Here is a 69,256-nt window from a genome sequence, read left to right on the forward strand (position 1 = left end):
ATGAAACCAGTGGTTTCCAACCTTTTTAGCTTTTGACGTCTTACAAAAAGCAGTGTGTAGTCGGGGTCACATTTCACATGTCTATGAGTTGTTAACAGCTCCACCAAATAGTGATTTTTCCCTCTAAACTTCTCACATGGTTTCATTTCAATAAATGTTCCAATGATCCAATATTTCAGCAAAAATCAAAGATTAGAGAAAAAGTCCAAAAACTGAAAACAGATTTGTGTATCAGAACTTTGTTTTTTCTTCTTTCTTCTCCCATTAATCATCTCACAACCCCTCAGATTTATCTGCTGACCCTTTGGAGGGGCCCGACCCCTAGGTTGGGAACCAGTGGACTAAATTAGCTAACTGTATATAAAGTAGTTGAAACTAGCTCCACCTCCAGCAGCTACAACAGTAACATGCTGCTCTAACACTGATGCTTCACTATTAATAATCTAATGATGTCATATATAATAATATATCAGTCAGAGGGACCAAACCACTACTTTTACTGCAATACTTTAACTACATCAAGCTCATAATACTTATGTACTTTTACTGCAATACTTTAACTTCATCAAGCTCATAATACTTATGTACTTTTACTGCAATACTTTAACTTCATCAAGCTCATAATACTTATGTACTTTTATTGTAGTAGGATTTTTCATGCAGGACTTTTACTTGTAATGGAGTGTTTTTATATCGCTGTATTGGTACTTTTACTAAAGTAAAGGATCTTAATACTTCTTCCGCTGCTTGAACGTCCTGCTGCAAAAAGCTTTGAGACAAGATTTGCAGGATGGACGACACCTGCATGTGATATTGATCAAGACAATTAGAGGGCGCTATGATGTCACACACACACACACAACAAATACAACAAATAAACAACAGAATGCCTCAAAACCAGAAAACTTCAATAAAAGCACTTTTTTTCTGACATTAATAATCCCCAAATGTTATTATTATTTATCTTCTTCTCCCTGGAAGGAAATGGCTGATTGTTTCATCTGTATGTTATTTGTTTTCTCTTATATTCCTGTATAAATTATATATATATATATTGTATATATATTTTAATTTTTGTTTTTAATGGTTGTGTATGTGTTTGTAAATCAATAAAAATGAAATATTTTTAAATCTTTTCCCCTTTCTTACTAATATTTTTCTTCCTCCTCACACATCTGCACCCTCTCCAGGTCACTCTGTGTACATCTCCACATAAACACAAACAAACAAACAGACAAACATGTCCTGACATACACTTAAAATAACCACAGTCACTCCAGCATTATACTAATTAATCTGCATTTCTTTCCTCTAACAGACAGTGTAAATATATATATATACATATATGTGTGTGTATATGGAGCCACTCTCCCAGTTTGTGGTTACAGCCCCCAGTGCTCTGATTACCACTGGCACCACTGTTGCCTTTCCTCCCTGCATCTTTTCTAACTCCTCTTTCAGCTCTTGGTATTTTTTGAGGTTCTCGTGTTCCTTCTTCCTGATGTTGCTGTCGTTTGGGATCGCTACGTCTATCACCACTGCCTTCGATCAACACGATTCCCGGTTGGTTCGCCATCACCAGTTTGTCAGTCTGGATCCGGAAGTCCTACAAGATCTTAGCCGTTGTGACCTTGGGACCTCCAACCCAGACTTAGTGCAGATGTTCCATGTATGCTGTTCCTGCCAATATATTTATATATATATATATATATATAAATAAATGTGTGTGTTCATTTGAATACTATATTATTTGAAAGTTGTTTTCATACATACTGTTTTCAGTGTGAATAACCATTTATCTGGTTTGCTTGGTGTTTATATAGTGTTTTATAATTTTATGGTTTTTATGGCTCTTAATGCTTTTTTGTTTTATTTTATTTTGACTTGTCTTTAATTGTTTGTATTTTGTTTAATTATTTTAAGTTTTCTCACTATTTACTTATCTACTAATCAATTAACTATTATTAAGTAGGTTTTATTATTTCTTGCTTTCTAATCTCTTTATTATTTATTTTGTTTAAATTGTTCAGGTCTATTTGTTTTAATTTTTCTCGGTGTGCATTAATCTACCAACTCATATTTACCATCCTGTGAGTTTGTGACTTGTAAAGAACTTTGAATTACGTTCAACTTGTATGAAAGATGCTTTATAAATAAAGTTTGATTGATCAACAACACAGAAAAGTCAAAGCAAAACTAAACCAAAAGAAAGAAAGACACGTTAAATAAGTTCATTGATAAAAAAAAAACCTTGGTAGATGATATTATATACATTTATCCTTATATACATGTAAAAAATATAGCTACATAATTTATATACAAACACGTGTATGTTTAACTGGAAGAACAGGAAGTAACTAGAGCGCAGGAGGTAAAATAATCATCTTTACCTCTGTGATTGTTTTTTAACTTCTTTTTTTTTTTTTTTACTTATTTTTGGATGTACTTTCTGTTGTAAATCTTTTAAATTTGTGTTTAATGTCACTTTTCAAATTATGGTGCAGAGCAAAAAAAAAAACCAAACAAAGAAAACCCCCCAAAGACGACAAGAGTGAAAATAAAGTTCAAACTGTAACACGATTAAAATGAAGTTTGTTTCATTTAAGCTATCTTTATTTCACATTTATTTGTACACAATAAATACAGTTAAACATCCACTGGTGTGTAAATATGACGCTCAGCAGCCTCTGCAGAGCTGACGTCGTATAACGTGGGCAGTTTGTCACTGAATTTCAGATTCAGACTCTTACATGGAAATCAGGACCAGTAGCAAGTTAACAACAACTTCTCTATCGGGAAAAAGAGACTTCAGTCTGACGACTATCTTTTTTCAATACAACAGGGTAAAATGCAAACTTCAAAAATAAGTTTGATGTCATTCAGATCTCAAGGAGATCAACGAGAACACAGCAACGTGGCTGACAGATATCTCTTTTCCTATGATCCAATTGAAACTACAATTTAATAGGTTTTTATCCTAATTCTAAAAAAAAAAAAAAAAAAAAAGCTGTGCTATTATTTGTACAGATATCCATCTCCAAGCTCTCTGTAAACTATTGATATTTCAAAAACAATACGATCAGATGGTCATATCTCAATCTCAAAGACACTACAATGGCTATTTAAGGCTAAATAACGCAAGAGTCGATAAAAGAAAAGTATTCATACCATTATAGCTGGTAAACAAAATGTCAAACAAGAAAATATTGAACAAACAAACGTAGCATTCACGACAGATCAATACTGAAAAGGAATAAGAAGACATCAAAAAGTGCTTCACTATGACAGTATAGATTTTTTTTTTTTTTTTTTTTTTTTTTTTAAATTGGACAGCTAGCAGCTCAGGATGGTTTCCTCCTTAAATATAAAAAGGCATGTTTTAAACTGCACATGACCTCAGTGTAAACTGTCACCAACTGCAACCTTCTCCTCAACAAACCACCGCGCTCACCAGCAACCTTTACAGGCCACATCAGCGTCATAATAACATTTCTAGATCTTTATTTTACAACACAAGAGAAAAAAAAAAAAGTTAAACTATGTATGTACGCACTATATTTCTCCCTTTAAAAAAAGACGGATTCAAGATGTTTCAATTCTGTCTTCAAACAACAGACGAGCGTCCGTATGAACACTGAGAGGTTTTTCCTCTCTGTAATCATTCCTCCTGTTCATACCGGCTGTTAAAAGATCCTTCATATGTGCTTTCAATGTAAGTGATGGAGGCCAAAATCACTTTTAAGATGCATTTAAAAGTAGATGTGAAGCTTATAAGAGGCTTCAGCAGTCTGAGTTAATCATATCAAGTGGATATCTGACACATTTACAGTCTGTTTTAGCATCAGATTCCCTCTTTGTGTTTCCCTGTTGAGCTGCAGGTGGAAGCATAGTAACAAAAAGAGGAACTTTGGCACTAAAAACACTGTAACGTTGAAAGATATCTACTTGATTTGACTCATTTGGATGCTGATGCTTCATATCAGCTTCAGATAAACTTTAAGAGGAAGACTGTGGATTTTGTCCCCCATCATGAAGGGATCTTCTAATGGTCAGTATGAACAGGAGGAATGATTACAGCAAGAAAAAAACATGTTTCAATATTCATTTGGGCTCCTGACTGTTGTTTAAAGACAGACTTGAAACACAGTGAACTCGTCCTTTAACATTTAGATATTTCTCAGCATTTGGTGCAAAGAAAACTAACATAAGAAGCAGGGAAAATGTTTTAAAAATAATCAGGGATCCATTATTTTTTGATCAGACAAACTTTTCTAGGAGATTCTCCCTACTGACAAAAACAATCACTCAACTAAAATTGCCACTTTTCCCTTGTTTACGTAACCGTGAACAGCTACGTCGTGTTCGAGGAGAGGACCAGCCTCGCCCGTGCTGGCGTTTTGATCGAGTGTGGAGACAACCAGACTTTTGGTTTGCGTTGAAGCTACATATTCACAACATGCTGTGACGTCCCGCCAAGCGTTAACTTTGTTGCATAGTAGTAATCCAATTGTGAAAAAGTCTCAACAGCTCAACATCAGTCTGTGAAGATAAGAAAGAGAGAGAGAGAGAGAGAGAGAGAGAGAGAGAGAGAGAGAGAGAGAGAGAGAGAGAGAGAGAGAGAGAGAGAGAGAGAGCCTCGCAGTAAGTGATACAGTGAGACATAACTGGTGGATAACGGGGCTGAGTGATCTGGTTGGAATCATTATTATGATAATAATAATCAATACTCTATGTACAGAAGTGCACTATATTGACTAAAGAAAAAAACATGTTTGAGTCTCATAATTACAAGATAGTTAATGTAGCTGAAGGAACAGATGTTAATGGCTTATTCCTTAGTTAGACTGACGCTGCTCTCATGTCTTTAAAGTAAATACGAAGCTAGAAGTCAGAAGCCTGTTAGCTTAGCTTAGCATAAAGACTGGAAACAGCCGGCTAGCCGTTAGCCTGGCTCTGTCCACAGCTTAAAAATCCATCTACCAGCTCCTGACGCTCACTAATTAACACGTCATATCTCAGGAAACCAGCGGAGACTCCCAGCCAAGAAATAGACCGATGCGTAACCTCACAGATGTACTAAGAAGAACTGGACACCGTTTTCAATAGTGGTGTAACTGAATGTAGTTGAACCATGATCCCCCACCCCCCCCCCCACCGGTTCAGCACGTATATGAACTGCTATAGCTACAAGTCACGGACAAAGTTCCTTCCTTTAAGTGTTTTACAGAATAAATATTTGTCTTCCGTATTTTTTATTTTTTTTTGCTGATCTGAAAAATTATCCGATCCGTGACTCAAAACCGTGATCTGACCCGAATCGTGAGTTTTGTGATCAGTTACACACCTCGTGTTTAAAGACAGCGCCCGTTCACGCCTTTGAAAGCGGCACATAAAGCCCCCCCCCAAAAAATACGCCATGTTTTCGGATCTCCTCCAGCTGAACCGGCTAACTTCCGGTTGACTCCTCGTTCACTTTAATTGGGACAAAATTATTTAGTCATGCAGCTCAAATGGATTAAATTCTGAATCCTGATGTCAAAGTTCACCCAAATTAGATTTAATGCCTAAGATTTGCGTAGATTTACTTCTCTCCTGCGAGTGAATTCACTGATCGACGTAATTCCTTTGAAATGAGTCGAATTTGTCGTCAAAATTTGATCGTTTTCAATTTTAAATGTGACCGAGCCTTTAAATAAACGTGATACAACAGATTTATTTTTTAACTTTTTGACAGAGATAGGCCAAGAATTTCCCCCTTTTTCCAGTCTTTATGCTAAGCTAAGCTAATCATCTGCTGGCTTTAGCTCCATATTACCATGTATATGATGATCATCTCTTCTAGTTCTCGGCGAGAAAGCACATTAGACTTTCCCAAAATGTCAAACTATTCCTGTGAAAATGTGTCCAAATCAAGTCATTATTACAAGTTTTGTTAATAATGTGGCGTCACTTTTCCTATCAGTTTATTACATGAAGAGGTTTTACTCTGTTTAGCAGAGAGACATCTTATTATAACATGACAGGTCACATTATCTGCCAGTTATCACTGTATCAGTTACTATGAGCGACAGAGAACAGAAACAGGATTCAACCAGTGAAAACCAGTATCAGGATTGATATCTGAAGTTGCTAATAGTAGATATTATGTTAGCATTCAATATATCTTTTTTTCAGGACTAGTAGTTATTCATGTCCAGGTAGAGGTGGACAATATGGACTGGAACATATATATATATTTCTTATAAAAATTACAATATTAGCCCTATTATCAGTCTAATTCAAATAGGAGACAAACACTGGGTAATGGAGAATGAAACATGACAACAAGTACAGGTAAGAGAAAGGCACAATATTCCTCCACAGCACACTGACCCTACGAGCTGTTGTGTGGAAAGACTAGAGGACAAAGTGTAGGACCTCTCCGGGCCTCCGGGCGTCTTCGGGGGGGGGGGGGGGGGGGGGGGGGGGGTTAAAAGTTTCCTCTGGTTTCCTTTGGGAGTGCGTTTAGAGGCACAGAGGTTTGAGTCCCAGCGGGTTTGAACAGAGCTCTCGTAGCCGCCGCCGCCACCACCAGGGTGCCGCCGCCTTCACACCAGCGTGATCTCCACCTCCTCCCTCCGCTTCACCTGCCCCCGAGGGTGCTGCTTCGGAGGTGGAGGAGCAGCACGGACCTGCAAACATCAAATCAATCAATCGGTGGCTCAATTATGATGATACTGATAAATTTAACATGAAAGTAAAGAAAACTGAATGTGTGTCTCTATTATACAGCCTCGACCAAGGCTGCAACTAACGATTATTTTTATTATCAACTGATCTGCCAATTATTTTCTTAATTAGAAAATAATTAAAAAACACTGAAAAATGTCAGTGAAAACATTTCTAGAGCTCAAGGTGACATCATGAAACGTCTAAAACTCAAAAATATTTAATTTACTATAATGTCAAACAAAGAAAAGCAGCTCATTCTCCCATTTGACTAGCTGGAATCATTAAATGTTTGTCATTTTTGCTTGAAAAATGACAAACATGATTAATCTATTATCAGAATAGCAGGACTGTCGGAACGATACATCGTCTCTGAAGATGGAAGTTTAGAGTTATAAAACAGCCATGTAAGCTGTTATAACTCTAAAATGATATAACAGCCAACATGAGTCTCATGTTTTGCATTTTATTACTGTTATTCATCATCTGTGATGTGAAATTTCCACACAGTCAGAGAAATAAAAAGCCAGAGTCCTGGTGTTAGTTCAGTTATAAAAACCAGGCACACCGGGGGAGCGTCTGCCGGCTGTCGATGGTGCTGTCGATCACACTGGAAGGCAGAGGAGGAGGAGACGGTAGAGACGCTGGTACGCGTCTGTTTAAACAGGAGTTAAGTCGTCTTCGCTGCATTTAACTCCGGAGCTGAGAGCTTAAAGCAGGAAACACAGTCGCTCTGCATCGCATTGTTCTCCGTTTCTATCACAGTTATGTATTAAGGTCATTGAGAGACAAGACTCTGTGAAGGTTTACAGCTTGTCACGCTGCGTTATTCTGTGTATAATGATGCAGCAAAAAAACAGGCAGCGATTCAACCGACAAAATGACTCAGGGGTTTATCGACTGATGAAAGCTCTACCAAACAGTTGCAGATTAATTTTTTTATCAATTAACTAATTGTTGCAGGTCTTGTCAGTTATGTCATCGCTTGTTTTCATATTTTTAGCAGTACCATCAGCATAACTTAAGTAATGGCAATGTAGGTCTGTCAGTCCATCGCTTTGATCCACATCTCAAAGACAGTGGTACAAGTACTGTATCTGTACCTGTGCTGTACATTTGAGGTACTTCTACCTCACTCTATTTAAGAGGAGAATATTATACTTTTTACTCCACTACATTTATCTGAAAGCTCTAGTTAGTTTGAAGATTTTACACACAAAACATATCTACCTCTAAAATATAATCAGTTACATTAAAAAAGAGCTGAGCTCAACCAGTTACATGTCACAATATAACAAATGTGTGTTTACTCACAGGTCGAATAGTGCCAGATCCAGTCTCTGGGTATTTTGGAGGTTGAGGGGAGCCTTGGACCGGACCTGAAGCGGGCAGCGGACACAGATTATCATCACTAACAGTTTAGCTTAATTACTTTTTTTACTTCTATAAATAATTAATTACAGCTATGATTACATTCCAGGCATAATACTTAAACTGACTGCTTGAATACAAACAAATCTGTGAATCTTACTCTGAAAGGGGCTTTTGTGTGGTGCTGGTGGCGGCCTGTGATGTCCGTTGTGATAGGAGGGTGGTCGGCCAATGGGAGAGGCCGTGGCGCTGCAGGGACTCGACTGAGGAGACGACATTGTGGGAGTCTGAAGAGGGCTGCTGTGGAGAGGCCCTGGCTGGAAGGGACTACGAGGGGATCGGTCACATTGGGCCAAAGTGGAGGGAGAAGCCTTGAAAACAGCAGACGAGAGAGACGAATTTCCACAGTGAAAACGTCAAACTTTGGATGTAAAATGTTTGTATAAGCTGGTTTAGTTTTGCTAACAAGATGTTAAATACCACACAAATCTAACAAAAACATGAATTTGTGTTACAACAACAAAGCAAAGCACACATTAAACCTGCAGTGAAGAACTTCTGTCTCCCCCTTCTGGCAGTGAGAATAATTACAAAAACACTCTCAGCATGTGTTTTCATCATAGACTCCGATGTAGCCTTCTTCATCGTTACTGCTGCGGCCATAAAACGGTGGATAAATTGTTTTAAGTGTCACAAAACCCTCGCAAAATGACTTGTTTCACTATCAGAATTTGATCCATTCGATCTGATAACATTTGGAAAGTCTAGAGGAGCTGCACAATTAAATTGTTTTATCCACATTGAAGTTAGCAGACCAGACGTTAGCTGGCTCTGCCCATAGAGCAGGCGCAGTATGCGTTCATTCAGCCAGTACGGGAAAGTCACCACAGACACCAGAGTAAAAACTCTGTGTACTGTGAAACACAGAGAGAGTTATCTGGAGCTGAGAGGCTTAATCAGCACTGGTCAGGCTTGTTTGGTAAGGGCTTGAATGTAACGGACGTTTACTTATATGCAAAAGTCCCGCACTATCACTTTAAGGTGGAGCATTTTTATTTCCACATCATCACTTTCTCTGATGCTCAGTAGGGTTTCAGTAGGTTTTCCTTTGATTTTAAAATGATCACTTCTTGGAAATATATTTCACTTTTTTCCCCAAAAAAATGTCTCACCATAAATTAAGTTTGATTTTAAAACTGCAGAACTGCAGATGATTCATTATAAAATTACATTTATTATAATTTTCTGATGTTTTTTTTTTCCATATTTTTTAGATTATGCGGAAAAATATGTTTAGTAGAAGAGTTCCTCTTAAAAGTTCACGATCTTTGAAGTGGGGAAAAAAAAAAAACACACAAAGCCGACCATTCGGGATTATTTGATCCTGTTTTCCAACTATTCCCAGTTTTATGTGTTATATGGGAGAGTCTGACCATCTTTAATAATGACCTGAGGTTACTACTGCAGCAGTGTCAAGGAAGGAAAATGAATTGCATGAAGCCATTTCAGCTTGTTGTGCTGATAGTTGGGGGAACAGGAGCATTAAAACTCATAAATACTCCATCAGATCTGCTTGTCAGACAGTCCAATAGTTTCAGATCCCCCCCTCCCGTACCTGGTCGGATTACAGTTGGCTGTTCGGGGTGACGATTTCTGTAACTTTTCAAAACCGTAGACCTGACTTTGTTTTATTCTTTACACAACTACTTCATGTGAACAACAGAGTGCAACACTGAAAGTCTTCTTGCAGAGACTGTGTGAAAACGTGCTCCGTCCTGCTCGTACTCTCTGTATGACAGTCGGCTTCGAGTGTGGCTGAACAACACGTCGTACAAACCATTTCAAGCATCACCCGGCCCTTATTTATGGACATTTAGTTGTAACGTTTGGGCGATCTTCAGCACTTTTTGTTTCACTTGCTGAATGCTGCTCTGCGATCAGCCTTCCTGCTCTGATTCAGGATTGAGGTCTATAATATCTAACTAAGCCATTTTAAACCATCTGCTTAGTTTTATGTTTACAGATTTTACACTCAAAAAGCATTTTGTCACCCAGCTGAACTGTAAGCTGTCATTTTAATATGATAAGTGATCCAGTTATAGAGCTTAATGACAGCAGTTAAAGTGCATCTAATGATCATTTTTGTGAATGTGTTAAAGGGATTTGGAAAAGGTGTCAGGTGTTTGTTTCTGTAAGGTAAATATGATATTCTTCAGTATGTGATTCGCACATGTTTAAAATCCCAGAATCCTGCAGATTTTGGCGTGAATTTCCATAAAATACTTGGATCTTAATTCCCTGTATTCAACCCTAAAGCTCATTTCTTTTTAGCTCAGATTTAATTGGTTTATCAGCTCAGAACAGGATGTTGCATTAAAGTAACATAAACACATGGACAACCAGTACAAAAAAAACTATATCTTTTTATATTTAACCTGCTGGAATCTGTCCAATCATCAGTAAATATACTGTTTTATTTAAAATAACTTTATTTATATAACATGTAGAGACAAGCTGAGAAAACCAGTTGAAAATGCTGATTTGGGGCTTTCACACTGTATCTCATTTATGTCTGTAGACCTTACAACATACTTTTGAAAGAACATTTATAAACAGTGAATTATTAATATTTTCAGTGATTTATTTAGTGGTATACATGTATAAATCACTTTGCAGGTGAATAGACTGTACTATAGTTTTAATTTTTACATTTGTCTGCTGTATTTGTGTGAAAATATTTTTTTAACACCTTGAATTGTTAAATAATAATATTTGAGTGATATCACTTAAGATTTGACATTTTTTAGTAGATGCTTGTGTCATTTTTCTTGTAATTTGGGTTCCTGGTTACTTCATAGTTGACACTGTGGATGTGGGGTAAATGTCTCAACCCGTACCTGTGCGCTGCCATCTCTTTGTCCATCTCCGTTCTCGCTGGCCCCGGCGAGATCCTCCACCAGAACCGCAGGGAATACACCGACGACGCCGTTGAACTCGCCCTCCCAGAAACCATCGTCCTCGTGGGTCTCTCTGCTCAGGATGCGGATGATGGCCCCCTCTGGGAAGGACAGTTCGTCGTCCGTTTGTCCTGCGTAGTCGTACAGGGCCTTTGCAAAGGACACTGCAACAGAGAGGGAGAGGTTGAGATCATGACAGACACAATTGGGTGTCAGTGCTCATAATCTAAAAATATCTCTCACCGCTGGAGTCTCCGTTGACGGAGCCGGTTGGTAGTTCAGTTTCAGGTTCAGTGGAGTTACTGGAGGAATGGGATCGGGCGTCCAGCGCGGCCAGAGACTGCAGCATGCTCAGCAGGCTGTTGGAGGAAGGCAGCTGCAAGTATTTCTCTGGGACGTAGCCGATCTGTCCGCTGCGGTTTCTGGCCTGAAAACGTACAAAAATGCACATTGATTATGACAGCAAACAAACATCTTTACTGAAATCTGTAGCAATGAATTCAACAGTTTAGCTCAAATGTGTGGAGACGTACTTTGACCCAGTCCTCCATGTCTCCATCATCAATGACCTCCAGGATTTCCTGCTCCTCAATTGTCAGTTCATCTGGCTGAGAAGCCTGGAAACAAGGAAACACATGAGACAGTTTGTTTGCATGTGTCCCCTGATGCATTCAGGTCTTAATGTGTCGGAAATGTTCATGAAAAAAAAATTCAGTTTCAAGAAAATACCTAAAATGTTCTAGCATTACGAGGGTTTAGAGATAAAAAGAGGCAGAAACTAATAAAATCTAAAAAAATAAGATTATAAGTGCATGCAGCTTTTGGAGTTATATGCAACTTAAGACATAATATTGTTGTGTTGTGACATTGTTGGATTGGTAGATGTGTGCTGTACTAGTCTGCACGTATCTAATATGTTGTGTAACATGAATTTTATAAAGTTAGGTTGATTTTTAACATCTGACCGTGGAAAACAGATGAAAATTAGCCTTTTATGCTAACTCTGGCTCATTCACAGTTGTTTTTTTCTGTTGATCAATGAGCATTGTCCCTGTCAAATCAATAAATAAATGACATGAAAGGAAATTAGCAGTTTATACTCTGGCTGCAACTAACTAATAATCTTGGTCTGGTCAATAAAAAGTCAGAAAATCGTGAAAAATACCGGTTGTGATTTCCCAGATTATTAAATGTCTTGTTTGAACATATTCAGTTTATTCATATGTGACATACGACATATATTCATGTATGACACATAAAAGTTTCTGTTGATCAATTAATTGACAGAATCTTAATCCATTACTGTTAAGTAATAGTCAGACAGACGTTGCAGCTGTAGTTTATAAACATTATTTAAAAGTATATGATATATTGACAACAGCAGGTCTACTGAAGATATGCACAGAAAGCTACAGTTAAGAGTACTGCTGGTACCTTGTAGGAGTAGAGTACTTTGCAGGTGAGAGGATAGTTTTTCAAGGTGCTGGAGGGGCTGGAGCTGCTGTCGTCCAAAACTTCACCACTGTCTTCCATCTCCTCCTCATCCTCTCTCTCCAAATCTGCTGTTCCCTGCAGAGACAGTAGAGAAAATAACTTTGTGTGACACAGTCTGAGGTGGAAATAGTACAAAATATCCAACACAGGCAGGACTGTGCTGCATTATAATGATTCTGGAGAAGATAGATAATATTATGGATACCATTTGCATTGCAGGAAAACACAATACAGTCAAAACGCACTTCAAAAATACTAATACATATCATGCATTTATCTATTAGTGTTTTGTGGCTCTTACAGAGAGTGAAGGATCATGGGTACTGAGGTTGTTCCAGCGCTCGTTCTCCAGCTCCTCCATCACCTGGTTCATGGCGCTCTTCAGCCACGTTTCGACAGCGACACCGGCCTGCCTCAGCAAGTCCAGACGGGCCTCTGCTTTCACTTTTACCGTCTGCCAGCGCAAAATGAAAAAGAAATTTTAAAAAAAACACAAAAGATGCACAATTAAATGAGGAACAGAGTCAACTGGTATGTGTTGAGCTTCTCAAGAATGATGCCAATAATTCGTGGACTGAAGTTGCTCATAATTTACTTTTTTTTTTCCAGATATAATGAGTAAACTGGGCTAGAATTTTACAGTTTGGTTCATTTGGTCAGATCAAGACATCAGATTTGATCCTGACTTTTTACAAACCACCAAAAAGTGCTTTCACACGTAACCTGTTTGGTTCAATCAAACTCTTAAGCCTGTTTAGTTCAGTTTGTTTTGGCTGGTGTTAAAGCTGTCGACTGCTGCAGACCAAACAACCAGGCGAAGATCACCAGAAAAGGAGGGTCTCTGTGGTGTGAAAAGTCAAACGGACCAATCGTTTCCTGATAGTAGATGTGTGATTTTAGCATGAATTCAAAAGATAAACCATCAAACACATCCTCAGGCCATTAACTGTGAAAAAAGCAAGCTTATAAGTGACCTGGTGAGTGATCTGTACACATTTACGCAAAACATTTGGTAACCATGGCGACTTTCTGACTGATCAGGGAAAATTCTCCACACTCCTGACAGCTTTCTCACCAGCTAAACAAAACCAACAACACCGACAAACAAACCCAAGCTTGTTTGAATCGAGCCAAACAGACTCTTAAAAAAAAATTTCAGTTCTAACAATTGCAAACAGAACTTACATTTTATTGTTGCAAGGGTGGAACAGATCCCGAAACAGACTTCAGCCCACAATGAGATTCCAACCTCTCAAATGAAACCCAGGCCCCCGACCCAAATGCTTGCTAAACACTCAGAATGAAGCCGCGGTCCAAAGCCCACCAGTTGGGAACCCGGCTATACAATATGAGTATTAAATGTGAGCTGCAGCGTTGCAACATTAAAGGACAGGTTCACAAATGTTCAGGTCAGTCTTTAAACAAAAGTCAGGTGCCCGTATGAACATTGAGATCCTCCTGTTCATACTGACTATTACAAGATCTCCAGCTTATATGAGGCTTCATCAGTCTGAGTTAGTCATATCAAGTGGATATCTGACACATTTACCATCTTTTTAGCATCAAATTCCCTCTTTGTGTTTCCCTGTTGAGCTGCGGTGAAAGTATAGTAACAAAAAGAGGGACTCTGGCACTAAAAAGACTGTAACGTTGAAAGATATCTACTGGATTTGACTCATTTGGACGTTGAAGCTTCATATTAGCTTCAGATAAACTTTTAAATACATTTTTACAGAGAAGGAGGACTGTGGATTTTGTCCCCCATCACTGACATTGTAAGTACATTATGAAGGGATCTTCTAATGGTCAGTATGAACAGGAGGAATGATTACAGCAAGAAAAACATGTTTCAATATTCATTTGGGGTCCTGACTGTTGTTTGAAGACTTGAAAAATTGTGAACCTATGCTTTAAACACCTAACATGTGTCTTTTCAGTTTTTTAACCAGTAGGTGGAGTACTGGGGCCACTTTAAGTACCAGGGAACTGATTGGGAAAAAAGAGAAATCCACTTCTTACTCTAAAACACACACACACACGCGCACACACACACACACACACACACACACACACACGTTACCTCTGCCCTCCGAAGACTCTGCCTGGCCACCTCCATCTTTGTCTCCAGCTCCGTGTTGTTTTGCTCCGAGGTTTCCTGAGTCCCATATTCCTCCAGAGCCTTTAAAAAACAAAAAAACTCACAAATGAAAAAAAGAAAAACCTCACACTGACCACAGCTAACGATTATCCACTATCATCCAAAGACGTATAAAAACAACACAGGATGTTAACAGTTGAACAATAAAGACATTAACCGAAGAATATTTGACTGACGTTGCAAAGAGCGTGACTCATTTCCTGGTGACTGGAAACAAACTGTTTGATCCCGGCATGCTGGAAATAACATCACCGGTGAGGGTTGGCAATCATTTATCTTCAGTACATCAGGCTCTCACAATAAAATCAGGAACCGGGGTTCGTGTGGGTTGATGATGATGATGAAATTTTGTCCTGTATTGTGTTGCATCATCATGTTTTTCTTCATAAACGTACTCTGTGAATGATTTTATGATTTCCGGGTTGTTTTTTTTTTACCAAACTGACCTAGTTTGTTGCTGTTAAAGTTAAGGGTCATTAACAAGAAGTTTAAATCCATGACAACTTTGAGTTAAGTCGATGATATATACAGTAACTAAATGTCCATTTTGGTTGTAACAATATCACCAACTGATGGAAACATGAACTGTGATGGTTGAACTGTTCTGTGTTTCCTTATTCTGTTCCTGACGTATTGTTTTATCGCTGTAGGAAATTATGTTGTGTTTAATAAATGATAAACTGATTTATGGCCTGATAGCCTCCTTGTAAAATCAAGGGATGACTTGGCAGGTTATGTGATGCTCTTTACTGCTTTATACCACCGTGATGGATTTTTTTTAAACACTTGACTGTTTGAAAACTCACGTTAAATTTTAGGCCGCGTTCACACTAAAACAGATAGATTTGAAATTAGTTTACATATTAAAGCTCTAGGTCATAAAGGCTACCAGTTAACGGAGGCTAACAGCTAATCCTGGGCTGCTGAATTGAGACCAATCGATTAAAATACTATTTTACACCAATGGAGGCGTCTGACAGGATAATAATATATGAATAACAACTGTATTTTGTAATTGTCTGGGCTGATGTACACAATTATTGATCATAGAGAGGTGGAGGTGACAGTAATGAGCTTCTTAATATGGACATGACTATTGCTTGTCTTCAGGTCAATTAGTTATTTGATGGTATAAAAAGAGTGTGTGACATCATGATTGACAGCTGTGACAGCCGCTCTCAAACCTCCGTCAGACGGCAGGACGGCGGAGGGGGCGTGTAGGAAGTGGAGACGCGTCGTCCATATTTAAATAAAGTCAATGAGATCAACGAATCACTTAAACACATAATATGTAATTTCAGCCGCTAGGGGTCTCAATCAAAACAATAACAAAAGACGGAGTGTGATGACGGTGCGAAGTAGCAAGGGATCATGGGAGTTGTTGTCTTCGTTGTTAAATAACCAGCTTCACCGGGATAGGATTACTCTAGTGTTAATCGTTCAGGATGTTTTTACCGGCAGAGGTCTCCTCCTCTCCAGAACAAACGGACCCAGAGATTACAGGTAAAAACACTGAATAAAGCTGTTTCACCTAAAAAAAAAATATCAATATTTCTCCGACGATGTTTGGTGACCACCGGACTTCCTGGAGGGGCTGTTAGCCGAGCTGCTGCTAACGTTTGTCCAGTTTATTTCTCTGATAACTGAAGATCCAGACGTCCAATGACTAAAATACTTCTTCCAGCTAAAAGATATAATTAAAAACGACCTAAATTTATCATGAAAATGTGGCTTAAAACTGAGTAAAAGTCAATTTATAACAGTTTCTGTGGAACAACCACAACGCCGATGTATTATCTTGTATGTGTGTAAGATACTCTTTGGTAGACGCCATTGTAGCGGACAAACACAGCGCCGCTGTATCATCTTGTGTGTGTCTACTCTTTGGTAGAGGAGGTATGACACCATTGACATGCGACCAAATGAAACGGTCCGTTACTTTGATTAAATTACAGATTTCTCTGGGTTTGAAAATTGTTGGAAACATTTGAGATAAAACAAAATATATAACATAGGTCTAGTTGTTTTAGACATTTTAATGTGGAATAATTACATATTATACCTTTAATTGACTGATCGTTTCAGCTCTAGCATAATCAGCTCTGAAAACTGTTTCTGGAGTTAAACGCGTTCCCCTGATGGCCTTGGATCCTATTTTACTTCACTGTACGTGGTTAGAAGTGAAGAAGGGACAGATTTCGTGACTATATAACATGACCGCTCTATGTACGGGACACGGTGTCAGTATCTTCTTCCCGAAGTTGAAGGCAACATTATCTCTTCATCAGTTCGTTCTGGTTCTCACCCTCTGAGTGTGGATGATGCTCTTGTACTCTCGGGCTACGCGGCTCGCCCATTTCCTCGCCTCCTTATCCAGGCTGTGCTCCTCGGCCGTTCCGCTCTCTTTCTGCAGCTGCATCACCTACAAACACACACAAAGAGAGAGAGAGAGAGAGAGAGAGAGTCAGTGAAAAAGAGCAGACGATGGAAGCAAACAAAAGAAGACCAAATATTTAACCGGGATAAAGAGAGATACCGTTTATCAAACTGCTTATATATGAGAGTTGACGTTGACCTTTCATTATGAAACAGATTTGTTCAAGTTAACCTTAGCACCTCCTCATATCTGTTTTTAGAGGCAACATATGAGCGACCTATTTCAGAGCAGTTAAAATCCCACAAAAAAGTAAAAATAAATATTTTCTCAATGAGGTTTCTCTTGACAAAGAGGTTGTTTTTGTTTAAACAATACACCTCACATAGAAACACAGCTAATCCTCTGTGAGAAGAGTGTTTTTAAAAACATAAAATCTTGCTTAATTCTCCTTTAATTATGCTGTGACCCACTGGAACAACTTTAATAAGGCTATTGTGAGTTCCCAAATTTGAGTTAGAGTTACCAGTGTAGGTCATGTTTACCACTTCTGTTATGTCGATGTGGCAACTTCCTCTTTACACATTACACGGGCCAAGTTAAAATAAAGTGCACTGCAGGTACGTCACACTCAGGAGCGGTGTTGAAACAGAGCATTTGTCTGTTCATTCAGGTAAACTCTGTCTGCATCATTCAGTAGGTAAGCACTGCACATCATCATCATCCAAAAAAAAAATTAGAAACACATTCAAGTTACATTTCAGAACCCAAAGTCCCATAATGAAAAAACAAACAGCTCAGGTGGCTCTCAGTTATGTAAGAAAGAGGAAGAAAAAAAAAACTGTTTACTCTGAGAAACATGAAGAGAAAACAGTTTCACAGCTTCTCAGTTCATGAAAGCATGTCGGCAGGTCAAATAAAAACATCACATCTCCAAACTTTTCAGGAACTGAAGAAAACAGCCTTAATCTCCGATGAGCCAGTTCCTTAAATGTTTGGCCAATTAAAGACGGTCTAAATTTAATATTTATAGTTTTTACAGGTGATTTTTCTTCTTAACGGGGACATATTCTGCATATTTCCAGGTCCATATTTTTATTCTGGGGCTCTAGTGGAATATCTTTGCATGAGTTACAGTTTAAAAAGACTCCTTATTTATCTTATAGTGGCTCTTTATGCAGCCCCCTCAGTTCAGCCTCTGTCTGAAACAGGTAGTTTTAGCTCCTGTCTCTTTAAGGCCGCCCCTTCCTGATGAGCCCACTCTGTTCTGATTGGCCCGTTTCCGGGAAGCTTCTTCTTCGGAGGCTACTCAAAATACGAACTTCTCAAATACATCCGTACAATGCAAACAACCCATGGAACAACCACAGCAACAAAGACAACGGAAAGGACGGCATGTGCGAACAATCTGTTGTCATCACGAGGAGGAAGCAGAAGTAATATCGCAAATGAAGCATTCAGATCAAGTTGAAGCCCTGAGTTTTGACTTGCAGGGAGCATTTTTTTTTACATATAATACCAGTCAAAAGTTTGGATACACCTTCCCAATCACTTGAATGAGAAAGTGTGATGTCAAGTTTTGGACATGTGACCATATTTAACATAGACATCAGACGTCATAACAGTATAAAAATTACAGAAAGCCACAAAAAGCATGTTATGTCCCCTTTAATAAAGATTATAACAAATGCTTAAAATGTGAGTTGAGAGGTTTCCACATGACATCAGTAGTGTGTGTGTGTGTGTGTGTGTGTGTGTGTGTGTGTGTGTGTGTGTGTGTGTCTGTGCGTGTGTGTGTGGAGGGAAAGGCTGGGGTGGGGAAGGTCAGTGCACTCTGATGAGGCCCGCTCACAATGCCTCCTTTTCACAGATGGGCTGTTCACAGGGCCCGGCCTACCTCCTGCCCCTCCCTCCCAGTTCAGCTCTATTCCTTACCGGATCCCTCTGTCTGGTGCAAGTGGTATGGAGGGAGGGAGGGAGGGAAGGGAGGGAAAGCTCTCCACCATTAATGTTTTCTTTAGGAACAGGCTGCTGCTTGTTTGACTTCCAATAAAAACAACGCAAGCGTTTGCAGTTTGAACAAATTGTCCAGTGTTGTCCGGCGGAGCAGAGGGCCAACGCGAAGGAGGAGAGGACCGGCGGAGTCGGGAAACGGACTAGTAAAGCTAGGAAAGAAGTGCGTTTGATACGGACTTCAATGCATCACATCCATGTACAGCAGCCACCAGTAAATCACTGGCAGATCTGCAGACATGCGGTGTCTAAAGGCTCATAATAAAACATTTCTGGACTGAAGTTGACATTTATTTATGTTGCATAAGTTAGTAAATATGAATAAAACTAAAAATGGATACAGTTTGCATACAGTTTGCATACAGGCTGTAACTACTTTGCCACGGTCAGAGGAGGTAACGTACTATATTTACCAATATCATTTATTTACTCATAGCGTTTATTTACTGATGTTTGCTCTACTCTATTTTCTGTTTTGTAAATATAATTCTTATCTTACTATCATGCATGTTTGATGCTTTTAAATGTGAAGCACTAATATTTTCTTACTTACTTTACTCACATTAAGACCGGACACACAAAAATACAAATTCCAGCCCGTGAGACATTAACGGCTTCATGAACAGGTGTGCAGAACAGATTGCACTTGAAATAGTGTTCATGAGTCAGGTGGGATTAGCAGCGGTGCGTAAGCTGTGATAGGATGAAAATTTCACCCATAAAACGCCACTTTTATAGCCCAAAGTGTTTCGACAAGGCAGCAGGGAAACTAAACTGCATTTAGATTAAGACTGAAAACAGCACTGTGTTAAAGGAGGTGTTCACAATTTGTCTTAAAACAACAGTCAGGAGCCCAAATGAACACTGAAACAGGTTTTTGCTCGCTGTAATCATTCCTCCTGTTCATACTGATCATTAGAAGATCCCCTTCTTAATGTGTTCACAGTGTAAGTGATGGGGGACAAAAACCACAGTTTTTGTTTTGAGCAAAAATGTATTTAAGAGTTCAACCAAATAAAGTGGATATTTTCCACAGTTTCAGTCTTTTGAGGAGAAAAAAATTCCCTCTTTGTGTCTCGATGGACAGTGTTTTCCTGTTCAGCTGAAGCGGAAGGATCGTAACAAAAAGACGGATTTTGGCACTGAAAACACATTAACTTAGATATTAACATAAGTTATTAAACTGATTTGACCCATATTAGCTTTAAAAAAACAACATTTAAATATATTTTTGCTCAAAAGGAGGACTGTGGACATTGTAAGTACATTATTAAGGGATCTTCTAATGGTCAGTATGAACAGGAGGAATGATTACAGCAAGAAAAAACATGTTTCAAACTGTGAACTTATCCTTTTAGAACAAATCCAAGGGGCTGCTTTGGTGTGGGGTTTGTTGCGTTAGGTACTGGAAAGAGATGATGAAACACGATACAGTAATAGATCCATGAATCTGAAGGCTTATCAGATGCTGGAACAGTCCACTGCGGTTTATACTCCTTTTACAACTCTGGAAAGTTATTACAGCGGCCTTAATCCAAACTTTGTTACGACAGTCAAAAGATAAACAGTATGATTACTTTCTTCATGACTGTGAACTTGCGTGTGTGTGTGTGTGTGTGTGTTTAACTGGTCACTGCAGCACCGTGACCGATGACGGTGCACGGTGTTGTGGCACAAGTTGAGCCTTTTTTTATTGCCGGAGCCATCTGTGTCAGCTCATTGAGTCTGAATACGAGTCCTGTACATCAATAATTTTATATGAGTGTAATCAACCAGATAATCACTCAGTCTGGAGTTTATACTGTATGTTTGCAAACTGGTTAAAGTTGACCTTTTGTTGTCTTTGACGCCATCACTTAGAGTCGTATGACGCTGTTTGTTAAATAGTTTCTTTGTCTGCAGAGTCGAGCACAAAAACACATCACAATCACCCCATTTCCATTTGTTATGTACTGTTCCAAATGTACAGTATACTTAGATTTCTTTTAAAAGGATGTAAAACTTTTATTCAAAGGGTCATGACGGTTTCAAGTCACTGTTATCTTAAAGTGGTGGTGATGTTACGTAAAATGTGAATTTTCCCAGTACGGTTAAATGTAGAATGGACTGAAATAAATTGCTGATATTGTCTGTACTCCAAGTGGTTATATTTATATTTACTCCAGGCTGCCATCTGTTTCCCACATCATTGTTTACAGAGTCATGATATCAGGAGTTTATTTTTAGCAACACAAGAGAAAGAATTTGGTTACTGGCTTTTAACGTGTGAGGCTGTTTCTGTGTAAATATTAGCGGTTGAACATATGGATGAGCAGATGATTAGAAACAGGTCCTTTCTTCACTGCGATACTGAGTCACCATAACTGTTGTGAATCAAATCTGACATCTTGAAATAAACAGGGTGAATTGTGTTATATTTTACAAACAAATAAAGAATCAAATTGAATTTACATCATGATATTTTAGTGTATTTACGCAGTCAGAGGTGGCAGATGTTGGATTTCTGTGGATGCAGACATTAATTTGCAGTCTATTTTTAGTGAGTGTGTCGTCTTTGTTGCCATAGGTGTCTCATACAACATAAACAACACAGACGACGTATGAAAAACACTTTAGTAACTTTGAGTCTAGCGGTGATCATCTACTTCAAATGAATCTACATCCATGATAAAGTAAGATCTGGGGACCAAATGAAAAACAAAAAGAGAGAAAAATTGCTCTTGAGCAGATGCACTGACGCTGTATCGTTCGGTTTTCTTTTTTTTGCATTAAGCAATAATCAAACAAAGTAATAAAACATCAGGATTTACCGTATCGGAGTCGATGGGCTGGTACAGGAAGTCTGCTGCCTGCTGAAACATGGGGTTCTTCTGTACAAACAGCTGCTGATGAAACTCCTGCCGTACCTGCGTGTGTGTTTTAAGAGAAAAGATGAAACACATATTAAGGTTTTGCAGCAAATTCAATGAGTGACGATGTAAAACATTACTATAATATCCATATCAAGACTGAGTTTATCTGGTAGGTTAAGTGATATTACGGTGATTTAACATACTTGATATTCTTGTATGTAATTTCTCTATATTTTGAAAACATCACTAAAGAGACTCGTGATAATTCCGTGTTATCAGTTTTGTTATTCGTGACATTTCCTATATTGCGGTTTGAATTGATGACATCACACATTAACAGACGTTCTGTGAGTTTGATGTTCTTCTGTTATGGTATCAGTAGAACAGTCAGTGCGGCCTGTCCGGAGTCTCTCCAGATAACGGAGCAGAGATTTGTCTACAAGCAGTCTGTGAGGGGTGTTAAAGCAGACAAGCATGATAACAACAATCTAATAAAAAGCTAAATTCTTTTTTTTTTTTTTAAATCATCTTTTCCTTGTTGCTTTGATATTAAACTATTATTGTTGCTCCCAAAATACCAGAAAAGCCAAAAGAGGAGAATACATTTAGGTTTCTCCAGATTTTTATAAGCTGTGAGATGAAATAGATTTAAAAACTACAGTAAGACAAAATAACACACCATAATAAAGAATTAAATATTCACAGGAACTTCATATAGTCGGTATGGCTAGGTCATATGGCTTTTTTTTTCTTTACAACTGAGCAAGAACAATAAAAGACTTGCTCAACCTGCCATCATTACGCATAAAATACAGGATATGCGACACAGCTCCTGATCGTCAGTCATCTAATCTGTTCGTTCACTAAACGATCTGCTGTTGTTTGTATTTCTTTACAAGAAATCAGTCTGATACTTGCAGCTTTTGGTTTGACGTGCTTGCATTGTTGATTTGTATTTTGTGTAGTGTGTCCTGTGTGTTCTTTGCTTTGTACTGTTTGTTATTGTGCTGTTATATGTTTTAACTGTAAGGGCCTGCAAATGAAAATCAGCTTGAAGTTAAATCTGGTACGGTGCATCATTTATGTTAAAAACTGTACACTGTCCCTATAAATAAATGCAATAACTGCTGCTAGCTAGCTCAGAGCACGTCGACACTCGTAACCAGAGATGATGCCTCGTCAACAAACACAAACACAGACCTCAGATCAGTGCACAGACTCATTTTCTGTCTGCTCTTCTTGTAGACGTGACCGTTAAATTCACAACAAGACAGCCAGAGACAGCTCACCACTCCTGTAAACTGTGCCAGGTGAACATATAGTGTAGCAACGTAGCAGCTACTATCTACGTTACTTTATGACTAACAATAACCCTTCTGTGCATTTTCTAATAACTTGATTTTCACGATTTAGACATTTTACACCTCATGCAATTCTAATTAATTGAATTAATTCAATATAAATCGCCCAATACTACACAGAACACACACAAACAAGATCTGTCAGGGGTTGTGATGACACAGGAAGAAGCACACAGGCTCCCACTGCTCATGATTTGTTCATATTCTGTCTTGAGCAGAAACAAAATGCCACTCTAGTTCCAGAGAGGCAAGATGACCCGAACGAACCAGACCGAAAGAGGCCGACGGCTCAAGAGCATGTAACCGAGGAGCTCCGAGGTAACTCAAACCATTCAATTAATTAGCGGTCGGGTTCAGCTCCTTACACGTTCACAAAGATACCGGGTGATACTGATGGATGCAAACGTGGATGTGAGGTACAGGTGGTTCAGCGGGTTTGGAGACTTACCCCATTTGAGCTGTTCAAGAGTTGGTTGAAGGTGTTGTGGACAGCCTGGTAAGTTTCCAGCTCGGTCTGACACAGTGAGACCAGGTAATCTTTTACCTGCTCGTAGATTCTGCCATCTAAGACCTGCAGACACAGAAAAACCAACATGTTTTTAGGTTTATTGTACATTTCTATCTCGCACCGTCCTCCTGCCCGTTGAAGCGTATACTGTATCCTCACCTTGATGCAGTCCGTAAGGTCTGTGTCATAATAGCGCTGCTGGTGAGCGTTAGCGGCTGCTAGCGTGAGAAGGTAGTCGTTTCTGGCATGGGTGGCTTTGGAGTTGCACTCGCTCCTCTTGGCTTTCAGCTGAAACGCAAACATCCACATTGATGACTGCTGCACCAAAATATCACAAAATGTGGAGCTGTTTTGTTGATTATAAAAACCTCATACCAACCTTTACACTCGCCCTCTGCAGACTGGATCTGGATTGGAAGAGACTTAGCTTGGACCTGAACAAAAGGAAAGTTTTGCATATGAGCAACATATATTTTTTCTTTTTTAATTCACTCAGGTCAGCCATGTATTGAGAAATTCTCAAACACGAGGCCTCTCAAAAGGTTTTTTTTTATGGTCAACTGAGGGAAAAAACCACAAAAGCTAGCAGGCTAGCTAGGTATTCAAAGAAGGCTAAAAACAACAAACAGTTCGGTTGAAAAGACGACAAGTTAGAGATGAAAACAAGCAGTGTGTTAACATGAACTCAAGTAACCGGGTTACAGTCAGCTTTCTCCAGACTGCTTATTTCTTAAAAGTCATGTAAAGAGAAATTCTGGTTTCTGTACTCGGTTTTCCCGGTTAGATTTCACCTTTCTTGGCCGTGTATACATGTAACTATATTTCTAATCATTTTTTACACAACAGACGTCAGACAGAGAGATCAAAGCAGCTGGATGAAAGGAGAATAATTAAACAGAGCGATTTGTTGTTGTATTTATTTCATCCAAAGCCTGAATAAAACTGAAACTAACATAATGTACCCTGAAGAGGTCTGTTTCCAATGCTGAATATTTGACTATTTGTTGAATCCAGACACATTCCAGAGAAAAGAAAGTCAGCAGACAGCGGCGTCCTCTTTCACTAATACAGTAACAAGTGAGCCGTGCTTCTAAAGTAATGTCAGGGGTGGGTGGGAAATGTGATTATCTGACCAGATGCATGCATACACAAATGCACAGTAACCAGGTTACTACAGTGCTCGTAAACATGTTCTCTAATTACCTGCCTAACCTGGTTTTCTTTGAGTGACCTGGTTTCTCTGGTGCATGCAAATGTACTGACTGACAGAGGAACAACACACATGTAGGAAGTGCCAACAGAGGGAACAGTGTTGTCACTCTGCATAAAAAAATAGCTGCATGCATACAAATGTTTGTAAGTACATCAACACAGAGAGGAAGTCAAAGGATTTTCCTCTGTGTGTACACAACAGGCCAGTTAACTGATGCATACAGATCATAATTAGAAAAGTGGTATTTGTAGTAATTAGAATGACTGATCATCCAGCTGCTAAGCCTTCCTGACAGCAATCCTTCACCAAGCTGCACATCAGCTCTGTAATATACTTGTATTGTCTTGAGTGTGTTGAGAACACATAGTTAGTTTCTTTATTGATTAGTCTGCCAATTATTTTCTTCATTAATCGTTTGGTCTATGATAAAATAATTAAATACTGTCCATCAAAACATCCCGAATCCCTGGATGACATTTTCAAATTACTTGTTTTGTCTGAAACCAAAAGATATTCAGTTTATTATCCAAATCCAGCAAATCCTCGCAATTGAGAAGCTGTAACTAAGATTTAAGAAACGACTGAAACAATAAATTGACAATCATAAAAGCTGCTGATTAATTTTCTTTCAAACAACAAGCTCAATAATAAACTATTTGTTTTAGCAGTTGTTTGCTCTTAAGCTCGTCCAGTGATTGTCTAAAGAGTCAAATGTATAAATGTGGTGTTACACAGGCAGCAAAGACAAACCTGATTTACAGAGCATTTTCCACTTAAACCATTTGCTTGTGAACCTATGAATCACCATCATGTAACAAAGGTAGAGGTAGAGTAATTTAGACCATACTTGGCATCCAGCTCTGCCTTCTCTCTGACAGCCTGCGCCATCGTCTCGGCCTCCTGGTACTTCTTCCTGCTTTTGGTGAGGTCCTTCACCGAATCCTGCAGCTCAGCTTGGACCACCGTCAGCTGCTCGATACACTGAGGACACACACACAGAGGAAACACGAGAGAGGGATTTACATTTATGTAAATTATTATTCCTGCTATGAACTACCTGAAAAACATGCAAATGCCTCTTGATCATATCTACAGAACATGTGGGTAATGTCATAATGGCATGTGTTATGCAGGAGGTACAATGGCATCTCTCAAAAAGGTGAGAGTGAACAAGAGCAGCCTTGTAGGCTGGAGGCAGTGAAACGTGGACGGCAGTAACCACAGAGCAGCGCTGGTTACGTTTCAGTGCTGAGTCGAGGCGGCTTCAGACCTTACGATCAGGGAACAACCTCCAGACGTACAGTGATCCAACCGATACTGGTCCTTAATGATGAGAGAGACTGCAGTGACCTCTGCACACAGTTGGCAGATTGTTTATTGCACTTGTTATCTGTATTACAATGGTTGTTTACATAAAGTTCCCCCTTTGAAATGACAATAATCAGAGGACAAAGAACATGTGAATTTGTCTTGTTCTGCAACTACTACTCATGTATTTAGACCTCGTTCACACTTATTTCAAGAGTTACATATCCGGACAAAGTCCAAGTGCAATTTAATACACTTCTGTTTACATTTAGCCACATATAGTCTGTGTCTTTATTAGCCAGAGCACAGATTTGACTGCAGTCTGTCTCGGTTTTCCCCTGCTACATGCAAATCAGCTTAAAAAGGGGAACTCCACCAATTTTACACATCAAATTCTGTTTACAGGTGTTGCGGCGTACTACTGCATATGTGCAAAAAGACGGAGCTGTGTGATTTATTGCACACATAAAACTATTACTACTATATGCAGTTCTAATCTAAAACAATACCAGTATCTTTAAAACTTCATTTTATCTGCCCTTCCTTCAGAGTCAGAGCACTTTCCCCTATTTCTGCACTCAGCTGTGTGAATTAAAAGGACAGAGGTGACTGAAACCTGAGCAGAGTCGGGGGATCGACATGCATTACCTTCCTCAGCTGCTGCTCCTTCTGCAGTCTGGCTGTCTTTGCTGGATCTGCAACCTGGACTTTGTAGTTATCACAGGCGCTGATTCTGGACTGGGTGACTTGGACCGTGCCCTCTAAATAGGCCCTCCATACGCAGTATATGTTCCTGAGTCAAACACACAAACACACACACACATGCAGGTTCTTTCAAACAGCTCATGAATCATATTTTTAATATATTTTTGTTTGATGTTTCCATCAGAGAGGCGAGGGAGTAGCTGGAAATGAAAAAAACAGACGGCCCAAACCTCACATAAACGTTTTTAAGCCTGGCTAAGGTGGAAAAGTTGTAAAAGATAAAAGATGCAACAAAGGGAAGAATCATGACATGCAGCAAGTGACTTAAAGGATAAGTTCACAGATGTCTGTTTTAAAACAACAGTCATATGAAAACAGAGACAGTTTTTTCTCGCTGTAATCGTTCCTCTTGTTCATACCGGCTAGTTCCTGTTTCCCTTCCTAATGTGCTTTCAATGTGAGTGATGGAGGACAAAATCCACAGATCTTGTTTTGTGCAAAAATGTGTTTTTTGTAGTTTATCTGAAGCTAATATGAGACTTCAGCCGTCCGAATTAGTCAAATCAGGTGGATATCTGTCAAATTTAAAGTCTCATAAGTATAAAATTTGTTCTTTGTGTTTCCCTGTTGAGCTGCGGTGGAGGGATTGTAAAAAAAAAAAAAAGAGGTAAATTTGTTCTGCAACCTTTGGAGATATCCACTTACTTTGACTAATTTGGACGGCTGAAGCCTCATATAAGCTTCGGATAAACTTTTGAATACATTTTTACACAAAACAAGGACTGGATTTTATCCTCCATCACTTACACGGAGAGCACATTAAGAACGGATCTTTTAGGAATTATTACAGCAAGTAAAACATGTTTAAAATGTTCATACAGGCACCTGACTAGTGTTTTATATTGTGAACCTGTTCTTTAAACGTCACTCAATTTTTCACTCCACCAACGAGACGAAAACATCAGATCTATGTGGAGCGATGAGGAGAATGTATCGTTCCTCAAATTAATACATTAAACAGGCATAACTGTCATATTTCCATCATGTTTTTCCATCATTAAATGATGTCATCTCATTGTGTCTTCTTCATGACACCTAACTGGTGAATTATCACCACCGACCGTTTATCTTGATGAGCCAAACTCCTAATATTAGCATAACAGCAGGGGATGGAAACACATGTTAATCTGCATTTTCTTTTGTCAATTATCTTGAAATTCGGTGACAAAATGCAACCAAGCGGTCACTTTGGAGGTATGAAGAACCCTATAATAAGCATTTGATTTGACAGAGATGCCATGTGTCCTCCTAGAAGACATCATGAAATTTAAGAGGACACAACTGATTCACACAATCCTCCCTTTGGTGAGAGGAGTTACCTGTGATCTGCTTGTTCTTCTGAGAGGTTGTCTGGCCATTCCCTCTTTAGATACTGATTTGCCAACTTCTGGAGGGCCTGCAAGAAGACAAAGAGAGGATGACCTTTCACCTCTGACACCAACACACATTTCCTGTGTCTCCTCTTCACACGGGACATGCTTGAAAGACCGTGACCCCTCCTGACCTTGTCCTATAAACCACTGAGGAGCCAGAGCATATGGACAGAGGCATGAGGAGACACACTTTATTCTTTCCTTCAAGAGAGGAAAGTCAGTTAAAATCTTTTAACTTTTTTTTTTTAAAATGATCTCAATGTGATTCAACACTGCATGGACTCATTCATTCACCTGTTAGTCAGAGCCTAGTATAGAGTTTGGCTTACTTGCTGGTTTTTATGCTGACGTAGGCTCGTTTTTTTGGAATAAAAATGTAATTTATTTAGCCCACATTCACCCCTGAAGATAAACTGAGTCCCTGCACCTCGGCCAACAGTGAGGTTAACCTTTTAAGAACCAAAATAGCCGGGCAGAGTAAACAGCGGGAGAAACAAACAAACAAAAAAAGAGTAAGGAGGATATCTTTGCTGTCTCTCAGTGTATGTTTGGTATGTCAGAGAAATGTACTTTATAACCAGCAGAAACTGATTGAAACAAGCTGGCATAGTTTTAGCATTGTGCAGATGATCTAAGTGGGATTGACTGACACTTTTATGTGATATTAATATGGTCCAGACCCATAAAAGCTGCTGCAACCACATCTAATTATCTCAATTTTGTTTTGTAATGGGCGTGAAATGATTTTGTTTGGGTTCTGTCACATTATATAATTGGTTTTAGCAAAGACTTTCATAATGTTGTGTATTCACTGGAAATCATCACCATAATTATTTGGTTTAAACCACAATGAACAAAACAATAAACCTACTAACATGCGTGAAGAAAGCTGCCAAACTGGGAGTGTGGAGTTTGAAAGACATGGGTGTACACCAGGCAGGGAGGGCCTGATAAATATACACTCTTGAGGTGCATTATGGGAATTGTAGGATCTAGCCTTTTTGGAGCTTGATCCATATTAGGGACTAAAAGTCAGCATATTTCGGCCTTTGCTGCTGCATTTTGACCATTTTGAAGAAATCTGTCTCTTGAATGTTCCCCAAACTATATGTAAGTGCAACATCAAATAGTTGGAGTTGCCCTTTTAAGTATTAATTACCACACAAAGTCAGTTCATTTAAAGACCCTTTCATGCATGAAAGATGTAACATTTCTGGCTTCATCTATCTGTTAATAGAAATGGCTTTTTGTCATTGAGACATATGTATCTTTTATATATTTGTTCTTTAAAGCTTGAAGGGACAGGAACTGCATTTTCACGTGGTCTCTCCTAAGAGGTATTCTTAGGTTTGCACTCAGTTGTTCACATGAGAAGTGAGAAATAGTCGTGTCAAGAATAACAAAAGGAAGCACAAAAATTGCCAGAGACAGACTCTCCCGCCTATTTTGACATCGAAAAAGGTGCAGAACGAGAGTGTGTCCGAAGCTATTTGACCGTCTGAAAAGCACCTCTGATGGAGTTATACTGGCAGCTTCATGTTACACTGATACTGTAGTAAAGGTTAGAGATGAAATATGATAACTGACCAGCAGCACAGTTTCATAATAAACAACGTTTCTGCAATGCGTAAAAACTTATTCTGATTTCTCTCAGTTTCTTTTCTGTATGTGAACATAGCCAGTGTTTAAATGTAATTAATGCAGCGTTAATTTCTTTATGTTTGTAAAGAGGAGCAGCAGCATATCGACCGAACTGCTTTCCCAATACCACTTCAATAAACTATAAAGCGTGTATTCTGCACATGGTGGTTGTGTGGCTGTTAAAAAAAAAAATCGAGTTTTTTCACTTTTATACTGGATGTGCAGGTATTCTGCACTTTGTTTAAGCTTTGTGTTTGTTGTGCAGAAGAGCAGTAATCATATACAGCATGTGAAAGGTAGCCAACTTACATACAAATGATGCACTCAATAGGAATATAAAATTCAAGAATTATGCATTTACTTTAACCTTCTTCTTTAGAGAGAATCATAGGACATAAAGTGACTCTTTATTTTATTTGTTGCTCCAGATCCAAGCTGGATTTCCACTTATGTTACCACCTTCTTTGAAAAGAGAAGCCAGTTTTTACATATTTTTTTTTTTTTTGCCCTTAATTTTGTGATGTGTGCTTTAGACTCCAACAAGTGCCCGTGAAGGAAATGAGTCCATCTATCCTTCCTCTGTTCAGTCTGAAAAGACGAGCCCTGTTATGCAGTCCTGAGGCGGGCACGGCCATGGCTCTGAACTCGTTGGTCTTGGTGATCTTGTTGCCAAAGCTTCAAAGCCGCTACAAACCCATCCATTGTGGGAATCAGATAGAGAGAGAATCGCCAACTGAGCTAGCCCTAGCGGACACGCCTGAATAGTGTGATGGGAACAGGGGAAGGGTAGGAGGAGGAGGGATGCGAGGACGACAGAGGAAGAGCCACACAGAGGAGGACATTTTATCACACTGTGTGATTTGAATAGCAATCGGCTAATGGCTAAAGCAGCTTGCAGGTGTAAGAGACCCAGAAAAAGGCGCGTAAAGAGAAGAGATTTGAAAAAAACAAGAAAGAGGGGGGTGTAACCAAAGGGAACTAAGTGTTCCAGTTCACACTCTGACCCACTTTGATTCATCCATTGGCAGCGGGTGTCTAATTGATCACATAACTAGCGGACAGCACATCCCAGACACACAGAACACCTTTGAAACTAAAGAACACAGTGAAGATGTTTTCTTAGTTTCAGTTCAAACAATTATTGTCATCATCGGTTAATCGTTTTGCCTCTAAAATGTCGGAACATTGGGAAAAATGCCCTGAACAACTTCCCAGACTCTGAGATAACATATTCACATCATGTCATCTTCTTTGTACCCAACTTTGAAAACACTTCCTGTAGAGCACAACATGTCTATTAAGCAGTGGAGGACAGAACTGTGTTGTGTTCTCTGCTCTGATGAAATCTGACTTTCAGAACAAAAAATTCACATTAAAAAAAAAAAAACACACACATGCAAAGGGTTACAGAGACCAGCCTGCACGCTGATCTTAACCCTCCACTGGAAACCCACATGACTGAGTTTGACTATTCTGTTACACATTCACACTGCATTTGTATGAGCTTGGACAGTCCATAAATCAGGTGACTGACAGTGTAACATATGTGCCATATGTGCCCACACACTTTTTGTTAGAGATGTCCCGAGCTGAACCTAAGGATCATATCGGTTAAAATAAAGCCGATCCTGTCAATACTGTACTCTCCAGTGTTTTGTCCAAGCAACAGCTCCTTTACGACAGCCGAAAGTGGAAACATTTTGCTCATATATGAGAGTAAAAATTATAGTGTGAAAAATTATTAGGGTGCACCGGTGCAAGTGACGTCTTAGTTGGTAAAATAGACTGACCAGGGTTTTCCCTGCCTATCCAACCTTTGTTGAAAATCTGGCATGTGATGTTGACGGAACGAAAGAGAGGTCATCTGTGAGGGCAGCGCAGCACCCGGACAGTCTACACACACCGGAGGTATCTTGTAATTCATCTTCGAAACAGACAGCAGTTGAAAGCATGTTTTGATTTAATGACTAAATAATCACCTTTGCGAGACAAATGTGAAGTATATTGTGTACTTTCTACGCCGTCACTCAGACACTAACGTTAGCGGAGCAGCGAACTCCAGCAGCAACAAACGAGACCAGCTGACCAACACACACTGCAGCATTAAACAACTTAAACCAACTCTGAGGTGAAGAAAGTAACTCGGTGCTCAGTCGGTTTCACCTCAGAAACTCTGCGTCCGCTCAGCGTCTTGGACGACAACGTCTTTCCCCGGAGCTGACGGTGCAGCAGAGAGGCTGCTCTCTGCTGCTGGAGACATGACGATAGTAACAACACAGCAGAGCACCCCGCCTCCCCCTCAGTTTGTTATTCTCATACAGGCAGAAGACTGTAAGATGCTTTCAGATTCATTAATTAGTGCTGTTAGCTTTTTAAAATGAAAAGGTTATGGACCATCTACCAGTTATATTTCATATTGTGTTTCAGTGGAGTAAGGAGACCAGTCGATGGTTTGGCAAACAGTCTACTGGAGCAGGAGACTGAAAATAGTGCCGCCTTTTCTATTCATCCAAGTATCTTGATAGTATCGAATCGGGAGATAAGCATCGTTCCAGGCCTACGAAAACACACACTGTCATTTATCACAGCCTTTATTTTTCATCTTTTTGTTCCATCTTGGTATAAAATTGAAATCCCTATGGGCACTTTCATCTGTCAAATCATGATCTATGTCAAAAAAATCCAGAGAAAACTCTTTTGACTCACTGAACTCCGACTACAGCTCTCTCTCTCTCTCTCTCTCTCTCTCTCTCTCATTGCCAAAGAGTAGCAGCGTACAAAACATGCAGGTGGCAGCTTCTCATCTCTCATTTTTGAGCGTTGCTTTCACCGGTTCAAAATGACAAACGTCTCGGCCGGCTGCTGTTAATTAACAATCAATTCTCTGAGTATTGCGGTTACAGGCCAAAACTGAATTTGGCTGTTGCCCAGTTTGTGTGCTCTCTGCAAGCCGGCGGCTGCACTCAGCCAAAGATCAGTCTGTAACACCTCGTTTAATTGCGGTTGTTTCTGTAGTTTCCAATTATTCCATCAGAGTGACACATCTTCTCTGTCTCTCGCATCAGGAGTCACGTTCTCCAGTTAAACTTTCATTCATATCATATCAATAACTTAAGCTGATCAACTGAATAGTTTTGAAAAAGGGCCTTTAGGATAATTTATTAATTTAATTTGCACACACACACATAAGACTGCAATAAAATCCAGATGATAAAAATAAAGAGGCCACAGGTTTATACAACAGACCTCCTCAAACAAGCTAACATAATTTAGAGAAATCAATAGACAACAATCCAATAAAAACAAAGAAAAGACCTTCCATATTTTAATTAAGTAGCCTGTGAAAAAATGGTGCCAAAGTCGGTGGGTTGCACCTGTTATTTCAGATTCATGCTGTAAATATAGATCACATCAGATCGGACTCGGATCCCTACTTTTTGTACCTAGACCTTGAAAATATGCCAGCGATGAACATAACATTGTTAATTCTCTTTCCTGTCTGCTTATAGACCAGTTGATAACTACATTAATGATCCAGCTGCTGGACACATACTCTCAATTTTAAGTGGTCTGTGTAGCCGATCAATAATTAGTCCAGGAGGATGTGTACCAGACAAAAGAAACATTCACTTTTTTGCTGCCCTGGTTCAACTAATTTCAATAATTACAGATGCACTTTTTCTGCTGGATCAGTGACACTCTCTGAGCTTCTCTTCTGTGCAGAGTTTAGTCTCTCTCCTCGATCGGAGACGATGTAAATCTTTTATGCAAGGTGACACAATAACATAAATAATGTACAAACAGGTTATCAGAGATTTTCATACATATCCTTTCCCTCTTTTAGTTTCTCTTGACTGGAGAGAAATGCTTTTTAAATCTTCCTACATTTCAGAGTTTGACTGGCTTTAATCAATATAAAGTGTATGATTAAACCCATATATGTCTGCTGTACAGCCCCATGAGTACATATACACATACTATAAATAATGTAATGTATTCAAGCTGGCCCAGCTCACGACCACATGGGCAAACAGACATGCTAGTTGGATAAGTACAGACGTGCCTCCTCTCTTCACAGCGGCGCTGGACATTCCTCACAGGACTGCAAAAGCCAGAACAGAGCCGACGAAGAGAGACGGGGGTTTTTCAGACAGTCGATTGATGTCTCCAGGAAGCTGCGGGCAAAAACAACACAGCGAGGAGGAAACCAGCCAGTGGATCACTACTGGATGTCGCCTCCGGCTGAATCCGGACTTACGGACTTCAGTCGTACGTACCGTGACGCGTTCACTGACATCATGTCAAGTCTACGAGGGGATAAAAACGCGCTCTGAGACAGAACTTAAGACCTCTTGTGTTTCCATGGAGATAAATTGAAATTCCTGACCCTGTAACTAATTTCAAAGTGTTTTTGTGAACGGCTCCTGGTGGTTTTGTTATGTGCAGGTCTGCTGCTTTACTCTCAACAAATCTGGTCAGAAACGCTCAGTGAGATTTTCACTTTACATCAACTGCAAAACACTGTTAATACTCCTTTTGTTTTTTAATGTCATACCTTAATAGATAGTGTCTATCCTAGTTATCCTGGTGTGCACTGGAACACTTTTCTGACTTACTGTTTACGTTATATTCACATTAAATCCTCAACTGAGGACCTTCACATTTTAAACCAACCTTTGCTCGTCTAGTTTAGCAGATTATAATAAACAAATCCCAGTAATTAAGCCTATAGGTCTATCATTCTGTGTGTATATTATACCTCACTGCATCAATTCATTTATACAGCAAAAGTGAAAAAAGCAAATGTCAAAGTAAATATTTTAAATGGCCTATTATTATTGTTATTATTATTATTATTATTATTATTATGACAATTATTGGGTTTTTTATTATTGATGATAATAATAATTAGTATTATTATTCTCTTTTACATCATCACTTTATAGCCCATTGCTGCAGAATTATGGGTAATTTTCTGAGCAAAGGCTAGTGAAGTCTGCACCCCAGGCAGACTCTCTGCGAGTCTGCACAAAGTCCTCTTGAGGCCCCTTGTGGGCTTGATGCATTGCTGATTTGGCCAGCCCTCAGCACTCGTAGACTTCCCGGGAACGTGCCTGCAAAGTCTGCAAAGCCTGCGAGTGCGGTGAAGTCCGGACATTTGGATTAAGCCTCTCTCTCTTTCTGTTGTGGTGTTTTTTTCTGTGGCTGGTTACCATAATGAGTTATCTGACCACATGAGAACTAAAAGCTTTCTTAGGACCACATCCTCAACCCGACTGTCATATGATGTCTTTAGAAGACAATATCATAAAAAAATAGATATTTTTAGTAACGCAAATGACAAGGCAGGATAGCGATGATGTTGACAAGCATCAGTTGCTCTGTGAGAAAGACGACAGATTTACTTACCTGGGCGTAGTCCCTCTCTACAGCCGCCCTCTTTTGGCTAAAAGTCCTGAAGAGGAGAAAAGGAGTGAATGTGAATGATGAAGTCACAATAAAGGATGAGGCAAAAAACAACTGTATGCATCTATATATGTATGTAAATATGTATCTCAGAAATAAAAATACAAATGTTATAGTGTAGCTTTAACTATTCCTTCATAGTTCATGAAGGAATAGTTTGACAGATATGTTTTGGGGGAATTTATACGAGAGGATTGATATTAGAGCTGCAACGATTAGTTGATTAATCAATTAGCTGATCAACAGAAAATGAATCGGCAATTATTTTGATAATCGAACAATCATCATCATTTTTCAAGCCAAAAATAAGTTAAAAAATAAAAATATTCTCTGGTTTCAGTGTCTCAAATGTGAGGATTTGCTGTTTTTTTTTTCCCGTGTGACAGTAAATTAAAAATCTTTAGGTTTTGGACGGTTGGTCCGACAAAATAAGCAAATTGAAGACTTCACTGTGAGCTCTGAGAAATCCTGAACACAGTTTTTTCACATTTTATAAACTAAACCATTAATCAATTAATCAAAATAATCAGCAGATTAATCAATGATGAAAAGAATCATTATTTGCAGCCCTAATCGGTACCGCTCTCATTATCTGTCCAAGACATGAAAGTAAGTAGATTTTAGCAGTTTCACCTTGTTTCTAGTCTTTATGCTAAACTAACAAGTTCTCTCGCTTCATATCTGGTGAACAGAAATGAGTCGTATTGATATTCTCATGTAACTCTCTGCAAGAAAGGGATCAGCGTATTTCCCAAAATGTTGAACTATTCCTTTAAAGGTCAGCTACTCCATATATTTTATTTCATTGACCACTGCAACCGTCTGTGGTTGGAGGGAGTTTTCCTGCAGCCATTTTCATGTTATGGCTCTATCTCACCAGCAACCACAAGTATTTATTTAAATATTTTGGGGGCAGTTTATGCCTTTATTAGAAAGGCAACAGTAGCAAGATGACAGGAAATGAAGACAGAGAAAGATGCAGAACAACATGCAACAACACTGCAACTCTAGACAACGCCTTAAATCGTTGCACCACCAGCTCGCTTCAGCCAGAAGCATTTTTAAGAGATATTCATCAATACAAGTCTGGCTGTGATGACGGTATAAATAGATGTTCATATTGGCAAACTGGAATAATCAAATGAAATTAATTATGACTCTTCATTTCACAGCTTTGTTGTCTTGAATCATTGCATTTGTTTTATATTTTATTATTGTATATTAACCAATAATTCCACCACAGATTATAATAAAACCTCCTCCTTTGCGTCTCCCTGCTGTCTGTCTAAACTGACTGTTTTTATGTTTTTCCTCTTCATCTTATCAGCTGCCTCCCTCTTCCTGTGTTGCTTAACGTGGATATTTCTAATAATACACTCCGACACAAGTCCTCTCTGAACTTTAAGTCTTAAATCATGAGCTCTTTGAGCGTTGAGTGATTTTTCCTGTTCAATGAAATCCAGGAGTTATTCTGTGGAGCTAGTTTTACAACAGCTTACTTTGTCTACTTCTAATCCATTTGGTAGCGTTTCAGTCAGTTTTGATTCACTGACGCTGTCTCTTCTCTAATGGATAAAGGTGTACAAGCTAATGTTTTAAATAGCTGGAAATGTTTGGCTTGTTTCGTGACACAAGTACAAATCATAAAATGTGCTGAGGAATGTCGACAAACACGGTTTTTATACTGGTGTGTTACTGATTCTGGGCTGATTTACAACCACAGGAACAAAGCTAATGACATCTCAAGATAAATTTCCACAAATCTAAGAAAAGAAGAGAGGTCAGTGCCCTGGGAAAAACGTGACTGCAGCAAAAAAAAAAACATCATTATGTCATTAAAACATGTCAAGACTTGGCGGCCATGCTCCACCCCGACTCTAAACAATCTGGCTTACTTCCTGGGAGCTTCCCTCTCTTCCTCTTCTCTGCATTTCCAAAGGCTGCCTGCCACTCTTCCACTGCTCCCACTCTCACTTCCTGTCATTTTCCCCTCCGAAACAGAGCTTTTGCTGACAACTCAATGCAATTTCCAGTTTGCTGAATCATTTCTCGTCCAGGATCTTTCGAATCCTGTACCGATCAAGTTTGACATTGTTTCTGGCAGAGTTGTGTTGCTGAGCCTCCCACCATGAGAGATTCAGGGCAGTCAGAACATCTGGCAGCTCTCTATGACCTTAACCTCCAGCTGTTCAGAGCTCTGCCACCAACCACAGACAGGAAGTGGGGAGCCAGTAGGCTGTCAAGTCAACCCAACACTAAGGCTGAAAACACAACCACAACCTCTGGCTTTTCAACCTTTAAAATGCCTACGCATCTCAACAAAGTGCTGTCTGTGTTTTCTACGATTAGTGTTTACGGCTGGATTTGGATTTGTTCTATAAATATCACTGTTATCGTACACTAACTTTTAAATACATAGTTTACAGTTATTTATATTTGTTTAGAATTAAAGCAACAGACAGTTGGTGTTCAATTAATCAATTCTGCAACTACATAAGAAAACAAACTGCATCATATTGTTGGTGGAAAAACAGGTTTATCTATACATTTAAATGATTATTTTCATCCTCAATTAGTCTGTCAATTATTTTCTTGATCAATCGATTTGCCGTTTGGTCTTTAAAGTGTCAGAAAATGGTCAATCACTGTTTCTCAAAACCCAACCTGATGTCTTCAAATGTCTTGTTTTGTCCCGACCAACCATCAATAACCAAAAGATATTCAGTTTTCTGTCATAGAGGACTAAAGATACCAGAAAATATTCACATTTAAGAAGCTGGAACCACAGAATTTTTGTATTTTTTCTTTAAAAAAATGACTTAAAACAATGAATCAATTATCAAAATAGTTGGCGATGAATTTTCTGTCGACTGAATAATCAAATAAAGTTAACTTTCTTTAAAACGAAGGAACAAGACTGTGTACATAAAGATTTTGGGGTAGAAGGGAAGGGAACTACGGCTCCCAAGGTGCATTTCAGCAAGAAACAGCCAATCACCAAGCTTAAAACTTCAGTCGTGTGTGCCGCTAACGGCGAAGAGAAGCTAAAGAGAAAACTGATTTTACAACCTGCAGCTTGAATCAGTTCATTTTTAATTTCTGGTTATGGTTATTGTTTACAGTTTCAATGACAAAGCGTTTTAAATTAACTACACTCTGATTCGCGCTCATGGCTTCCTCTCAATAACAACGGCAGCCGAGGCTCATGGGTATTGTAGTAGTCTTCGCCGTCTGCCAAAATCACTGACAAAATGTGATTTCTCAGACATGAAGTTGAAATCATTTTAACTGGTGGTCGTAATATAAACATACTGGATCTTTACATGATCTGGGAAAGTCCTGTGTCTCTATGTTAAGATCGTTGATAGAAAAATCTGAAATGGGAATACAGAACGGGGAAATACACTTCTGGAATGAGCTCCCCCTCCCACTCGCAACTCTATAATTGATTATAATTAAGTTATATAAATTAGTTATAATTATTTACTGAATGTCATGATTTGAAGCTCAACAAAACAGCAGGAGAAAAGTATCCTGACTCCTTCGAGGGCCAGACAGGAGTTTAATTTCTGCTTTAATGGAAGAATTTTGTATTTCATTTTCACGAAAAAAGTGTTTTGTATCTTTTGCTGGAAACAGGGGGACGATCTTATATTCAGGCAAATACTGTACAGTCATCTGCAATCCACCTTGTCTACAACTGGACCACTGGCTGCTCACCTGAGGTCTTCCAGGAGGTCACACTCTGTCTGGTGTTTGATGTGTAATCTGCTCATCTGCTCTGCATGAGTGTGTTTCAGCTCCTGGGTAACCCGGACCTGGAGGAGGGTGGAAGAAAAGATGGCTTATTTAAAAAAAAAAAGAAAAGAAAAAAAAAGATGTTTTTCTTCAGCTGATTCAAAGAGACTGAGAAAACCACAGAGGCGTTTGATAAAAATGATTCCTGCAGGTGTACTGATGACTCTAGATAACAAGCTGCACTCATTATCAAGCAGTAGCGTCGCCAGGTGATAGTCGGTCCCTCTGGGTTCCTGACTGGCTGTAAGATAAATCATGAAGTGCAGTGACCAGGTCTCATTACTGATCACTGGGAGTGTGGTCAACAGGAAAACAAGCTTTTTTTCTTCCTTATTTAGTTAATGAACCACAGGAAATTGCAATAATCACAATTAAAATGAAGACGTAAACAATAAAAGTTGTGGATTTTGTGTGATATCGCTCTATCTCCAGAAATTAAAATCTATTTTCATGCCATATAAATACCTTCTTGTTCATAAAAACCCAGTTTTACAATAAGTAAAATCAAGACACCTGTTGCTGGAATCATCCATCAATATGTCAGCCAAGTCAAAAAGTCTTCTAGGGGTTACTTTCTGTGATTTTTTTTAGTTTTAAGTATGATTTATTGACCCCAATCATAATTTTAAGGAAACAATATTTGGGTTCTTTATACTAGCTCTTCTAGATTAAAAGTCTATGGCTGGTGTTATTCTGTATGAAAACACTACTTTCTAACTTCCCTGTTCAGCCTCAAACCCATTCATTCAAATATTCACTAGTTGTAGCTTCTCCAATGTGCAAATTTGCTGCTGCTTGTTTGTCTTATGTGTTAGTAAACTGAATATTTTTAGGTTTTGAACCGCTGGTTGGATAAAACAAGCAATCTGATGACATCATTTTGGGCTTTTCCACTGTTTTCTGATGTTTTATAGACCAAACGACTTATCAGTGAACGGAGAAAAACACCAGTAGATGAATAAATATTGAAAATAATCATTAGTTTCTGCCAAAAGTAAGTAAAATTGGAATTGAGTGCATGATTTAGTGAATTCAAAGTGTCTCTCGCTCTCTAATACTGAAGAGCCAATAACACAAGAATGATAATACTGTAGTTTGTAATAAAACAACCTACATATATCACACACTTTCCCACACATTCACCAGGAAAACTTAACAAACAAAAGCACACAGATTTTAAATATAAACATAAAACGTGGACGTGCAAAAACACAGAACAAACAGGAACACAAACAAACAAAAAGGTTATCTAAGGAACAGCCGTATATTTAATGACGGCATTATTACTCTCCCCGGAAACCAACCGACACCAGAAATTGAACGATTAAAAATGTAAAATGTAGTAAAAGTCCTAAACTTCAACTTTAACATGAGCCTCAAGCAGGATATTAATTACATGTGGGACAACTTCACATCCTCTCATGTTAAGAGTTAATTCAATAAGATTATATGAAATATTCCACTTCTTTCGTGGCTATGCAGTATTTTTATTTGACCAAGACTAACTCATCTCTTGATTTTAAACTTGGCTATTACTAAAAAAAATGAATCAACTCTACTAATTATCAAGCAGTAGCTAGTACCAGGTGATAGTCAGTCACTGTGGGTTTCTAACTGGCCATGAGATCAATAATGAAGTGCAGTGAGCAGGTCTTGTTACTGATAACTGGGAGGGTTGTCAACAGGAAAACAGCTTTGTACTTCCTTATTTCTATTATGAGTCAGATTAAATTTGAATAATTGCAATCAGAATAAAGATGGAGACACTGCAAACTGTGGATTAACCTATCAATAAGTCAGCCAAGTTAAGGAGTCTTTAAGGGTTTATTTTTCTGTGATTTATATATTTTTAATATATCAGTAGTCCAATTTAATCATAGTTGAAATCTATATCTGTTAGGGTACACGCTGTTTGAATCAACTATCAATATGTCAGCTTTAACTTCATGATATTCAGAAGAAATTATGAATATGATTTTAAAAAAAAACTTCCCCTCATACAAGGCGATTTAAATGTTCAAACACATTGATTTATGATCCATAAACATCTTCAAATAGCCCTCAAAACAAAACAAACAAAAAAACCCCCATTAAACTGCATTTCTTTGCAAAACCTACTGGGGTACAAATAGTCAATTTTCTGTGCTGTTGAGCCATGTTATTGAAATATGATCCCACATGAACATTTTTTTTCGTGCGGTACCAGACTTGTGTTTTTATGTTTCTTTCTTTACTTAAAAAAAACTTTAAAATATAGTTTTCTCTTGCGCTTAGTAGGTTATTCTAAAATTCAAATACTCTTTTTAAAAAAAAAAAACAAAAAAAAAAAACGACGACTGTTTTTCTTTCTTTCTCCTCTAGAAAAAATACACCAAACTACATCCAGAAATCTGTCAATTTTATGTTTCATAGCTCCAAACATACATAAATACAGAGCGCTGATTAAACCGAGACTTCTTTTTACATAAATGTGGATCCGATCTCAAAATCGGCGCAGATAAAAGTTTGAAATCTCTTTTAACTTAAGTGAAATCTTAACTTTTTTTTTTAACTGCCTGCTGCTGCTGCCTCTACCCGGCTCCCCTCTGGTCTGGTCTGGACCGCGGACGGCTGCAGGACTAGCATGAGCCGCAGTGATATTTACTTGAACTTTAGTGCTGCTTTCTGAATCACTCGCGAGCCGATTTAACACAACAGCTCGGTAACGTTATTTCCTAACGTAAGAAAAATGTTGTAAACACGTACACGCTTCCTCTACATGATAAACGGTTTAAAACGGTCATATTTTGAATGCTCTTTGGCAGGACGGTCTCCATTGGAGGAAGAAGCGGGGCACGTTAACGGGGCTATTCTCCCTAAAAAATTGCGGCACATGGGACTCCTTTCTTTTTTTTTTTTTTTTTTTTTTACAAGTTTTCTCCCTTCGCTGCTATTTAAAGAAACAGCAGGAGTAAATTTAACTGGCAAAAACAACAAAGTAGTACACGTATGCAGTATAAAAAAAAGTGGGGAGTTTGTCGTTTGAGCCGGGCGACCAGCAACAAAGCGTAACATTTTCAACCATTAAATATGCACCAGCTCGTCGTGAACGTTTCCAGACGAGTAACGTTAGCTTTGGAGGCTACAACTGAAGAGGGGGGGGAAAAAAAAACTCACCTTTCTCGGTGGGGGTTGCATCCTTATTTCTTGACATAAAAACTACACAAAAGACGAAAGTTTATCTGGAAAAGTTTGTATAAATGTTTCGAGCGAATGACGGCTAAAGAAAAAAAAAGGTATTCCAGTCCCCCCCGGGTCAAGCGGCCATGGCGAGTCCCGGTAAAGTAGTAAGTTGCGTCCCGTTGAAAACACTGTGACCCCGGGGAACAGAAAACATACGCGTCAAGCGCGAGACACGACAAGGTAGAAGACTTCCGGAAGCTTTTTTTTCCAAGTTAAAATGCATTTTGCAGTATAAAATACTACTTCCGGGAATAATCTTCAAAATAAAAGTTGATCCGTGTCTGCTTTCAATGTAGTTTTTAATAAATAAGATTAATTTATCAATCAGAATAAATCACAGTCCAACACTCTAATGCATATAAAACAATCCAATAGTAAATGTAATTATATACTAATTTAATAATAAATCACTACTTTTTATCAGACAATATCATACTATAACTACCACTACTATTAATAATAATAATAATTATTATTATTATATATAAAATATGTTATATTAATCAATTACAATGCTCAACTCAACTCAAAACAACTTTATTAATTCCATAGAAAAAAACAACACAGTAACATAGAACAACATACAAACAAATACACCAAGGAGCTAAAATGTGGAATAAAATCTATATATAGATTTTAACAATGCTGTATAGATTGTTTTGACCTTTGTTTATACAGGGAACAGTCATTGAGTATACTCACTAGTTTATAGAAATGCCTTGTTGAGAGTTTAGTAGAGGAACATAACAACATGCAACATAACAGCAACACAAGACAATTTCTACAAATTAAATAGTAATTCACTACTGATTACCAGACAAAATCAAACTACTATTACTATTACTACTACTACTACTACTAATTATTATTATATATAAAATATATTATATTAATCAGTAATAATGCAACCTAACCCAACCTATTTATACAGTGTACAGTTATTGGGACAACCTGCTCTTTTACACCAATGTTCTGTTAACAGTTTCGTAGAAAAACAGAAACACAACAACAAAAACAGACAGAGTCAATAGATAAAACAGAAAACTTGCAGAAAACAAGGCACAGGCTCAATGAAAGCAGTCAGAGAACAGTTATTGAACATAATCATAAAAGGTACAGAGAGCTATCAGTGTTTTGATTTTTCAGGGACATTGGAGATTATTCAGTCCACTGCACTACATTTTACATTTAAACTTTGTCGTTTGGTAGATGCTTTAATCCAAGATCCACTTACAAGCGAAGAAAAACAATCAAGCACTATAGAGGACAGTGACTCAAAAGAGCCGTGGAACAAATTCTCAAGTATCTGAACAAAGTGCAATGAGAAGCAACGCAAGACAACAGGGTTTTTTTCTTAATTAATTAAAGTAATAAACGATTGGAAGTAGACAAGTGCACATGAAATACCATAAACAACAAGAAAGTAGTGCAACAATCAACAAAGTGCTGAAATTCCTTGAATATTCTCGGTCAATTCTAGGAATAACGATAATAATAATTCCCACGTTAATTTGTGTTTAATCACAATAAGCCTGGGTCTGTGTATGCATTATTCCAGCAGAGGAATACAACATATAATACACAGAGAAGAGGAGGAATAAGAGTAATAAGGGCCAATTGGCTCATTTTTTATCCAGCATAATTGTAACACAGTTATATGTTTGAATAATTCAATATAATCCAGATTAGTCCAGATCCAAAGAAGTGTAAGGCAGCTGGTATTTGAGCCTCTTTTTATTTATTCTCTATTATTTGAGGAATTCATATTATGTATTAACAAATTATATCTTCTCTCTCATTTTACTAATATTTACAGATTAGGAGCTGCGTGCAGGAACACAACACTTAAACATTTCATCAAAATAGATAACAGTCCAGTAAAAATAAACAATTTGGCATCTCAGAGGAACATAATTTCAAAAATGTACCAATTTATAAACATCCATTTGTGTCATAACCAGCAAGAAGAAATGGGGGAAAATACAGTATATGTTATGAAAGATATTGAAAGACTTTCAATCCATTCTTGCAAAAACATTACGACAGCTAAGAAATATATTCTACAACAGTGGAAGTCTGATTTACTTCCTACACAACAGCAACAGTGCAATGAACTCTTATCATGTTGTAGCTCAGAGAAAAGTATTTGTAGTGTGAAGGGGAAGTTGGAAATGTAGATTTAAGAGATAAAAAGTATGACATCAATTTAAATTATTATTATGTAAAGACACCATATTGGTTTTTTTTTAACTGATTGGAATCATTAAAGAAGAAAATATATTTTCATTTGTGATTAAAGGTGGGACTTTTATCCTACTGAGGGATAATTTCACCTTAAATCATCTTTGACAGTGTTTGACTTGCGCCCTCTAGTGGCCGCGTCCTCTCTCCTCTGTGTCTGTGTTGTTATGTATCTTTATGTTGTCTCTTCTCATGAAAGTCTTGGCAAGAAAGCAAATAAAGATGTTGCTTTATTTTTCAAAAATGTTGAATTATTCCTTTAAGGTCTGTCATGCTTTATTATATCCCCTTGAGGTCTTTAAGAGGTTCCTTGTGTCAAAATCTTATTTTAAGAACTTAATCATTTCGGTTTTGTGCTTCTATCAATATCACCATGACTTCAGTGAACATGATCATTCATCCTTATTAGGGCTGCAACTAAAGATTATTTTCCTTATCAATTAATCTGTGGGTTATTTTCTCGAGTAATTGTTTAACCTTTTAAACATCTGAACACTTTAGAACTGCTTTTAATGTGTGATTAAAGTTGTTGATTTCAGTGTGTTGTTTTTTTGCTTTTTTATGATCCTTTTAACTCACGTAAAGCCTCTTTAAGTCCCTTGAAAAGTGCTCTATAAATAAAATGCATTGTTATTATTATTATTATTATTAGAAAATAGTGAAAAATGTCCATCCCAGTTTTCCTGAGTCCAAGATAATGATTACAAGTGTCATTATTTTGTCTGATTTAAGTCCAAAACCCAAAGATATTCAGTTTAAGATTATATATAAGAGGGAAAACTGCTAATTCTCACATTAAAGAAGGTGAAACCAGAGATTTTTTGCATTTCTGTCCTAAAAAATTACTCCAAATGATGAATCAAAATGATCAAATTATCAAAAATAGTTGCAGATTAATTTCTGACTAATCAATTAATTGACTTATTGCAGCTCTAATCTGGATTCATGTTAACCTGTTGCATGAAGCATGAAGCAGTTATCTATCGGGTACACACAGGTGACATCATGTTCTCGTCACAAAAACAGACAAAGTGTCCAAATCTTACAGAGATAAATATGTATTTTGCATGACACTCACAGCTGTCACCTTGTCAGTGTTATTTGTATGACATTAATAAACTGATGTAAACATATCACACATCCCAAATCAGAGAATGAGCTAATGTTGCTCTTGTTGCCCTTTAAATAATACGTAAAACCTGTATCGAGTTCTGGTCTATAAGTCTGCTCGGTCTTCCTCTCATTATGCCCAACTTCCTCCCACCCTGCCTGTTATTGTGTTGGCATCCTGGTCTGGTTCACTTTCAAAGAGATTAACAAGGGTTCAGTTAAACTCATAATATATTGAGTAAGTGAAGAAGTATTCAAAATACTATTATTTAACTAAAAGCACAAAAGTATCATCAGCAAAATGAACTTTAAGTATCAGAAGTAAAAGTACTAAAAGTTTGCTTTCATGTTTCTCCAATCTTTCCTCTCTTTTTGTGAAATATTGAATAATTTTACCTCTTTGGGCCTCGAACACTTATTTAAATGAAAATAACCGTTGAGAAGTTTAGAGGAGAAAATGTCTCTTTGGTGAAACTGTTGACAACTCACAGACATCTGAAATGTGAGCCTGCTTTTTAGTGAGGGGTCGCAAGTCAAAAAAGGTTGGAAACCACTGGCTTAAGATTTAACAATGCAGTTTATAAGCTTATATCTCTTTATGTAGAATCCTAAAATGTAAAATAAGCAGCAACTACAGCTGTAAAATAAATGCAGTGGAGTGAATAGTGCAATATTTCCCACTGACATGCAGTACAGTGGGAGTATGAAGTAAAGGAAAACGGAAATTGTCAAGTTTCAGTACAGTTCTTGAGTGAATGTACTCAGTTTCCTTCCACCACTGAATATATAGCTTTACACATATCCCAAGGGCTTAACATTGATTTGAGAAATGTGTGTGTGTGTGCATTTCTACATACATTTACTTTACTACGGTACTACGGAAACCAATACAAAATCTGGGAAATAATCAAGTCGGTCATCATGCTAAACTCCACCAGAATAGTTTTACTTTCTACAGTGTTTAAACCGTAACTTTACTGAACTTCACGGATACTTGCTGCAAAAAAGAAACAACTATAGAGCTGAAGCCAGGCTGTCTGTGTCTGCTTCTGGTCCGTTTTGGAGTATATCAGGGCCCTACGAAAGAAGAAAAGGAAAGCCTGTGGTCTGTAGAGCGTCGATCCACGTCTTTGTCTGTGTCGTGTGACAGCTGTAATTAAGTGTCCTTGCAAACCTGTATTTTGTAGAACTATATAATTCTGTAGGTCTTAGACTACTTGTTTGTGTTTGTGTGCAACTACTGTGGAAAAGAATTTCCTCCTTGAAGACAAATAATCTATCTATCTGTCAGAATCTGACGGCTGGCAGTAACGTATTAAGCATGATTTTTGTGGTTAAAAAAATAATAATAAAAAGATTTTGAAAGTGTGTGCGGGGGGCAAACCGGATTTTGACATATGACAAGAGGAATTAACACATCGTTAGTAGTTTGGAGTTAGTTCAGATCTTTTATCTTTAATCTAACTAAGACAAATCTCACTGCATGCAGAACATCCAACTTGAAGAATTTGTTTAAAAGCAAAGTAAAGAAGGATTATTTCACAACGTACCAGGACACAGTAATATATATCTATCATTTAACATTTCAATCGTGTAATACAACGTAAATATCCTCTAGCTGATTTTGTATCGTTGCTCGTGGAACTGTGGTGGAGGATAACTCACTTGAACGCAGCCTTGCCTATCAGACAGGTAACTCAAAAGAAAGAAAGAACAATAACGCTGCCTTTAAGGGCTGTTTGAATGTTTGAATGCAGAGATTGAAGGAAAGGTGGCCAAAAGCGATGAGAGGAAGAAAAGAATGATGAGGTGTGCAGGAAGTAATCAATAAATAGGTGAACATAGTACAGGCAGATGTGAATACTGTGGGTAAGAAGAAACAGTAGAGCAGCTACACTACAAAGAAGGCATCTGATTCAAAACCTCAGAAAGATAAATGTACACTAATAGATATTCTACAAAAGAACTCAGAGAAATGAGTGTTATTGAATCCTATTTCACTATCTTAGACTAACTAATAGGGGTGTGTCTGAATACAAATACATTATTCGGCAAAGCACAAATAGTGGGTTTTATATGAATATTTGTTTCATACAAATATTTAAAAAATGTTTGTTGGGGGTTTTCCCCAGAGATAAAGCTGAGCTACTGACACAGGCAAAGTGCTCCAGAGGGACTCTCCATAACCTGTGTTTCCCCTTCTCCTTTCCACAAAGTTAGGCTGTAAAAAATAGGCAATAAATGAAAAGTGCAAAGCAATAATTGCCTTTGAAGTTCCTCTCTATGCGTTACATGGTGTGCTGTCTCTGTGTTATGGGTGTATAACATGTGTGGACCTCCATCATGAGGTATTTTATTCATGAACACTTATTGTAACACTTTAATTTTCTAAAATTAAAACTGTCATAAAAACAAAAACAGGATTTTTAAGCCTCTTTCCGCTTTTATTCGAATACAAATACAGATACAAATAATTTTGCTGCCAGACACAAATACAAATACTGGGATCTCTGCACATCCCTACTAACTAATATTGTAAATATTAGACACACTGATCCACTCCATACCAGCTGGTGGCGGTAATGCGCTAATTCGTCGTTTGCCAGCCGCCAATAAACCTCAAGGAAGAAGAAGTTGAGCTACGCAAGTCCTCTGCTGTTGTTTTGGTTTGCTTTTAGCCGACTAGCGAGCCAGTGAGCCCGCAGCCATGTCAGCGTGGCGGAGGCTGCATGTGTCGGTGCGGACGGTCCTCACCTCCAGACGGGTCACACCGCGGCTCACCTGGCCGCGTCACAGCCTGAGCACATGCACACCTCTCCGGCAGGACTTCTTCAAAGGTTGGGGGGGCGACAACAAACAAGTATAAGTGCGGTTAACGCTAAGAATAGGTCAACATTACCTTGAGAAATCCACTAATTATTCTGTGTTTGTGCTTGGGTAGATTAATCTAAGTTGAAGGTGACCTCTGGAGAGATTTAATGAACATTTTAGAAGCGTCTCTTTAATTCGGCTCGTATCTAAATCTCCATTCAACTCTTCATTTATGTTTCCACTGATCCTTACTGTCTACTAACGACACAGTTTGAAGCCATCCCACATAAAGAGGGAGGATTTATTCAATTAAAAATGCTGATATGTGAGTTATTATATTTGCCGAATTGTAGAGTGATAAAGCTAAAGACTCAAAAACTATATTGAGTTACATGTTTCCAGTTAATATCTACAACAAGACAACGAAGAAGTGTTAAAGAGCCCCTCCAGACATGTATTATGATGTATATAAAAGACTCTACGTTGATCAGTAATGTGTCTCTGATTTGGTTTTCCCACAAAATAGTTCAATTATCTTGTTTAAATCCTCTTAGACTCACAGTCAGTCTCTAAACGCTTCGCATCTCCCAGATTTCGTTGTTAAAACTGGGCGGAAACAATTAAAAAGTCCCTTCATATTTGGGGTGATGACACGCAGTTCACTATGGAGGAGAATATGGGGGGAGAGCATCGTTTTCGGTAAGGTGTGCCCTTGTTCTTGTAGGTTTGTTAGCGGTTGTTCTTGCCGCCTTTCAAGCAACTACAATACAAATCTCCAGACTTCAGCAGGTAGAAATCTACAACTGTCTGATATCGTGGTATTCTCCCTCATTAAGAACTCCAGGAACTATAAATATGCAAATATACGTTGAATATTGGACCAGGATTGGTTTCCAAATCTAGTTGTGATGTCACAAATCATGCTCGTAGGCCCGCCCCTTAAAATCGGATGTTCAATGAGTGCAGAGAAACTTTAATTTTCAGCAAAATGAAAGTAAAAACAGTCTTTCAGTGTCAAACTCTGCACATGCATCATTCTTTAAATCCAACTGTAGGAACAAGAAACACATTTTTGAGTGAAGGGCGACTTTAACTTTCTGCTTTTGTGCCGCAGACCTGGAGGCCCAGCTGGCCGCTATGAGGAAGAAGGCGGCAGACGCTCTGCCGGGGAGCAGCTGGAGTCCCCTGGAGATCAACCCGAACCTTCCTCCGGAGAGGGCTGACATCGTGATCGTCGGAGGCGGTGTGGTGGGCTGGTCCATCGCCTACTGGCTGAAGCAGAAGGAGAGGGTGCGAGGAGCGTTGGAAGTTATCGTGGTGGAGAAGGACCCAACGGTGAGGGGCACAGTGAAAATATTGAAATCAGTACTAAATGTTTCCAAAATGCAATGTTCTCAGCCCAATTTATCTGCATGCCACAATAAAAGATCATTATATTAGTCATATCAAGTGGATATCTGCCACATTTACAGTCTTTTTAGCATCAAATTCCCTCTTTATGACTTGAGATCACATACAGCAGGCCTCTGCTTTTACGTAATTCCTCACTAACTGCTTCCCCCTCTGCATGTGATTCTCCTCAGTACTCTCAGGCCTCCACGGTGCTGTCTGCTGGGGGGATCCGGCAGCAGTTTTCCCTGCCCGAGAACATCCACCTCTCCCTGGCGTCCGCAGACTTCATGAGGAACATCAATGTAGGTCACGCTGAAAGTCACCGTGTTGTCGCCTCTCGTATGAAGCCTCTCTCGGCTCACTGCGCAAGTTCTGGTAATGAAAGATGAGCTTTTAAATCATTAAAGTGACTCATGGTGCTCAGAGCTTGTGTTATGTTAATATGTGAGCAGGAGCAGCTCGTGTGCCAGCTGAAGGTTGACCAAGTGTGAAAAATAACCTCAAGTGAAATAATTTAGGTCAGCCGTAGTTTAAGATTCAAGATTTAGTTTATTGTTATTTTCTTGTGTATTAGCATACACAAAAAAACCCAAAATGCTGTTCCTCTCAGCCCACAGCAGTGCAACAACAACAACAGAAAGGATAAAAAAAAAAAAGTGATAAAAACAAAAAAAGAACGAGCAGTTAGCAGCACAGTGCATTAAAGTGCATTTAGAGAGCAAAGTACAGGTCTCAGTTGGATGTAGACAGCTCTCGCATGTCAACGAGTGACCAGCACTGTTGGGGAGTTATATAATCCAGTTTGCTGTCCAGAGAACATGAGGCAGCATGATTCTTGGAGCTGCTGGTTTGTGTGGGTTAACAGTTAGCCACGTCCTGTCGCACCGCTTTCGATGTTTCCTCTCTGATGCAGCTCCAGGCAAGGTCGTGGTCTCCTCTGGGCCCACTGGGTGCAGCAGACCAAGCGCGCTCAGCTGATTTTAGCTCCCAGCCAGAATTTCTCGTAGTTAAAGTATTTGTTCTGAGTGTCCCAAAACAAACTGACAATCATAGACATATTTCCTTTGCACTCCACATGATGACACAGATGTAGATGTAGACATGGACAAACACACTGCATAGTTGGAACTAGGAGAGGCAGCTGCAAACGTCGATCACGCCGCCATCATATCACATTTCTCCTCTCATCTTCACAAAATAACCCTTCTGTTAGCTTCCTCAGTGCAGTTTCTCCTTTGGAAGGTTGGTAACTTTTTATTTTATTTATTTATTTATTTGTTTATTTAACAAGGACAGTGCACATTAATAAACATTGCTGTAAATGCGCCAGAGTTAGCCAAGAGGTTGTTTTTCATCTGCAGTCCCTGGACAGATGTTACAGAGTCACCCTAAAAACACAATATGAAAATGAGATTGAAATTACAAAGTTACTGAGGTCATTTATAAGCATGCAAGAACATAAAATAATATTAATAAAAAACATCATTCAGGACATCCTGAAAACATGCAACACAGAGACTCATGATACAAGATATGCAAGACAGTAAATACATGAAGATATTAATAGAAAAGTGGATTGAATAAAACCACATTGAGCTGCATTGTTAGACACTAACTAGAACATGCAAAGCAGAAGCACAGATACAAAAAGCACGCACAGTATGTAAAATACATAAATCAGCCTGACACAATAAAAGCAAAACCACAATAAGACATGCATGCAGGTACATGAAGGCAGACTGGCAGTAGCAAGATAGCGAGATAGCAACAGGTGACAGTAGACAGCAGGGGAAGTTCAGCACAGACAGACTAAGTCTTAGCTCCGACAGAGCTGAGTACTAATCAACCATTTCTTTAAATGAGCTCTAAATGAACTCTACGTGTCCAGCAACAACAGCAGTAGTTAGCAGTTGACAGCTAGCTAGTTGTTTTGATTTAACAAATATATCCAAAGATGATATTTCCTCTTCTGTTCTTGCTGATTAATGCTGTTACCTCTTCTTTAGAGTCTTTTCTGAAGATTATTTGAAGGTTATTTTGCAAAATGTTTGTTTGAGATGTACTGAGGAGCCCATCTCTGGTGCAGCAACTCTCTCTCATAGAACATAATAAACATAATAGTTGGAGACTGAACTACAAGTTTGAAAATGGAAAAAAGTCTCAGATAAATTCTCAAGGGTCAAGTTGTATTTCAATGTAGGCGTCAGGCTTTGATAAGGAAGAAGAATGTGTGGATCTACTGCGTTTTTTAAAAATTTTATAAAAAACCGTCCATCGGGGGTCTGATGATGTAATAGGAGTGTAAGGATAAATTGGCAGAGTACTCCTTTTAAAGGAATAGTTTGACAATTTGTGAAATCTACTTGGGTCCTAGTTGCTTTCTGGCAGAGCATCAGTTGAGAAGATCAATACCTTTCTCATATCTGTCCGTTAGATATAAGGCTACAGCTAGCAACTGGTTAACTTAGCTTAGCATGAAGTGTGAAAACAGGTTTGAATGTTGTGTTTACAAACAGCAACCGACAAATCCTGCATAGTATGCCTTTAAGACCATATAGTCATTTCCCCTGCCTAAAACATTGTAAATAAAATACGTTTCTGCTCTTGCAGATGTCCGACCTCCAACTTGAATGAAACGCACCACATTTCTTGCAGAGTCCGTGCTGGTTGCCTAGCAACTGCTCTTAGCCAAGAAATAATTAGGCTAGGCAATTAAGCTAAGCTAAGAGGCTGCTAGCTGTAACTGTAACAGACACATATGAGAGTGATATCAATCTTCTCAACTAATTCATCACCAGAAAGCAAAGTATTTTCCAAAATGTTTAACCTTCAGTTACCCTATGGTTCCTCCTCTAGTGTTGTCTTGTGGACAAATGTTATTTGTAGTCCCAAGTCTCTCAGACTAGGTACTGTATTTTTCTCTTTGCGTAAAGCAGCATAACGCAGCCCTGTTGTATATGTTTTGCAACTTTTTCCAGTTTGTTCATATATAAATGATTAAATGTTTAAGTTAAAGAGTACGAAGTGACTCACAGTGTCTCACCACTGTGTCCTCTCAGGAACACCTTGGTGTGGTGAACGAAGACCCGGTGGACCTGCAGTTCAACCAATCAGGATACCTCTTCCTGGCTAGTGAGGAGGTGGCTCACATCATGGAGGAGAACTACAGCACCCAGAGGTGTCAGTCCTCTTTAATTCAGTCGAACTGTGTGATATCAGAAAGCTAGAAATCAGTTCCCTCTGGGGAGAAACGCAAACTGAGAACGTTTCCATTCAGAAATTTAAGCACAGTATTTTGTCTTGCAGCTCTGAAGCTTCAGGGATGAAGTTATTTATTGATCAATAATCTAATCACGTGGTTGTAGGTATGCTGGAGCCAAAGTTTCACTTCTCTCTCCTACACAACTGAAGGAGAAATTTCCCTGGATAAACACAGATGGTGTGGCGCTCGCTTCGTATGGTGAGCACAAATAATACACAAGTTTTTGGAACTCTTTGATCCGTAACATCTTATAGAATATGTGGGTTTATAGACCCTTTTTTTTAAACAGCATTCATTTTCATTTTGACTCGTCCTGGCCTGCAGGGTTGGAGAACGAGGGCTGGTTTGACCCCTGGACTCTGCTGAATGCCTTTAGAAGGAAGGCCATCTCTATGGGAGTCGTTCAGTGCTGCGGAGAAGTTACAGGTTTGTCGCAGCCTCCAAACACAAAAACATCCTAACGTACAGTAGCAGCCAAAAGTTTGTTTGACACTCTGTCTCATTCAAGAGATTGGGAAGGTGTGTCCAAACATTTGACTGCTGCTGTACTTTGTTACTTTGTTTGTCTGCTTATTTTTCATGATCTAAGGCAACAGAAATATTTTAAAAGTGAAGAATTGGTGTCATTTGGCAGCACTGAAATTTAAATATTATATTATTAATGTCTATCTCTTGTGCAGGTTTTAAACATACAACGAATGTGATCAACACCGTTGATGGTGAACAAATTGATCTCCGGAGAATAAAATCTGTCAGAGTAAGTGGGATGCACTCAGCATTATGTAGCTGTGAGCGTTTGCCGTCATGTTTGACATAATTTGAAACACGAATTTGGTTAAAGTTTCTTTTTGCAATATCGAACATTATAATCGACGGCTGCAACTAGCGATTATTTGATGAATGTTAGAAAATAGTGAAAAAAGGGCACTCACAATTTGTCAGAGTGTCTTCAGTTTGCTTGTTTTGTCAAGCTAATGTCAAGATATTAAATTCACCGTCATATATGACAAAGAAGAACAGAAAATCATCACATTTGGGAAGCTGGAACCACAAAATGTTTTGCAATTTTGCTTCAAAAATGACTGAAACAATTAATCAATTATCCAAAAAGTTTGTGTCGATCAACTAATCGATTTATCTTGCAGCTCTATTATAATCCATCATCACTGCACACTTTTTAAAATGTTTTATTTAACATTTAGTATGATCACCAGCATCATCACGACAGTTTTCTTCATTTTTCTTCTTCTTAGATTAGATTAGATAGAATTTACTCTTCCGTTAATCAAAACTTTAATTTAGATGGTCTTGCAACCAACAATTATTTTACATATTGATTAATCTTTGGATTATTATTATTGTTACATTATTAAGTAATCGATTACCTTGTAAAATGTCCATAAACAGTAACAGATGCCTATTACAAGTTCTCAGAGCTGACAGCGAAGTCTTCATGTAGCTTTTCTGTCTAACCAACAGTTAAAAATTCAAAGATATAAAACAGAAAAAAAGCAGCAAATCTTCAAATTTGAGATACTGAAATAAAAGAATGTTCCGTCTTATTTGTATTTATTGTAAATCTGTTTTTATTAGAGGTCTTTGTATGAGCTTTTACCTTCCGAACTCTCCTGCAGGAGCATTTGTTTGCTTTGAATTCATGTATAGTTGAGTTTATTGTATCTAAAACAACTCCTGGTGGACATGAACGTGTCTCAGTCTCTTTCCCCTTGAAAAATGTAACATCTCTTTGTACTCAGTTCAGTGTATTTGTCAAAGACATTTTCCGTATATTTTAAATGCTACCAAAGATTGGGAACACACACTGCTTCACTAACACACCACCACAGTAACAGCACAGTGTTTTGCATGATGAGAAAATGTCTCATGTGGAGCAGGTGCAGATGCCGAACAGCCTCGAGTACCAGCCGGTTGAATGTGCCATTGTGGTCAATGCAGCAGGAGCCTTTTCTGGTAAACTGGCAGAGATGCTGGGAATTGGCTTCGGTCCTAAAGACACCTTCGCTGGAATTCCACTGCCCGTTGAGCCTCGGAAAAGGTACTTTATTGACTAAAGGGGCATATTTTCCCTTTCTAAAAACAATGTTAGTGCTGTCAAGATGTCTAATTTCCTTTTGAAAGAGCTGGCAGTGTTTGCATGCAGTAAAGTCTTTTGACAGTTTTATTTAAACGCCAGTGAATTGGATAAGTGAGTGGCTTTATAGTGCTGACTCTCAACTTTAATTTGAGGGTGTTTACATCCGCGTCTGATTAACTGTGTGAAAATTGTAGCTCTTTGAAACTTAATCACAGAGGGTAAAAATGGGTTATAGGTCATTCACTGCTCAGTCAGTATGGATGTGAACACTCTTAAACACCCTTAAATCAGCATTTTAACCACAGAGCCACTTTTTAATTTGAAATTCAGTCATCTAGAAAAGCCAAAACAAACATCAGCATCCAACACTTAGAGACACTATATCGAGATGATCATTCTTTTCACATACAGTTCTTGATATACATGAGATTTACTTTACTTACTACTTTATTTATCAGGAACATAAAAACATTAATGAACATTAACATGATTAAAATGTATCAGATTTAGCCAAAAGGCACATCTGAGTCCCCGAGCAGGTTGATGTTATACACAAAACAAACAAGACATACAAAAAGCTACATAAAAGCACATGTAAAGCCAGATTATGTTGCACTCTGTACTCTATCTATTATACTATAGCGCAGTGCCCTTGGTGATACTTCTACAGTTGCCAGGTAGTACTTGTACAGTAGCTCAAAGTGATTGAGAGTGCATTAAAACTAGCTAATAAATAGATGTAGTCAGATAAACGTAATGAATAAATGGTTGACACATCCAGCCTCTGCTTCAAATCAAATGAACCCATTTGGAAAATGATGGCACGTGGAGTCGATGAAGGGGTACCAGAGTTCATCTGACATCTCTGTGGGGGTAAATCAGACAGAAAAGGTCAGGAACCATGGCTTCTAAAGTATTCTCTATAGCAGGAGTCAGCAATTAAATTCAACCATGGGCCAGATTTTTTCAGCACTGCTTTTTAGAGGCCAGACGTTCTACAGGCAAAGTGAAAACACAGTTATTTTCTATGATTTTGTTTGTATAAAACAGCTTTAGGGTTGTATCTGAGGGCAGATGCCATAATTGCCATTAGTAATCCACACACAATAAACAGTGGTCTGCTTCATTTATTTTGGAAGCTGAAATACTGTTATTGACACAAATCTGCTCTGGTCAGATAAGACCAGTATATAGATGAACCTGTATAAGGTGATGAGATGTTACAAGCTTGTGTTTATTGGGATTAAGGTGAGCCTTTTGTTTGCATTGTTATCTACTGTGGATTTATGACGAGTCATGTAAAAGATTTGATTCAATCTATAAAAGGAAAAACTTCAGCTTTCGTTAGGGGACGTTTGCCTACCACTGCTCTGTTGTATCCTCTATATCAGTGCTTCCCAAACTTTTTTAGACCATGGCACTCCTTCATGGGAATTCTTTTGTCATGGATCCCCCTCCTGACTGCTGAGCATCTGAAAAACTCAAAAGCCTCAAAGTTGGCTGCTTTGACAAGTCAAAATGTAAATAAAATATAATTAATGTAAATGTCAGGTGTTGAAATTATATTATATGCGCAATAAATGTAGAATGGTATGAAGAATTTTGCAGTACACTTGGCCCAACCTCAAGGAACCCCTGCTCTATAGTATACTGTATATTTAATGACAGGAAAGTACAGTTTATACATTATCGGATATACTGGACGTAAGAATTTGAAGATATGACTTACTGTTGAGGTCTGTCAACATCCCTATAGCACTGATCTCTCCCTAAATCTTGTTCAGGTATGTGTACGTAGTCCACTGTCCCGATGGTCCAGGTCTCGACACTCCCTTCCTGATCGATTACTCTGGAGTTTACTTCAGAAGAGAGGGCTTAGGAGGGAACTACATCGCCGGGACATCACCAGAGGAGGTTTGTCGTGGGTCTAAGCTGTTTGCCTGACTATTATGAATAAGAACAAACAGTGTAAAAATCGATCTAAGTGTTTTATCTGTTTGTCTGTCCTCAGATTGAGGAGCCAGATATCAGTAACCTAGAGGTGGACCACCAGTTTTTTGAGGACAAGATTTGGCCCAGCTTGGCCCATCGTGTTCCTGCTTTTGAGAATCTTAAGGTAGGTGTTGGGACGCTTATAATTGACTAGCACATGAGGTTTTTATCGTTTCTTTGTCTGCTAATCATTCCACAAATATGGCAGTCCATTTTATTTTGAGCATTTCATTGTTATTTTAATGGATTTTTTTAAAAGCCAGTACAAGTATTCATTTTTTAAAGAGGACATGTGATGCATAATTTCCAGGTCTATATTTATATTCTGAGGCTCTACTGGAATATCTTTGCATACAGGCTGTTTTAGCTCCTTTTCTCGCATTTTTACATACGTTCTCTTCAAGTTTTGGAACTTTGCCCATGTTTAACCCAAACATCCGACATCATAACAGTATAAAAATGACAGGAAATCACATGTTGTTATTATGTCTTATGTCTCCTTTAAGCCTCAGCCTTTGCAGATCAAACTTATCTCTCGTTCCTCTCCTCAGGTGACCAGCGCGTGGGCAGGTTTCTACGACTACAACACCTTCGACCAGAACGGCATCATCGGGATACACCCTCTGATCAATAACATGTACTTTGCCACTGGCTTCAGCGGCCACGGCCTGCAGCACTCGCCCGCGGTAGGTCGTGCTGTGGCAGAACTGATCCTGGATGGAAACTTTACAACGCTGGACTTGAGCGGTCTTGGCTTCAGACGCATTCTGGCCCAGGAGCCCATGTTGGAGAGGAACATCGTTTAGATGAACTGGAACGTGGACTCATACCATCAACACCTCTGCCAAAGCAAAGGATCATTCAAGTTTTCTACAACTTGGGTCTCAGTTTAGTGGTTTTGGCCATCATTCCCGTCATAATAATAACATTGTACTCATCATAGATCTGGGAATGCAGCCTCATGACTACAGTAGAGTCCAAAAAGGCATGAAACAGGAGTAGACAGTTCACTTCCTGTTACCTACAGACTTTAAAACATTGTTTGTTCACCCTAACCAACCTTACCAAAGTTTTTATTTTTGCAACTGTGATAACAGTGTCAAAAAAATGATTGCATGTGTGTTGTTTTAGAGGGCAATTACAAGCGACGTCTTGCTGAAGGGAAAATGTTGAGATATGTAGGGGTGGAGGGGAACTGAACTGTTGACATTTCCTGTGATACAGTATAAACTGTAATAATTCCCAAGATCTTGACTTCTGTTTTTCAGATTTCCATTGAACCTGTGTGTGTGATGCCATTGTGCAATACATTTGCAGTTTTTAAATTTTTCTCAGGAACCACTTTGTTTCCACATGAGTATGAGTATGTACGTGATGTATACTGTATTACAGTATAATACAGTGCAATACAACAGCTTTGCAATGCAATGTTCAGTTTTTGTTACGACTAAGATATTAGTTGAATTTTAGAGCCTGAAAAATAACCGAACATAAACGTTACATATGTTTTGTATCACTTTACATTGTAATGTGTTCTTTCTGGTACATTTTATTGTTAACTATCTTATCATTGTATAGTTATGCAGTCGATTTGTGATTTACTGTTGAATCAATTTAGTTTGAATCTGTGTTTCATAGTAATCAATGCAATCAAATTTTATTAATAATCAAGATTTGTAGAAAAATTGGCTTCAGTTGTGTTTATTAAAGCATTTTTCCTTCTTTCCTACAGGTGTTACAGCTCTTACAGATCAGATTCAGTTTATTGTAACTGCACAGTAACAAAAACATTGCAGCTGTCCGTCTGTAGAAGCAAAGAAAGGCTGCAATAAAAGTTAAATATTCCAATGCTGCAAAAATTCAGTAGAATTTAAAGCTCAACACTATGTATACAGTAGTGATTTAATTTCACAATTAGGTATTTAGTTGCTGATGAGATTCAAATCTATACAGACTTTATTTGCTTCCATACCCAGCTACTGCAAATACTACATGATCTAGTGTTACAGGTCTTTTGGGGGTTAGGTGTTGTGTGGGGATTTATCCACCAGATGGAGCCAAATCTGTACATCAAGTAACCAGTGTGGAACATCTTCCCACTTGACACACTGAAGACAAACTATAAGCAAAATGTAATTTGGAAGTGAAAGTGTTTTTTTCTGTAAATTCACTAACAGACTAATTATCAGACACTCTGCTCTCATTTGCAAAGATAATGTCACAGACCAGATAAGGGACAACAGAGCATTTTTTGAGACACACAGTTTCATGATCTACTGTTAACAGCTCATTAGCCTTTTCTTAAACCTTTATTTATTGAGGGAAGTTTCACTTACAGGAAGCCTCTCTTTTGCAGGAACGCCCTGATTACATTCACCCTTGGAAGCTGCCCAGTCCAACCACAGCCTGATCTGCAGACCACTGAGCAGCTCCACTGGTGTGGTTGGAGTTAAGGGCCTTGCTCAAGGGCGGGGGTGGTAATGAGGCAGTATAATTCTGCCAGACCGGGGATTGAACCGATGAACTTCTGATCACAAGCTTGCTTCTCTAACCTTCAGGTCACTACTGCCTGATATCAGATTGACCAATACCAAAACAGAAGCTAACAGTGCATTTGTTGGGGACTATTTTCAGCTGCCGATTTGTTGCTCTAGTGAGTGTTTGAGGCAGCGGGACGGGGTTCAGTGACAGTTCCCATGTTTTCCATAATGTGGGAACATGTCAGCCAGTGAAATAGTTAGACACACTGATGTGTTAAAATGGTTTTTGGCGAACAACGAGGTTCTGTGGCACAGACGAATAACAATGAGGCATAGGCTAAACAGCTGATACTTGTTTGTAGGATCAGTTCATGGTTGGTTTTGGTCTTTTCATGTAATTTGTTGATTTTAGAAAAAGTATAGAATATCACCAGACTTATCCTTTTAACATTAATAAAATTAGCATTATGAAATTGGGGTATCCCGTAACTGTACGTCAGCTGAGAGCCTGTATTTTTAAAGACATTATAAAGAAGATACCAAGAATTGATTTGTTTATTCTAAATTCAAAGGCAAAACTAGCCTCACAAATTGGAATATGAAAATATCACACAGAAATGAAAGCAGCTTATAGCTCTTGAGCATGTAATAACTGAAAGAAAATTGGAAAAATAAGATAATCTTGCTTAACATGGAAAAAAGCGCTTAATTTAAGATCCTGACACCTTTAAATATTAATGCCCTTTAAAGTGCAGGACATACGCTGCATTAATGAGGTACATGCATATGAAAGTGTGGTGTCTGTTGACCTTAGTTGTGAGGTTATGTGCCCCACTTATCCAGTATTAGTTCTGACAACTCCTCACATATTTATGTGTCTGTGTATTTAGCATAGCAAGCATTTTACTGCTCTCAGGATATCATAAATATCTAATTTCTTAGTCATGCCGAAATTTAAGCAGGGTCTTGTTTTTTAGAGTCATGCCTTTCCATAAAGCATTTATTATTATTTATTATTTGACCTGAAAGAAGTACAAATGTTTAAGATCAGTCAGTCACAGAGGAGAATAAAGCACATATATGTGTATATACAGTATATAAATATATATGTGTGTGTGTACGTCCAGAAGGTTTTAAACTCAGTGAAGACTTGGAAGGACGAATAGGTCTATTTTTCTGAAATACCATCAATGGTGGAAGAAGTAATCCATTACAAATAGAAGTCCTGCATTCAATCGATATAATCTTCCACTTTTTGTTTTTTACTTATAAGTTTTTATTTATAAGCATATTGAACTTTCAAAATATTTAATATACTGTATACATAATGCAGGAAGACCACCACTCCAACCAGCTAAGTCCTTTTAAAGTGCTGGAAAAATCAATGAGTCCAAACTTGATCATACATGATTCAACAATGAACAGGCAGGCAAAAAACAAACTAAACCCCATTCCAATCATTGGCAGTATGCAATGCACCTGCGCACACCCTGGTGGTAGGAGCTCCACCTCTTGGGAACTGAAGTTTTTAAGTGCAGAATACAAATAGAAGCCATACTTATAGAACACACACGGAAAAAGGGGGTGGAACACAGTGAACATAGAAAAAAACATATACAATCAGGTAATACATATATAAATTTCACCACATAGTATATGGGGCTTTAGAGAGATCTAGCTAGAGCCATCATATATCAGAGATACCCAAATCTATAAGAAAAAACATATCGAAAACAAAACAAAAATAGAACAAAGAGCTATGGAGGGGTATCAGGCGAAGGCCATTATGAACCATAGACCCCAAAGTCTACACTACAGCATAACACTCATATCAAAATCCTCGTTGAGGTTCATAGGCTTAAGTGTATCTAAAGTGTCAATCCAATAGAGCTCCCTTTGGCATATCTTTCTTTCCATATCTCCCCCCTCTTAGCAATTCAAAGTGTTCAGTGCCCTGGAATCGCAGAGAGGGTGTAAGAATTCATTGAAATGACAAGCAACAGGATAATTCACATCATTGCGTCTGATGGAGCTCTTATGCTCACTAATCTTTTGTTTCAGCATGAGTGTAGTTTTACCTATTATATACTGTATACATACACTGATCAGCCATAACCGTAAAACCACCTGCCTAATATTGTGTAGGTCCCCTTTGTGCCATCAAAACAGCTCTGACCCGTCGATGCATGGACTCCAAAAGACCTCTAAAGGTGTCCTCTGGTATCTGGCACCACTGTGTGTTCTGACACCTGTCTATCATAACCAGCATTAACATTTTCAGCAATTTGTGCTACAGTAGCTCTTCTGAGGGATTTGGACCAGATGAGCTAACCTTTGCTTCCCACGTGCATCAATGAGCCTTGAGGACCCCATGACCCTGTTGCAGGTTCACCGGTTGTCCTTCCTTTGACCACTTTTAGGAAGGTACTGACAACTGCATACTGGGAAGACCCCACAAGACCTGTCGTTTTGGAGATGCTCTGACTCAGTCATCTAGCCATCACAATTTGGCCCTTGTCAAAGTCACTTTGGTCCTCATTCTTGCCAATTGTTCCTGCTTCCAACACATCAACTTCAAGAACTTACTGTTCACTAGCCACCTAATATATCTACCCCTTGAGGTGCCATTTTAACAAGATAATCAATGTTATTCACTTCGCCTGTCAGTGGTTTGACTGTTTGGGCTGATCAGTGTATATATTTATATACGTACATATACTGCATAGTTTTTATGTCCTTGTCTATTGATTGTTGCTGTTTGTTGGCATCAGTGTATTCCTGTGACCTGTGTGTTAATATCAGCCTGCAAACCAAATATCTTTTGGGATAGTAATAAACATCAAGATGAAGTTTTTTAAAAAAAAAAAAGTACTAGTTCTGCAGAAAAATGGCCCCTGTGAGTGACTTTATATGATATTTTGCATTTTACATATATCAGTTGGCCATGCTTGATTGATACAAACTTGTGGTTTTCTCTTGAAGAGGGGTTTTTGAGACACTCTCTCTTCCTCTCTTCCTCAGATCAGACATAGTGAAACAAGCCACCCCACATCCTCTACATCTTAACTTCCTGCAGCGCAATGAAAAACATCAGCAAAAACCAAGAGTGGTGAAACAAGCAGAATACAGTCATTGGCAAAAACAAAACAAAACAAAACACAGTTTCACTTGAAGAAAAAGCCCCTCAACTAAAGTTAAATGAGGGAATTTAACAAAATATTCAAATCATACACTGAAATTAAGACTTGAGATGACACAGTAATGATACTGCAGAGTGTAGGTAGTAGTCACTGAAGTGGATTATGTTTCCATTACAGAAACATCTGCAGACACCAACAGCTTCACAGCTTTGACCACAACCACAAAGTGATACTATCAGGGGATTAAAAACTGAAATGAACATTACTCATAAACTGCAAACAGCAAATCGCCCCCCTGAAACGTTGAACTAGGAACATCAAAGTTCAGATTATAGGTTATCTAGATTTAAGTTTTACGTCCATAATACATCAAATGCATGAATAATAAGTGTGAAATAAGTATATCCAACAACAGGCACACAGGCATCCCTACATGCAGGGCTGAAAGTTACTAATTACAACATGGGAATGGGAACATTATTTTAATTGAGGAGCCGTTGTGGTTGCTTGTACATTTTGAGTACATTGGTATTTCTGCTTTTACAGATCAAGACAAAAGATCAACAGGAAAAGTTGTTTTGTGCCATTAAATAGCTAAAGTTATAAGTGGAAAGTGGAAAACCTCCTACCAGATCAAAGTGCATGATTAGCTATTAGCGTCTAGCAATTTCAAAGGATTTTAATAAAATGGTGGATAGGTTTACACAGAAACTGTTTGCAAACATGAAATAGTCCATTTTGTGTGAAGTTTTGTCTGTATAAACTGCAGACACACTAATATGTAACGTAACACGTGGCATATGTCTAGTGTCTGGTATTTTGATGATAAAAAGCCTGATTTTCATACATCTGCTGACATTACTGAAATAATATCCAGAGTTTTAATGCTAAAATAACTTTTTTCATTCTAACATTACTTGTGTGAGGGGGATGTGCTCTTAACATGTGGAAGAAAACAACAGAAATTTCATATAAGCTAACGTTACTTATTTAATGCTAACGTTACTTTTTTATGCTGACAATAATTGTGTGAGGGGGGCCTCTGTGCTCTTTTAAATTTCATATGAACTAATCACTGGTGGACTCAGGGGGAGGGTGGGGGGCAACCGGTCCCCCTGGTGCCCCCAAAGACAAAAAAATAGAGTGAAAGTGCCCTCTAAGGTGCCCCCACAGTAGAGCAAACATGATAAAATGTCCTCTAAGGTGGCTACACAAAGAAGAAAACATACCAAAGTTCTGTAATGGCTGTCTTAGTTATGGGTAAATCAGGATGAAAGGCCCTATAGAGGACCTCTCTCTATGTGACAATCTGAAATGAAGTGCCCTTCTTGGTACCCTTGGTCCATTGATACCCCCACAAGCGAGAAAACATGTTATGTCCTTTAAATGAAGAGGATGTAATGCACTGCCCTATGAGTTGCTGTTGTAATGAGGTGAAGTGGAGGTTTTGTATGGGTGCCCTTCTAGTGAGAAAACAATAAAAAAAGGAAAAAGTGCCATTTAGGGTGCCCCTAAGTCTAACATACTGAAGTGCAGAATTGGGTGCCCTTTCAAAGAAAAAACAAAAAAAAAACAACTCAATAAGTGCCCTCTAGGGTGCCCCCACATGTGAGAAAACATGATGCCATGATGAGTGTCCTTTTAATGAACAAAAAACTGTGTCCTAAAGATGCCCTATAGGGTGTATGGGAGAAAAACATTGTGAAGTGAAGAGTATATTCTGAATCACCCTATAAATTGACATACCCTCTCAGACAGCCTGAGTCCGCCACTGATCCTAATTTTACTTTTTTTTAAAAAGTGCAGTTTGTAGAATTTAGTGGCATCTTAGCGGAATGGACTTGGTAGAAATGGAAAATAATATTCATAAGTATGTTGTCATTAGTGTAATCACCTGAAAATAAGAATCATTGTGTTTTTGTAACCTTAGAATGAGCCTCTTATATTTACATAGGGAGCGGATCCTCTCCCATTAAGCCCCCCATGTTGCACCACCATGTTGCACCACCATGTTTCTACAGTAACTCAGAAAGGAAAAACCAAACACCAATTTACTTTTTTAATGCTAACATCACTTTTTTATGCTAACCATACCTGTGTAGGAGAACTGCTCTTGACATGTGGAGACAAACAGCAGAAATTTCATATAACCTAATTTTACTTTTTTAATGCTAACGTTACTTTTTTATGCTAATGATAACTGTGTGAAGGCGCTTCTGTGCTCTTAACATGTGGAGACAAACTGTAGAAATTTTAGATATGCAAACATTACTTTTTATGCTCTTGTGGAGGCAACCAACAGGAACTTCATATATGCTAACATTACTTTTTTATGCTAACCATACTGCATAACTGCTCTTGACATGTGGAGACCGAGCAGGTAACTCCTGGTCTGAAAGGTGAAGCCAATGCGGGAGTACCCTAAAACTGCTTTCTTTCTAATGGCCAGCAGGGGTGGCTCCATTGGCTGCAAAAAGAAGTCTGATTGTATGGAAGTCTATGAGCAAATTTTTGTTTTAATGGTTTTAAGCCTGTTTTTCGCTGACGAAAATTAGCATTAGCATTAGCATTACCACAGTTAAACATAGACTGTAAATGCATCATGCTAACCAAGCTAGCAGCTAGTGCTAGGGTCAGCTTCACCCTCTCGTCCAAATATGGTCACTCTGGCTCCAAAAATCAAAGATGGCAATGGTTAAATCCAAGATGGTGACAGTCAAATCGTAAACCCAAGGCTTCAGAACGGCAGTCCACAAACCAATGGATGATGGTCAGTCACAGTGGCTACGTCCATGTTTTTTTAGTCTATGGTGGAGACAGACACCAGAAAATTTAGATATGCTAACGTTACTTTTTATGCTAAAGTTACTTTTTTATGCTAAGAAATATTTTGTGTGGATTTTTATGCTTTTCGTGGAGGTAAGCAGCAGAAACTGCATATATGCAAATTTTCCTTTTTTTAATGCTAATGTTACTTTTTTACGCTAACGATAATTGTATGAGGGCGCTTTTGTGCTCCTAACATGTGGAGACAAACAGCAGAAATCTTAGATATGCTAAATTTACTTTTTTATGTTCTTGTGGAGACAACTAACAGAAACTTCATATATGCTAAGGTTACTTTTCATGCTGATGTTATTTTTTTAATACTACCATTACTTGTGTGATGGGGGTTCAGGCTTCTGTGATTTTAAACCATGCTGACACACAGTTTTTTGACTTTTTACCTCTTTGAATGTCCTCATGTTGTAAATTTTCTTGATTCTCATATGTGGCGTAGCTGCTGTAACACTGCAATTTCCCACTGGGATGAATAAAGTACTCTATCTTTAGACATTCACAGACATTCACTTAAAGGGATAAATGAATAAATACAAAGTTAATCATGGATTATTTATTATACTGTGATTCAAAAGGTATTATGTCCAACATAATTCAACCTCAGACAAGTTTGATATGAAATAGTTTTGTCTACCTCATGAATCTGCAATATGTTGACTAATGGAAGAAAAATGTTATAGTAGCCTGTACGATTCTTGCCGGGTCTCTGCAGTTGAATCAATACCACAGGAACACTGTCTGCATCACGAATCATGCTCCCTTCCCATCATTTACATGCAGCTAATGGCATCAGTATCCATCTCTGGGGTACATCTTATCAATTCACGACCTCCCTCATATTATAAGAGATCATGGAAATATGCTCCATAGATATGAAAATAGTCCCTCTACAGCCAGCAGAATATGGCCAAGATACTTTGTCCCAGCAGCTCTTCATTTTGATGCAAATGTGAGGCAGCCTTGCAGGTTCGAAGCGGGGGAGGGGGACCAGGGGAAATGCAATTGAGGGATTTCTTTGTGAGGCCCGACGCAAATCCCAAATGTTCTCAGGGTTGAAAACAAAAACAGCATGGGTGCTGCACTGGTCATGTTGGCCCCTTCAATAGATGCACCTTCTGCCACACAAAAGCACCGAGGGCTTTCTCGCCAAACTGTGCTTCCAAAATATTCCGCTCTTAGAGATCCGCTCCTCATACTGTTCAGAGTTGACACAGCTGAGAACATGAATCCAGTGCTCATGAAGTCCACTGGTTGTATAGTAGACTTTCTGGTGCAATAGTGATGAAGGGAGTCGACCTGTCAGTCAGAGACGCCCACTGGTAGCCCTCTGGCTGGTTCCTCTGACTGTATGAAGCCAGTGTACATGGTGGCATGTGGCTGGGATTAGTAAATTTCACTGTGGATTAAAATCTTTCCAACGCCTCCATGGCCACTCACTAAAAGAAAGGAGTCTGAAGTTCCAGCAAAGATCCAGTGAGCACTCTGGGCCCATGGTCTCACTTAGCAGGTATGTTGAAACTTTTCCTTGTTGCTTTCTACAGTGAACTGATGATGTAAGGATTTACTAATCAGACTTTGTGTGTTTTGTTGTTTAAATATGCCAAATGTTTTTACTTTATTTCTCTTAACAGCGCAGACGAGTCTGATATCTTATACAAACAGCATGGTTTTATCTTAAGCTGCTTAAAAGAAAGCAACTTAAACATTTTTATGTCTTTGAGATTATAAATTTAAATATGTTACTGTCTCTAGCTGTCTCTCTCTGAGTATACAATAGTGGCTTTGCCAATTATGTAAGAGAAATACAAAGAACTAGAGGAATCAGATGGTAAAAGTACTCTAAACTCTAATTAGGGCTTAAAAACAACACTGGGAAAAAACAGTTTGTCCAACACACGCATCTTATGTTAAAATGATCTATAGGGGTGTATAAATAATTAAATATATGTGTGTGTTTGGATTTGCGAGTTAATAATTACAACACTTTTGTGTGATCTATACTAAACACTTGTTAACAAAGATATGAAGTAGGTTCTTATTAAGATTATTGTTAATGTGTGTGAACCTTTATTCCAAAAACAAGTGTAAATCTTTTTTTTTTTCTCAAAACAAACAAGTTTCTTGGGTGTCAATCTTGAGTCTAATCAGATTCTGTTATGTAACGCTCACAGTGGAACACATGGTGTATACTGCACAGTACAAACAAGTATAACTACCCTCAAATAAATACACATAAACATCAAATAACAAACATTGTTTGTGCCTATATTGGACCTAGGTCTGTACTAAACAAATGTACTTCTCTTCTAATGATGAATAAGGAAAATTAGATATAATAATTACAATACAATAATATCAATAATAAAAATATGTTTATGTGAAAACTCTGACTGACATGTACAACATATTTTTATTTTTTATATCTTATAAAAACACCTCGGCACTGTTGGTTTAGCAAACATTACTCAAACCGAAGTAAATAGACCATTTGTTGGACACTAATCCACAAGTTTCTCCTTATTCAAATCTTGGGTGTTGTATGCGGTGCAGATTTTAATGCCCTTTGAGGTAAACTTGTCATTTGGGTGATAATGATGACATTGACTCGAATTGACCATTATGAGGTGAAGTCCTGCTTTGAAATATATGGATGAAGCTTTGTGATGATCTTGTGTTTGCTTCTTGTAGCTCCAGGATGTTCCAGCTGTTCCAGGGTCACATCCAGCCAGCTGGGCATCGAAGCCGCAAAACCCGTCTAGTCACCAAAGACGGGCGCTGCAACATCGAGTTCGGCAATATAGAGTCCAGTAACCAGTTTGCATACCTGGTGGACTTCTGGACCACCTTTGTGGAGATCCGTTGGCGCTTTGTTCTCCTGTTGTTTGTGGCTTCGTTCACCGGCAGCTGGTTCATTTTCAGCCTGCTGTGGTACTGGATCGCAAAGAGCAACGGGGATCTGACCGGACAGAACCGCACAGATGAACATGTCCAGTGTATAGACAATGTTAACGGCCTAACAACGGCGTTCCTCTACTCCTTGGAGACCCAAACCACTATCGGGTACGGTGGCAGGGCGTTGACTGGGCACTGTGCTGGCACTGTAGCTCTAATTATCATCCAGTCTCTCATTGGCACCTTCATCAACTGCTTCATGTGTGGGGTCATCTTGGCCAAGATCTCGTTACCCAAAAGAAGGGCAAAGACTGTCACCTTCAGCAACACGGCGGTCATCTGCTTAAAGAAAGGCAGTCTGTGTCTCCTCATCAGAGTGGCCAACCTTCGAAAGACTTTACTAATTGGCAGCCAGATC

At 38.5% G+C, this 69,256-nt stretch overlaps 3 protein-coding genes across 3 annotated transcripts in view; 2 read left to right on the top strand and 1 right to left on the bottom strand.

Annotated features, from left to right (window-relative positions):
* Positions 1-4,086: 4,086 nt before the first annotated feature.
* Positions 4,087-42,746, bottom strand: LOC121910107 (F-BAR and double SH3 domains protein 2-like). Its single transcript, XM_042431136.1, has 20 exons — positions 42,517-42,746; positions 39,283-39,380; positions 35,506-35,551; positions 28,402-28,478; positions 26,966-27,110; positions 25,857-25,990; positions 24,176-24,230; positions 23,956-24,084; positions 23,737-23,859; positions 21,886-21,981; positions 16,994-17,110; positions 14,611-14,709; positions 12,832-12,984; positions 12,471-12,605; positions 11,570-11,653; positions 11,280-11,463; positions 10,977-11,200; positions 8,240-8,450; positions 8,023-8,087; positions 4,087-6,671 (listed from the first exon to the last, which is right to left on the bottom strand). The coding sequence occupies exons 1-20, from the start codon at positions 42,535-42,537 to the stop codon at positions 6,588-6,590; spliced, it is 2,280 nt and encodes a 759-aa protein (XP_042287070.1). The 5' UTR covers positions 42,538-42,746; the 3' UTR covers positions 4,087-6,587.
* A 5,789-nt stretch (positions 42,747-48,535) lies between these two features.
* Positions 48,536-59,006, top strand: foxred1 (FAD-dependent oxidoreductase domain containing 1). Its single transcript, XM_042432335.1, has 11 exons — positions 48,536-48,770; positions 49,859-50,079; positions 50,328-50,438; positions 53,196-53,314; positions 53,502-53,596; positions 53,723-53,824; positions 54,079-54,155; positions 55,294-55,454; positions 57,278-57,407; positions 57,505-57,609; positions 58,037-59,006. The coding sequence occupies exons 1-11, from the start codon at positions 48,641-48,643 to the stop codon at positions 58,289-58,291; spliced, it is 1,506 nt and encodes a 501-aa protein (XP_042288269.1). The 5' UTR covers positions 48,536-48,640; the 3' UTR covers positions 58,292-59,006.
* Positions 59,007-65,748: 6,742 nt separating this feature from the next.
* Positions 65,749-69,256, top strand: part of kcnj1b (potassium inwardly rectifying channel subfamily J member 1b) — a 4,820-nt gene continuing 1,312 nt past the window's right edge. The window contains exons 1-2 of the mRNA XM_042431145.1: positions 65,749-67,453; positions 68,635-69,256. The exon at positions 68,635-69,256 is cut by the window's right edge and continues 1,312 nt beyond it. Coding sequence (XP_042287079.1) covers positions 67,437-67,453; positions 68,635-69,256 — 639 coding nt within the window. The 5' untranslated portion in view covers positions 65,749-67,436. The remainder of the gene's footprint in view (positions 67,454-68,634) is intronic.

The sequence above is a fragment of the Thunnus maccoyii genome, chromosome 13 (genome assembly GCF_910596095.1).
Source record: "Thunnus maccoyii chromosome 13, fThuMac1.1, whole genome shotgun sequence".
NCBI classification, from domain to species: Eukaryota; Metazoa; Chordata; class Actinopteri; order Scombriformes; family Scombridae; genus Thunnus; species Thunnus maccoyii.

Coding starts and splice junctions, on each gene's coding strand:
- foxred1 (XM_042432335.1), top strand. CDS start 48,641: ATGTCAGCGTGGCGGAGGCTGCATGTGTCGGTGCGGACGGTCCTCACC. Junction 50,439..53,195: donor ACTTCATGAGGAACATCAAT/GTAGGTCACGCT, acceptor GTGTCCTCTCAG/GAACACCTTGGTGTGGTGAA. Junction 57,610..58,036: donor CTGCTTTTGAGAATCTTAAG/GTAGGTGTTGGG, acceptor TCCTCTCCTCAG/GTGACCAGCGCGTGGGCAGG.
- LOC121910107 (XM_042431136.1), bottom strand. CDS start 42,537: ATGCAACCCCCACCGAGAAAG. Junction 24,231..25,856: donor AAGGCAGAGCTGGATGCCAA/GTATGGTCTAAA, acceptor CCTTTTGTTCAG/GTCCAAGCTAAGTCTCTTCC. Junction 17,111..21,885: donor AGCCCATCGACTCCGATACG/GTAAATCCTGAT, acceptor GTGTGTTTGTAG/GTGATGCAGCTGCAGAAAGA.